The following is a 60,948-nucleotide window of genomic DNA, read 5'->3' on the forward strand; positions in this document are numbered from 1 at the left end:
GTTCCCAGGGTGAGTCAATTCACCTGGAGCAGTCACAGGGAAAGCCAGGAGAGGGGAGGGGGAGCTTTGCCTGCAGCTTTACTGAGCACCTGAGCTTTAGTGGCAGGAGCTGAAATCCTCCCTGAGCTGATGCTTTTGTGCCAACTAGAGCCCAAAGAAAAGGTGTGAGATCGTCCAAGGCTCTGGGATAGGGCCACATCCTGTTCTCCAGAGGCTCTGGGAATGCTTCATGGCCTCCACCAAAAGAGGCCTTTCTGGGCTTTGCTGTCAGCCTTTTGCCCCAGGAAAGCTGTGCCAGACCAGGGCTGGGGGGCAGATGCAGCCAGAGATGGGATGTAAAATATCCTGTCCCTCCACTAGCAGCACCAGTAGCTGACTGCATTGTTTCTACCCCAAGGATGCCCTGGCTGCATCTGGAGGAAGGAAGGGGGGTAGAAGGCTGCTGGGGGCTGATATGTGCAGTGAGGAGGACCTGGAGGTGGTGATTCCCTGGGTGAACGGGTAATTTCTGCTGCTCCCAGGTGGGAATCCAGACCCTCATTTCCCTGAGCTAAAGGGAAACCTGAGCCACCCGGTCCCTGTTCCCTAAATCCAGCCTCCCACTCAGCCTGGCTGTAAGCATTCCCTCACTGTCTGCCTCTCCCTGCTCAGGGGATGAGTGTGGGGAGCCAGAGCTGCCCTGGGAGCAGCAGCAGTTTTGTCCTGAGCCACCCCTTCCTCAGGTTGGCAGCGGGGCAGCCTCCAGGCTGAGCTGTGTCCAACCCCTGCAGCGCCAGGGGAGGGCTCCGTGAGCTCCCTGCCTTTTTATGGTCAGGAATGTGTTTGCAACACGTTAATTAAGAGCGACCATGGTGGCCAGCACAGCCTGCCCCTCTCAGAGCTGAGCCCTTCCTGCCCCTCTGAGAGCTCAGAGTGGAGCCTGGAGTCATGCTGAGACCATGGCAAGGGGCCACAGATGGGGCTGGACCCCCTCTGCCTCCCCTTTTGCTTCCCCCAAGGCTCCTGTGGGGTCTGACACCCTTCCCTCACTCCTGTTCTGCCCTGACACAGGGAATGTATCTCTATATCCAAGGTTCTGGGGCCGGAGCCCCATTTCTCCCTTATTTTTTAGCTGCCCAGCGCCCACACTGGGGGCTGTGCCAGGGTCTGGGGGTGCTCTCTGCTGCCTCCTCAGACTGGGGAGCAAATTTGGCAGAGTAAATATTTGAAAACAAACCCACAAACCAAAATTACTTCTCTAACCCTAGTGATAAATCTGTGTGGAAAGCTCACAGTAACTGAGCTTTCAGCCAAGTGTCCCTCACCTCCCTGCCCACTCCTGGGCTTGATGGGAGCTCAGTTCATCCTATTCATTTTTCACTTCCAGTTAAATATCCTTTTATTAAATTTTAACTGGAACATAAGGACTTGCAGTGCTCTTAATTTAAGATAAAACCTCCCAGGGGAATGGACCAGGAGCCCATTTCTCTCAGCTGGGAGCATGGTGAGTGTCAGCAGATCCTGATGCTCTTGTCTTTTCCATCTGGGCCTGATATGCTCTGTTATTTGAGGGGGAAAGTAGCTTCTAAATATGGTTTTGTGTTGGCAGCACAACCTTGTGTTTGCCCTTGGAGGGCTCATCAGGGCACAGGCTGGGTGTGAGGGTGATGGTTTCCTCCTCAGAGCAGGGACAATGTCAGATAAGCTGGAGGGGGCTTTTTTCTCTAATTCTGAATTTGCTGTGAACAGTGTAATGATCTGGCCCAGGCTTCACTCTTACACCTGCAGCCAAGTGAGAGTCAGTGGATGGGTGAGGATCCATAAAATTGGGAGGGGGGTGTTGGATGTGTCACCACACAGAGCCCTGACCTTGCTGACCATCACCAAGCCCCTCTGCCCCTGGAGAGGGTGAGAGCAGCCATGTGAGCCATGTCAGAGGGGATTTGGGGGTGCTGGAGGCAGCAGGGAGGTGCAGCTCCCCAGGCTGGGAGCTGTGCAGAGCCTGCCCCCAGCCTGCTGTCACCCTTTGGGACCTCATTGCTGAGCAGTGACCAGAAATAAGCTGGGACCAGTGGTGCCCAGAGGGGCCACAGTGATGCTTTGGGCTGGGAGCTGAGGAAGGGGTGTCCTGGGATGTGTCTGGGCAGCAGCTGGGGCAGCTCTAGAGCAGCAGCAGGGCAGGACAGGGTCAGCCATGGGCTTGGGAGGCTGCTGGAAAGGCTGGGATGGGATGGATGGGGAGCAGAATCAGTGTCTCTGACAAGGGGTATGGGGATACTGCACCCCCTGCCATGCCAGCACAGGGACCCGTGCCCTTGGGCAGTGCAGAGGGGGTGGGCCAACATCTCCATCCCCAAGGTGAGCTGATAACTGCCCAGGAGAGTGCACAGAACCCCTCAGTGTGTGTGGGATCTGTTGGAGGCAGATCCTGTTGCTCTCAGAGAAGAGGTAGATGGGGGGCCAGGGAAAGTGAAGCTTTTAGCTGTGTTTGTGCAGCTGCTTCAATGTTTTCCCTGGCTGTGAAGGGTTGAGCAGGGAGATAAATGCAGATGTAATTAATGGAGCTGCTTATATGCTGCTGTCTGTGACTTATGCTGGGAACAGGCCTAGACTAAATATCACCATTACTGATAGGAGGAGGTGGCCAATTTATGGCCCTCTCTGTGGGGAGAGGAAGATCTGGTTATAATAACACTCAGCAGGGGAAAAGAAATGTTTTACAGTCAAAAGCTTCTCAAGAAAAGAAGGCCAAGCACGGGGGCTGGGTGGAAGAAGGGCCGTGTCAGCAGCAGACCCCCAGGGAGAGCCAGGGTCCTGGACAGAAATACCCATCCCAGCCCTGGGGAGCTCTGCTGTGGGGATTCACAACAGTGGAATCTGTGCAGACAGACTGAGAGCCTCTGTATTGGCAGTTTATAGAGACCTGACCTTCATGGGGGCTGTTGGGGTACACCCCTGGGAATTGTAGGGATGCAGAGCTCATCCCAGCTCCCAACCCTGGCTGTGCTCTGCCACGGGGTTTTCAAAAGTGTGACTTGATCCTAGTCCTGTGATGCTCTTCTGGTAAACAAAAGGAAGGATTTCACTTGCAGCTGGTGGCAGTCACAGGGCTCAGGCACCCTGGAGCCTTTGCAGGGTTCAGGGGTGGGAGTGTGAATCACAGCAGCCTCTTGTGGGCAGCGTCACTCAGCGGTGCAGTGACATTCATGACATTCCTGTGCCGCAGCGCCCCCCTCCAGGGATGTGCTCGGGCATCACCCACATCCTCCATCCCCCCTCAGCGTCCCTGCCTCCAGCAGGTCCCACCACCCCCCAGCCTCTCCTCCACTGCAGCTGTGGGGCTTCCCAAAGGAGCTGGACACGGCAGGTGGGGTGGAGGGGCTTTATTTATTCCCAGGTTTGCTGGGCACCCCCAGCTCTCACACAGCCCTGGCTGTCCCACCTCAGTGTCAGTGCCCTGCTTGTCTCCTGCTTGAGATGCTGAGCTGTCCCCAGGCTGTGCAAAGGCATTAAAATCCTTCCCCTACCATGGCTCCATGGCTGTGCTTCCCTGGCAAACAACCTCCCTCCCCTTGGTCCTTGGTGACCTTCTGTGCTTTGCTTCTGGATTTTCCTACCTGAGCTGGCTTTGTGCCCAGCACTGCCCCAGGATGCAGCTCCTAAACCAGGACACAAACAAACCAAGACTTTCCAAATGTCCCTAAAAGTGCACCCACAAGCTCCAGATGCTGGTTGGAGGGGCCAGAGCTTTTCACAGGCTCTGGGTGTAGATGCAACAGGGAGTAAGTCCATCCATGGCAGAGGAGGAGGTGTTTACACATGGCAGTGGATTTTTGGGTTTGATCTCTCTGCTCTCAGCAAGTGCTTGGTGGAAGCAAAGCCTGTCCTTGGCTGGTTCTTGGCTGAGTTTGTGTCAGCAGCATCACAGTTGTGATTTCTGGGTGCATTTGAATGAAAAGGATTCAACTGGACCCAAAATGTCGCCCGGCCCCAGGCCTGGAGGAGACTGCAAAGCCGTGGGGTGGGAGGGAGCTGTGCTAGCTGACGTTGAAGGTGACAGAGGAGCCATCTGCTCTGTGCTGCTGCCCCTCCAGCCCTGCCTCCCCCCAGGGCTGCACGGGGACCCTGCAGCGCGCGGCCGGGTGCCCGGGCAGGGCTTCGCTCAGCTGGGTCACCTCGCTGAGCTCTGCCTCCAGCGTGCTGACCGTGTGGGCAGCCTGGGCCACGTGCACCCTGTGCGCTGCCTTCTTGTGCAGGAGGCAGCTGAAGATCTTCTTGAAGCCCTTGCGGAAGTGCTTGGAGACCAGGGCGTAGACGATGGGGTTGACGCAGGAGTTGGCGTAGGAGATGACGTGCGAGAGGATGCGCAGCACGTACGTGGAGTGGTTCAGGGGGAAGTACCCGAACCACACGCACAGGATGACCAGGTGGTGGGGCAGCCAGCAGAGGCAGAACAGCACGGCCACAATGATGATCATCCTGGTGACCTTCCTCTTGGCCTTCTTGGACTCTGACATGTCTTGGAGAGGGTCCACGGACCGCCACAGGTAGTGAATAGTCCGCACGTAAGTGAGGCTGAGGATGAGCACGGGGATGATGTAGCTGAAGATGAAGGTGCAGGTGTCCATGATCTTGCGCTGGGAGATCTCCCAGATGGGGTGGCAGACAGTCAGGTTGGCCAGCTGGAACTCCTGGTAGTAGCTGAGGTAAGGGCCCGAGAAGATAAAGGAGAGCCCCCAGATGAGACAGATGGCCAGGAGGGCGTTCCTGGGCGTCCTCAGCTCCCTGGAGTGCAGGGGGTATCGTATGGCCAAGTACCTGCATGGCAAAGGGAGAGGGACACGGCTGCAGCCCTGGGGAGGGCACAGAGAGAGCACTGCCAGGAGCAGTTTGGAGAGAGGGCAGAAATGATGGATTTGGGATTTCCAGGGCAGTTTGTCACACAACTGATTCCCTGGTGCTTCTTAGGGACCCACAAGGGACTGAGGAAATTCTCTCCCTGACCATGTCCCATCACCCTCTGCTCTTCCCAGTGGTTGTGGGGCCAATGGGGATGGTCCCATTCTGTCCCTCCCCTAATCCAGGAGACACTCACTTCACCATCAGTGTCTGGCACAAGTGATTGGGGCAGTGAGGATACAAAGGCAGGAGCAAGTGCCCAGGAATCCCAGGCACAGCATTCTTTGTACTGGCACACAGTGAGAGCACATTACCCCTTTTCAGTTCTCTAATTAGCTGGTCCCTTAATTGCACCCATATCTGAGGATTGTGCAAGCCCTCCTTGCTCAACACATCTGTTCCCTCTGCTCCATGGGATACAGGGGGAGAGGCAGCCCCTGGGGGTGCTGTCAGCAGGCAGTGCAGGGCTGTGCTGGGATGGCAGGACACATCCAGCTGGGCTCCAGGGCCTCCCAGGGAACTGGCACATGGACTTTCCACATCCCACCTGGCAGGGTTTGGGCGCTGAGTGGAGCAGCACCAGGAGCTCCCAGCCTCTCGCTGCAGGGTCATAACTCACTGGCCCTTGCAGAGGCAGGGACTGAGGTAAAGCACAGGCAGGAGCTCCCAGATTATCCCAGCCTGTTCCAGGCTTCCCAGTAAAATCCGCCCTGGAACGGGCTGGGATAACCACTGGGACAAGGGACAGCATGGGGACAGAAAAGGGCTTTTTGCTAATAGAAGGGGAGGGTGGGAAAATCAGTGTCTCAGCTCAAACATCCCAGTGCTTTTTTCTCCTCAAGGTCTGCCTGCTTTGCCAGGGGCTGTTGGGAGGGAAGGGGCTCTCTGTGCATCCCAGGAAGAGCCAGAGCTTTTTTTTTCTTTGTTTGTTTCTCATTTTTTCATCCCCACTTCACTGCTGGGGCCTGTGGATAAATCCCAGTCCTAGAGTTTTGGGGTCTGAAAGCTTCCTCCAGCTGGGCACTGGGGCCAGGGATCCCCATATGCAGCCCCTCATACTGTGGGAGGCTGCATCAACTGGGAAATGCTCCTGGATTCCCCAAGGAGCCCAGGAGATCACAGCAGTCAGGATTTAGCTCCAGGGGAATCTGTCCCCTCCCTGCCTGGTGGGATCCAGAGAAAGGAGAGCCTCAGGATGCAGCCAGCCCCTCCCCCTGTTCCCTCTCCTACCTGTCCAGGGACACGGTGGCCAGGGTGAAGCTGCTGGCGTACATGGTGAGGTAGATGAAGAAGTGCACGGCCTTGCACATGAAGGGCCCGAACACCCATCCCTCCAGGGTGTAGATGGTGGCTTGGAAGGGGACGCAGAAGAGGATGAAGCAGAGGTCGGCCACCCCCAGGTTGAGGATGAAGAGGTTGGTGGTGTTCTTCACCTGCCCGTTGCGCAGCAGCACGGCCAGGACCAGGCTGTTGCCCACGGTGCCCACGAGGAAGATGATGAAGTACACGAGTGGGATGATCACAGACTCGGGCTGCCAGCCACCCCCGGAGCCCGCCAGAGAGCCGTTCATGGCCGGGAGTGCCCGGCCAGGGGCTGGAGGGGGCAGCGTGCGTGGAGAAAGCACCGGGGGGCACACGGGGTGAGGGGGTGCACAGGGAGATCCGTGTGGGGGGACACGGAGAGCACGCTGGGGAGCACAGAAGGGAGGGAAAGGGAAAGGGGGTGAAGGGAAAGGTCAATGAGGAGCACCCAGGGATTCACAGGGAAGGGGTGGGTAGGAAAAGACGTGCAGTGGGGAGTGCAGCGGGGAGGCAAAGGAAAAGGGGGTGCACGGAGAGGTCAGCGGGGATTGCACGGGAAAGGGGGTGCAAGGAGACTGCAGCAGGGATTGCACGGGAAACGGGGTGCAGAGAGAGCCCGCTGGGGAGCACAGCAGGGATGCGCGGGAAGGGGGAGAACGGTGGAAGGGGAGCGCGGGGAGCGCACGGGAGCCGCACGGGGAAGGGGGTGCATGGGGAGCGAGCGGGGGTCCCGCCGGGGCGCACGGGGAGCCGGCGGGGGCTGCGGGGGAGCCGCGGGGCAGCCGCGGGCCCTTCACCTCCTCCGCGTGTGCGGGAGCTCGGGGCGGCTCCGGCGGGGCGGCTCCGGCGCTCTCCGTGCGCCGGCGGAGCGGGGGGGCCCGGGGGCTCCGGGCGCGGCTCCCGCCCGGCCCCGCGCATCGCACCCCGGGAACGGATCCGCACCCCGCTACCCTCGGGGGCTCAGGGGCTCGGGCCGGGCCGGGCTTGCCCGGGGATGGGGGGGGGAAATGTCACTCAGGGCTGTTACCCCTCCGGAGGGGCTGGGGCAGCCGGGCTGGGCGCCCCAAAGGGAGCTGGGCATCCCAAAGGGAGATGGGCACCCAAAGTGAGGCGTCTGCGGGGTTTTCTTATCACCTGCCCCTTCAGTAGCCACTGAAAAAGGGTTGGTTTGTTCATCTCCAGGAGCTGCTGGGCTGATTTTTAGGAATGGGGATCCTCTGCCTGCAGATGTGTCCGCATTGTCCAGCGGCAGCGAAATCCTCGCACCAAAACACCCGAGGTGAGGTTTTCAGAGAAACTGCATTTCTCCCCACGGCTGGGAGGGCAGTGTGATACATTGCAAATCTTTTTCGTGCCATGTCTTCCTGCAAAATTGCCTTTTTGGTCCTGCACGGGTGGAAGCCTTGGGAGCAGCCGCTGCAATCAGCTCTCCAAGGACTCTCCCTCTGACCCCACCCCAGCCTGCCTTGTTTTGCTTCTGTGGAGAGGGAAATATTTAATGCGTCGATTACTTCGTGTAACTAACTCACTCCGCAGCTTCTCCGCTCTCTCAGTGGGCGTTCAGCGCCGAGCCTGCCGTGCTGGGGCTCTGGGGACACTCCCAGCCCTGGGACACGGCCACCAGAGCACACGGAGCCCTCTCCACCCTCGGCTGCCCAGCCCCACAAAACCTGCGCCTAACTTGGAGATAACCAGACCCCTTTGGGGTGAGGATGCTCCGTGGTCCTGATGATATCCCACACGGAAAAGCAGGCAATAAGGAAAAAAAAACAGGCACAGTGGAAATTCGGGCACCCCACAGGGCTCAAGGAGCTGCTGAGACACAGAGCTCAGCTCTGCTTTCCTCTGCATGTCCCCAGGGAGCCACTCCTGTGCCACATCCCCAGCCACGACCATGGGGATTGCTGGAATCTCGTGGGAAAGCCTGGCCCCTGGGAGGTTTTGCCCTGTGGGACCTGCCCTGTGTCCTCAGACACCACAGGGTATTGGGATGATGGTACTGGTGGTGTCTTTGGTCAGCCTGCAGACAGGCTGGGCCCATCCTTAGGCTGCAGAGTGAGATTATTTAAAAAAAAAAAAAAAAGAAAAAGAGGGAAAACACTCCATTTCCTCCCAATAGCAGTAAAACCTGGGAGTAGCAGGATAGAAATAAATAGCAGCAAAATATATATTCTTGTCCTGAGATCTAGATGGGTTGTTTGGGCAGGGGTGCAGGAAGATGATCCAGATCCCCAAAAGCAAGATCCTCTGGCCAAAACCAATAGGAAAAGGCCAAAACCAATAGGAAAAGGCACGCTGTGGGGCTGGCAGGCCTGGCAGGCTGCAGGGCTGGCTGGCAGAGGGATGTGAGTGCCTGCAACTCTGGATTTATTCTCTGCAGCAGTCCCTGTGACACCAAAGGCAGCTCAGCCTTGCTGCAAGGCTCCCCTCAGGGCTCTGCAGGTTTGTGTGACCCCCTGCCCCTGCTCTGGGGGAGGGCAGAGCCAGCTCTGCAGGAGGAATTCACACACCCAGGAGGTGGCTGATGGTTTTATCCTCCCATTTCCAGGTTCCAGAGGAATCCAGAGGAGCAGCAAAGCTTCCTGCCAGTGTGCAAGAAAGGTGGTGTGGCAGAATTGTGCCTGTGCCACACCTGGTGGCTGTCCTGACACTGGAATAGGTCCTTTGGGTGCTTTTTTGGGCACCTGAGGGTGGGTGCTGCTGTGCCAGCCTAAGCCAAGCCTGTGTGAACTGCCACAGCTGCAAGAGAGGAGCTGATGTTTGTAAAACAGGCATTAATTGCTGTGCCTGCTTAGTTCAGCACCATCCTGGAGCACCGTTGGGCTCAGGGAATGAAATGAATCCCTGGGAGATGCATTTGGAGCCTGGAGCAGAGAGTTTACAACATGTGCACAGAAAGCTGCCACTTGAGGACATGGTTGATTTTTATTTCTTTCTTTTTTTCCCTTTGAGCTTTGCTGTCTAGGAGAGGAAAGGAGAAGTTTGAAATCGTGAATAACAGGTCACAGCTGAGCCCTTGGAAGGGGAGAGGAGCCAAATTGCTTCTGGGAGTGTGACAGCAAAGTGCAGCCAGGCAGGCAGAGCCCAGGGCTGGCAAAGATGGGTCTGGGGGCACGAGCAGCTCTTGGAGCAGTTTGTATTTATAAGGGTTTATGTAAATATCACCATTAGGTGCTCAAATAAATTTGGTGCTTGTCCCGAATGAGATATTCAGCCCCACGTGCAAAGGACCTGGTCTTTAGTGCTAACAGCATGAAATAGCTCCGGGGTGAGGTGAGGTGAGATCAGGGCGGTCTCTCCTTTCCCAGCTGCGCTGCCCGAGGGGTTAAGGCTGCTGGAGGTGGGAAGATTTGATTTTAGTGCTCAGCCCGGGGGGAATTTAAAGCCCCTCTCCTCTAGGGCTGCCCAGAGCAGCAGGCTCGCAGTGTCCCGGGAAGGGGCAGAGGGATGGAGGGAGAGGCTCCCCCGGGACTGCCGCAGCAACAGCGGCAACAGCATGGCCAGGAGTGGGGTCACCCTGGGGGCTGATTTTGGGGTAATTTCTGGCGTCAGTTCTGGGGTGGGTGAGCGGGGCAGGGTTGCTGGGGCTGATTTTGGGTTCAGCATTGGGGTGGCCTGGGGCAGAACACTGTGACGGAGCGGGGGGCTCAGTCCGGGATGGAGGAGCGGGACACGGGCAGGAGGGGCCGGGCGGGGACGTACCCGCAGCCTGCGTGGGGCCCGGCCCCGGGAGGCCGCCGGGACCCCCCGATCCCTGTCCCGGATCTCCCGATCCCAATCCCGTTCCCGACCCCTGTCCCAGGCTCCCCCGTTCCCTATCCCGGATCCCCCGATCCCAATCCTGATCTCCCGTTCCCTGTCCCGGGTTCCCCCAGTCCCGATCCCGTTCCCTGTCCCGAGTTTCCCCCGTTCCCTGTCCCGGTTCCCCCGATCCCGTTCCCTGTCCTGGTTCTCCCTATCTCGATCCCGTTCCCTGTCCCGGTTTCCCCGTTCCCAATCCCGTTCCCCGTCCCGGCTCCCCCCGGGTCCTCCCCGTTCCCGGCGGCCCGCGCGCGGCCGTTCCCGGCCCGTGATGCTCTGCGGCCGCGGCCCCGGTGCAAGATGGCGGCGGAGCGTCAGGGAGGCGGCGGCGGCGGCCGCGGGGCCGGTGCGGAGGAGAACAAGGAGCACAAGGACGGCAAGGACAACAAGGAGAACGAGCGGCCGGCGGGGCCGCAGCCCGGCGGCCTCGGCGATAGCCTGGGCCTGGAGAGCATCCTGCGCGGCGGCGGCGGCGGGGGGACGTGGCAGGCCCGGCCCCGTGGGCGGCGGGGGGACGTGGCGGCAGCGCGGGGCTCGCAGGGCCGGGGCGGGCAGGGACGGCGGGGACAGGGACAGGCACCCCGCAGCTGCGGGCGGTGCTGGCCTGGGCCTGTGAGGGTTTGGTTTGGATAAAAGGCCATCTGGCTTTCCTGATTTATGGAATCGCGCTCTGCCTGGGCTGCGTCTCCTTCCGAACCCCGGGACAGCTGGCGTCAGTCTCCACAGCGGGGCTGTGTGCGAGCAGGGCACCCGTGAGCTGCTCCGGGCCATATTGCGGCTTGAAGTGAGCAATAATACATAAAAAAAGCCTTAGCAGGGCACCCGTGAGCTGCTCGTGGTGATACTGCAGCTTGAAGTGAGCAATAATACATTAAAAAATCTTAACAAGTGTGCTGAAGAGGCAGACTGGCTCGTGCAGATTTGGTGCGCCTGAAATCTCTGCGTATAAAACTCGTGGAGGTTTTGTAGGTGAAACTTCCACGTGAAACCAGTCCAGCTGCACAGCTGTGATAGAGCTGAGTTTTATCTTCTGGGTCAGAGGGAAGCCCGGGGGAAATCAGGTTGCAGTTTTCCACGTGGCATATGGCAGGTGTTGTGTAGTCAGTAAGTGTGGAGTAAGGTGCAGACACAGCAATTGCCCTGGGAGTGTTGGGAATGCCTAAGTCAGTGAAAAAATAAAAAAAAAGCTCAGAGGGCGTGAATTCAGCAAGTAACTGTGCAGGATAAAAGAGAGTTTGGAAAAAATCTTGGGTAGACAGTAGGGATGAGGAGGGCTGTGTTGAGACATTGCAGTTGGACTTGGTTGTTCTGCAAATGTAGAATAATTCAGTGTAATAACTATTGGTGCAAGGTTTTAGTACTTCAGAGAGTTTCTTTCAGGTGTAGTCCCAAGAAAACAAATTGCTAGACATCTGGCATTTTAAACTTCAAATGTTTGGTGGTTTCTTTAGGTGTAGTGTAGTTTTTTCTTTGGTTGGGGTTGTACAGTCTGGTTTTCTATTGTGGGTTTTCTTTAGAGGCTTCTTGGTAAAGCTTAAAAGGGAAATTTTGGGGTATGAATATATATAGCACAGAGATTTTTTGTGTGTGGTGGAGATTTTATTTCACAAAATAACCTGCCTTGTAAACTGAATGAAAAACATGAGATTTACTAGAATGTGGCATGGTTTTATTTGGCAGGAATAACCGAGGGAATAAAGGAAGTGTAGGAGCTCTGCCAATACACTGAAGGATGCAGAGGCTGGATGGAACTGATGGAGTGATGGTGCCCTAGGTCACAGGGCAGTGCTTTGTGTCACTGATATTTGTTGCAGCAAGACAAGAAAGGTGCTGAAAAATTGAGAAAATCAACCCTGGATTTATTTCCAAAAACTCTTTTTATGAGGTTCTGTGCTCAGAAGGCACTTTGTTTGTTTGTTTGTTTGTGCTGGGCAGGCAGCAGTGATTCTGTTCTTTTCTTGAGTGAGGGGACATTCCTGGGCAGGAAAGCTTATCTCCCTCAGCTTTTCCTATAAATCTGTGTCACAGTTGTGGCTGGGGAGGTCCTGTAGTCAGGTGTGTTATCCTGGATGGGTCCTTATCCCTAAAGGAGCTCTGGTGACAGCAGCACTCCTGTGGGTGTCTGGACGAGGTGCTTGAGGTTTGTCTCGGTCTCTGCTGACAGGCAGGAGCTCTGGGCTCATGAGGTGCTTTAGAGCCATCATCTCTCTGCTTTTAGGAGGTTTTGGGGCGCCCCAGTGTTCAAAGTGTGTTTGTCTGATGGGGTCTGTGGGTTCCCTGCTGTTACTTTGGGGTGGAAGGAGGAGCTGGTGCCGCTGCACTGTGAGTGTCCCTTAACGCCAGCCGCAGTCCTGCAGATCGTGAAGGAGTCGCAGCAGCAGCATGGCCTGAGGCATGGGGACTTCCAGAGGTACAGGTGAGTGTTGGGGGCTGCTCCTGGGGCTTGGCTTCACTTCATTTAAATTGTAACCCCCTGTAGCAGGCAGCAAAACCCATCTGCCAGGTGGAAACCCCTGACAGGCTGTTCCACATGGGGCCCTGTGTGCTGATCTCCCTTGGCTGTACTGTGCTGGGGCTGTGCTGGCTCTTGCATCTCCACTGCCCATAGGAGCTTGTGTTCACAGCTCCCTGGTAGGCACTGTACTCCTCCAGAGCTCAGTGTTCAATAAACACACATAAAGCAGTTAGTAATGACCACATTACTCTGATTTTTTAAGATTATCAATAACTACATGTCTTCTTACCCTGTTTTCTATTAATTGCTGCATTACAGGTCGTTTTTGAGCTACCATATGTCACGCATGGTGTTTTAATTGTTAAAACATTGCCTGGTACAGCCTTAATTTTTTTTTTTTTTCCTTTTTGGATAGAGCAGTAAGCAGAAGCAGAGTTCTCCTTTGGCCAAACTCTGACTCTGGTTGTCTTTTTTTAGGGGTTATTGCTCCCGCAGACTGAGGCGGCTCCGCAAAACTCTCAACTTCAAGATGGGCAACAGACACAAGTTCACTGGGAAGAAAGTAACTGAAGAGATTCTCTCAGACAACAGGTACAGGGACTGGGTGGAATTGAGAATTCAGTATGGTGCTGAAGAGTTTCCTTTCAGTGATTTCTGTTTCAGGTGGAAAACTACTTTGTGCAATATCATCCAAAACATTTCTTTTCAGAGATGTGTGTTGTTGATATTAATAAAAGTTCAGGCTGTAGTGCAGGTGCAAGAGACACTGCTCAGATCCAGTGGGACAAGAAGGAGCAGCAGCAGCCTGTTCCTTCTCTTCCCTCATAGTGGCTAAAATGGATTTTTCTCATAATCAGTAAATTCCTGTGACATTGAAGAGGAAATGCTTATTCAGGTCTGTTGCAAAGTAACCATGGGAATGCTGGTAATGTGAATGTAGCCAGCAGGTTGAGGTTTGAGATGCAATCCCTTCTGTTTGAACAGAAATATTGCACTGCAATTTTTCCTTGAATCTTCTAAATTTGACAGAATGCTCGTCTGACAAAATACGTGGAGAGTAGCCAGGATTTTAGGTTCACTTGCCATCTTTTAGGAATACTTGAAATGTTTCCTGTCTTGTCTTTTCTTGTGGGAAAGCAATACATGATGATGCATTCACCTGTGTTTTTAAGAACATTTTGAACCAGTTTGAAGAGTGGCCTAAAATGATGAATCCCTCGTCTTTGTAGTGTCTGTGGTACTACAGAATGATACCTAATTCTCTTCCTCAGTGGGGTAGTTACACTTCTGAGTGAGAAACACAGCAGAAACTAGTCAGGAATAACAAGACTTCATGTGCTTAGAACTTCAAGAAATAAAAGCATCTGCCTCTTACTAACCAAGCTGCACTTCTACTACTGAACTTGGCAGACCAAATGGCAAAGAGCTGGTGGTGATGCAACTCTTGTCTGAGTGTCATTCTTGTCCCTTGCACTCTCCTGTGCCCTGCAGGTATTTGCTGCTGATCCTGATGGATGCAGAGAGGGCCTGGAGCTATGCCATGCAGCTGAAGCAGGAGGCCAACACGGAGCCCCGCAAGCGCTTCCATTTGCTGTCGCGGCTGCGCAAGGCTGTGAAACACGCCGAGGAGCTGGAGAGGCTCTGTGAGAGCAACAGGGTGGATGCCAAGACTAAGCTGGAAGCTCAGGTAACCACTGATACTTTCATCTTGTTGTACTGCAAGGGCTGAACAAGAAACCTTTGGAATTTGGGGTGAAGAAATAATTACTATCTCTCAATAGATAATAAAAGTACAAAGAATTGAGGGCAGCTAAGATGATGCAACACAGCCTAAGAAACTGCTTATCTACTGAGTTACCTTTTTGTTAAATGTGCTGAAGTAGCCACCAAGAATGCAAGATTTGGGGGTTCAGTTCCTGGAAAACAGGAAACAACTCTTGTGAAATCTTTGAACAGCAGTGCTGTGCTCATTTAATTAAACTGCTATTGTATAGCATATTGCTGGGGAAAAAAACTGTGTGACATTAGTGGGCCATTGCATAACACACAAGAAATATCTTTAATTTCTGGGTGACCTTGTCTAGTGGAAGGGGTCCCTGTCATGGCAGAGGGGTTGGAACTAGATAATTTTTAAGCTCCTTTCCAATCCATTCTGTGATTCCATTTTATGATTCTGTGGTTCCTTAGAAATGCAGCAGAGTCAGTTAAAGGAGAAGAGGTAGGTAGCTGTAACCTGTCATCCAAATCAGTTGTCTTCTGTGGGAAGCCCCAGTGAAAAGGACAAGGCTTAGTCACCCCCTGCAGGAGTCATAGCAGCCTTCCTGCTGAAGGTGGCCCCAGTCATGCTGCTGATGGGGGGAAGTGACCTTGCCCTCGCTCTGTGTGCAGGCGTACATGGCTTATCTCACCGGCATGCTTCGCTTCGAGCACCAGGAGTGGAAGGCAGCAATGGAGGCTTTCAACAAATGCAAGTGAGTCCCTCCCTTCACCAGCTTCCTTCAGGAAATAGTGCTGGGTCACTTTAGTTATGTACATAACTAAACTAACATAACTAACTCTGGGCATTGTTAATTGTGCTTAACTGGGAGGTGCTGCTGAAGAAATGGCATCCTCCAGAGCACAGACACAAACTGTTCCCTTAGGATAGCACCTCACAAGTGACACACACTGCAGTGCTAATATTTGTCCTTTGCTGTAGGACCATCTATGAGAAGCTGGCCAATGCTTTCACAGAAGAACAGGCTGTGCTGTATAACCAGCGTGTGGAGGAGATCTCACCCAACATCCGCTACTGTGCCTACAACATTGGTAAGGGAAGGGGGGTCTCATCTGTTCCCAGGAAAGCAATATTCATTTTTAGTTAAACCCTGGTCTAAGTGACACTGAGGCCATAATATTTTTGGCAAATTCTGCTCATGTATTGGGACAGTTTAGCAATGCAGAAAGGGCCTCATTTTGCAACAGCACCTGTGGTTATGTGTAGAAAGACAGAATAACAGTTTGTGGTAGCTTGCCTATGAAGTCAGAATAAAATTGCAAGCTAAACTGCCAGTGTAAAATTTAATGATTAGTTTTTGTACATGAAAATGATTTTGAAGTCAAATGGAAATGTGATCTCAATTTGTTGATTCTCTCAGGTGACCAATCTGCCATGAATGAGTTGATGCAGATGAGACTGAGGTCTGGTGGCACTGAAGGTCTTCTTGCAGAAAAACTGGAGGTAATTTATTTGCATGCCTCAGCTTGAAATATTCATTATTACTGTGCTGAGTGTGAATATTGCTCCAGCAAACAATTCAAGAGCCAGAATGGAACAGAAGTGAGCAAGCAAGCCTAGGCTCTTTGGGAAACAACACTTTCCCAAAAAGCCCTTTGATTTCAAAGTAGTCAATCAAACATGAATTCAGGAGGTTCAGTTTTGCATCTCTGTAAATTCAAGCTCCTAAGCTCAGTGTGTTCTGTGCAGGCACTGATCACCCAGACTCGGGCAAAGCAGGCAGCCACGATGAGTGAGGTGGAGTGGAGAGGGAGAACTGTCCCAGTGAAGATTGACAAAGTGAGGATCTTCCTGCTGGGGCTGGCTGACAACGAGGCAGCAATTGCTCAGGTAACCCAGCAGCCCTCTCCATCCTGCCCTTCTAACCATCCTCTTGCCTTCTGTGCAGTACCTGCTACCTGAACTAAAAGCTTTTGAGTATTCTCATTTTTTTTCAAACTTGGGGCTGGAAAGCTGAAGGTAAAAGTGGGGGAATACTGATTATAACCCAGAGCTGAAGTGTCAGCTGGGGATTGCTCTCACAGAGTGGAGTAGTCTGGGATATCTGTTCTGAGTATTCCTGCTCCTTGGAGCATTCTGGGCTATCTTCCAGTAGCAGGGTGATAACCATTATTATTAGTGCATCACTTGGAAATGAAGGTTACATTTTTAAGAGTAACTGGTTTTGAATTACTCTTCTAATTTTTTTAAGCATCTTACTCAAATGCTTCAACTTCAGAGTAGCCAAAATGAAAATACATATTGACCATGTTTTCTTCAGCAACAAATAGCCATTTGCCAGGTGTAGCAGGTACTATGAGATCTATTCCATTCTCTTATTGACTTATGGAAATCTTCAAAAGCAGGAAGTGGATTAATAAATGCCAGGATGTAAATCAATTTCACACGTTATGGTTCTGAAACACTTTATAGAATCATGGAATATCCTGAGTTGGAAAGGACTCACAAGGATCATCAAAGTCCAGCTCACTGGAACTTGCAGTGGCATATACAATTAATGTCTTTAGTATTGTAGTCAAGTTTTCCACTTGCAGTTTTTTCCTTGGAAGTGGTGACCAGAGGAGGTATCCTGCTTTTCAGTGGCTGCATATACACTCAGAGTTTGAAAGGATCTTCAGTAATAACTCTTGCCACTAAAAATGGGGATTTTGAAGCATTAAAAACCTTTTATCACCAGGAGAATAATAATGATAAATAAAACCAGAAATGATAAAACAAAAACCCTGCAGAGGTTTAAGACCAGAGCAGGGAGCAGTGGTGAGAGGAGTGTGATTAAGGATAAACAGGATGTGGCTGGGTGGGAAACCTGAGTGTTACCCATGATATTAGGAACTGGATGTTGCTGAATGGATTTGGTTTCAGGAAGCACATAAGTGTGGCCAGCAGGTGGAAGTACAGCTCAAGAGTTCCCTCATTTAACTTCCATTCTGGCAGCTAACAGTTGGACTTTGTCAGTTCAGTTGCTCTTTAAAGTAGTGGCAGAACAGCCTGAATTTGTTCTAATCTTGCTTTGCATTCCTGGGAAGCTCTGGCTAAACAGAGTTGAGTGGACTGGTGAGAGCTGAGCATTGCAGCAGCACTGTTTGCATTCCCAGAGGGATCAAACTTGCCTTTTTGGCAGCAGTTCTGCAGTTGTGTCAGCTGTGATGGGCACCCAGCTTCAGGTGAATGAATTGTGCTTCCTGGATCTTTGGCACCTTTCTGCTCATCTTCACTGAGCTGAAACCCTGACATAACAGCAGTGCTCTGCAGGGTTTAATTAGAAGTAAAACCAGTCTGTTTTGTGTAAAAATGGAGTCTCCCAATGCAATTATTCTGTTGCCTTTGGTGCCTTATTGGTAATGGGAGGAACAGAACAAATAAGCCAAACTGAAATAGGAATCCAGGTTTGAAATTGCTTGTGTCAGTCCTTTTGTGGATTGGAAGGTGTGACTGTGAGGGCCTACTGGCTCTCACCAGGTAGAAGTGACAGAGCTGCAGGGCAGCATGACACAGATGTGCTCCTAGCTGGTATTACCTCAGGGACTCTGTGCTCATCTCTAGATTGCAGCAAAAATGGGTGGTAATAAGTGTCAGAGATGTTACACAGTGGTTTAGACCAAAGAAAATCTGACAGCTGAGCACTCCACATTTTTGGGATTGGGTTCAGTGGGATTGGTTTCCATGAACCCTCTAAGATGAACCTGTGCAGTTCTGTCAGGACAGTTGAATCACCAGCTGTAGCACTTGTGTCTCAGTCCTGTGATCTGATATCTCCCAAATCAGAACATGTGTATTTATGCATAGAATCAGCTCAAGGAGTTTTTGCTTGGAAAGGAAAGCCTTTGTTTCGTTGCAGGGCCCAGCCCTTGCCCTGTTTGTGCCTGAATGATGATCTGGCTGTGTCTGTTTTCATTTTTGTGCTTACGGTGAAATTGCTGTGCTGCTCTGGGTGAGGTTGAGAATGCAGTCAGACTCGTCTCTGGTTATTCTCAGGAGCCAGTCCCACCTTAAAAATTCTCAGAGCAAATCTTAAATTAAAAACAAAAAAAATCCCAAACCCAAAAAACCGCCTCCATCGCAGGATACCTGAGGCTTTGTGAGGGAGTAAAAATAACATTCCTGATTGGGTTTGTGGACGTGGGAAGTGGAGAGGCAGAGACTGTAGAGCTGTGCAGTAGATTAACAAGTGAGCATGGTTTTACACCAATTTTTTTATTCATTTTGACAATTGCAAATTTATTGCAGCAAAGCTCATCTTACACTGTTACATGAGATGGGAGTGGCACAACATGGTGCTGGTGCTCTTGAGTTTTCCTTCAATCACTGAGGCTGAGGTTTGCTTCTGAGTAGTTTTTTCTTACTGAATCATTGAAAGTCTTTCAATCTCCACCTGGTTTCCTTCTCAGCATCTGAATAAAGGCTGAGTTTCGGTTTGGGAGCTTGTTTAATTGGGTACACGATATGCCAATAAATTAGGCAGAGATCAGGCTTCAACTTGTTTTTTAAAAGTTGTTTTCAAGTTCTGGGTTTGGGGCAGAAGGCCAAAAGCTGCTTCACTTTTTTTTTTTTTAACAAAACTTATGGTGACAGCAGAAAAGCACTCGGTCACTCCTGCTGCTGAAATGTAGGGTTACTGTGAAAGATGCTTCAAACAAGCAAGTTATTGCCACTGTGAACATTGCTGGAGTGGGAGTGGAGAAAAGATAATCATCTGCATATTCTTACCACATGGGAACATAAATCAGCATAACAAGAGCTGTCTGCATTGGTAGTTTGCCAGTTCAGGACTGCTCAGCTCTTGTGTTGCTGGGCCTTTCCCACAGTGCAGTCCAGCCTCAGCTCAGGGGGCAGTGCAGGTGCCATCCAGGAGGGAATGGAGTTGCTGGGAAGGAAGGTAACTGGTGCAGGAATGAAGCCATGAGCTGTCTGCTAGGCCTTCACTGCTGTTCAGTTCTCAGCACCAACCCCATTCCCCAAGATTTCTGCCAGATTTCCCCCAAGAATATGTTGCAGACAGGCACAGATTGGAGTTCTAACTACCCATGGATCTTAAAGGCATAATTTGGGAGAAACTTCATTTAATCTCCTCAGTTAATTCATGCATTGTACAAAAAATTCTGATTTCTTGAATCTCCTTTGCTCTTAGGCAGAAAATGAGGAGACAAAGGAACGTTTGTTTGAGTCTTTACTCAGTGAGTGCAGAGATGCCATTCAGGCAGTTCGGGAAGAATTGAAACCTGACCAGGTAAGCAGCAAACACCAGTTTCTACTTCCAATGGCACCATGTTTCCTTGGGAGTGGTTTAGTGTTCAGCTTGCTGGGATTTCTTGAATAAAGAGCTGCTGAATTTGAATTTACTCTCTCCAGAACTGGAGTGGGGGAATAGCAGTGGAAAAGCCCTCTCTCTTTTGCCTAGAAGTCTGTTACTTCCATGACTTACTCAAACCCTGAGTTGTTCTGTGTTTTTCATCCCTTGGCTGCCAGTTTTAAGTAAATCATGCAGTGTTTTGTCTCCATTGCCCACAGAAGCAACGAGAACACTCTCTGGAAAACGATTCTGGGAAGGTGTCCAACATCCAGTACTTACACAGGTAATAGGCAAACATTGCTGCCAGTGCTAGTGTGAAGAAGCCATGTTCTTATGTCAAGATTTTATTTTGTTTGGTTTTGTTTTATGGGTTTTTGTTCTGGGCCTTTGGGATCCCAAAGGATGACTGTACAGATAAGGATCTGATTCAGGGAGCTTTGTAAACATTTCACTCCAGACTCTCACGTTGACCTCCCAGATGTTTTTCCGCCACCAGTTCAGAACCCAGAGTAATATCTGAGTAGCTCTGACAGTGCTGATGGGATTTCTCTTTTTATTCTGGCAGTTATTTGACCTACATCAAGCTGTCCACAGCCATCAAGCGCAATGAGAGCATGGCCAAGTCCCTGCAGAAGGCCCTGCTGCAGCAGCAGCGCTCTGACGAGGACGGCAAGCGCTCGCCGCGGCCGCAGGACCTCATCCGCCTCTACGACATCATCCTGCAGGTACTGCTGAGAAAACACATCCAGCTCTCCGGCCCAGCCTGAGAACTCTGTGTGCTTAGGATAAACAGGATGTGCATGGGTAGGAAACCTGAGTGTTACAAAAGGTTATTGCAGAAATACAGCACTGTAAGTGAGCTACCGTGAAGTCTGAAGAGTAGCTGAGTACCTTCAAGTACCTCAAAGATGTTCAACATCTGCATGAAACACAAAAAACCCCTTTCAGTTATGAGCAGAACCTGCTGCTTGAATGGGTGTCCTTTGTTGTGCACTCTAATAAAGTTTTAAAATAGTCTGACTCTTGTGCAGCACCCTTGGAGCTGCCTCAGTTTCTGCTGGCCAGGGAAAGTAGCAGCTAAAAATACTTGTTCTTCATAAGCAGGTTCTCCATTTCTCCCATAATTTTGCAGTTAACTGAGGGAGCCTGTGACTGAAGCAGGTTGTGAATGGGAGAGGGAAATGCCTTATGGAAGAAGTAGTTTATGTGAAATTTAAGGAGTCTTTGTCCTAATTCCTGTTTGTGTCAGGAAGTCTGTCCTGAGGGCAACTTGCACAAGTTTCAATGAGAGTCCTTCACAAGGCTGGAGAACTGATGATTAGAAAACTGGAAACTATTTCTCTGGGAGTGTTCTGTTGACTTGTCAGGAGGGTCAGCTTTCTCTTAGACCAGCAGATTCCAGAGGAAGGCAATGCCTGCATTTGTTATTCTGACTCTCTTTTGCACAGAACCTTGTGGAACTGACACAGCTTCCTGGCCTAGAAGAGGACAAGAACTTCCAAAAGGAGATTGGATTGAAGACTCTTGTGTACAAAGCTTACAGGTGATTGAGAAACAGCCAAGTTTTCTTCAGCACACGTGACACTTTCAGAAGTTTAATTCCACAGCTCTGTGTGCTGTGCAGGCCTTTGATGCAGGTTCCTCTGTCCTCTGAGACAGTTCCTAAAGGGAAACTGCCCACTGCTACTTAAGGATATCTCCTATTGCCAGTCATTTCAGTTGGCAAAAGGTGTGGACAACAAACACATCAGGAATGCTCTCTTGACTGTTGCAGGTGTTTCTTCATTGCCCAGTCCTATGTCCTGGTAAAGAAGTGGAGTGAAGCCCTCGTGCTGTACGAGAGGGTGCTGAAATACGCCTGCGAGGTTCAGTCGGGAGCTGGAGCTCACAGGAACAGCCTCAAGGTAGGAGCCCAGTCCTGAAGCTGAAGTTTTATGAAGCAGCTCTGTCCCACTGTTTATTGTTAATTAGATACCAGGCCATTATAATTCAAGACTGATCTCTGACTAGGGAGAAGGGTAATGTTCATTATAGCTGGAGACCTTGTAGTGACATGGGAACAGTTCAGCTCCCCACTTGGAGGAGGGACAGACTTGCACCAACTCCAAAACAATTTATCACTTTTTCTCACCTGTGCGTTTTCTCTTATACAACTTCTGTCGTGCCTGAAGCACAATGCTGTGGCTTTTCCCCTTCTAGGAAAGCTTATCAACATTAGAGTTAATTTTTCTTAGTTCTTACTCTCTGATTTTACCTTTGCTCTGACTCTTAGACTGGCACATTTCAGGCTCTCAAATAATTTTCTTTAATGCTCTAGGAGCTGCCTGATGTTCAGGATCTCATCACTCAAGTCAATGCAGAGAAGTATTCCTTGCAAGCAGCAGCTATTTTAGGTGAGTAACACACAGCTATACTAGAACTCTGCTCTAATGTATCTTGACTAAAGTCCCTGCAGCTATTTCATTCCCTTTATTTCATTTCTGAAGTTCCAAAGGTTTCTCCATCACCATTCACTCAGGCTTTGGAAAAGTACTTTTCCCCCAGTTCTAGCTGCTCCTGTCTGTGTGTAGTGCAGGTCAGCAGGCAGTGGCTGGACATTGGCATCTTGCTCCCTGCCTAGAGATATTAAAACCCTTCCTGGGGATGTGCACCTGTTTTGGGAGCCTGCACAGAACAGTTCAATGTTTCATTTTTTGTTGCAGACACCTTGGCCTTATTTGTCCCAGTTTTGCCTGGTTGGGTGAACTAAGAAGAGGAGAGCAGTGATGTTCTCTCTGTCAGTGTCAGCCTGGCCCACAGAACTCGGGGGGGTGGATGAACTTTGTGATTTCTTGGGCTGTTGTTTTTGCTGTGCCTGCTGCTGGGAATCCAGGACAAGGAGTGTGTTGCCTCCTTTATTGCCTTAATGTTGCTTTAACTGACCCCCCCCCGAGGGTGTTGTCATCATCTTTTGTTGTGTGCTTCACTCAAAGTCTGTGCTGCTCTCCAGACCTTCTCATGACGGTGTGAAGGAGAAGCTCCCCCACTGCAGGGCTGTGTTGGCTGTAGATGAGTGTGTGTGGTGCTTGCTCTGGAAATCAAGAAATCAAGTTGATTCTGCTGAAAATATTGTCCTGTGTATCCCAGAGAGCAAGGATCATGGCTAAGCTTGGGGCACAGCTGCTTCCTGAGACAATCTTACTCTACACCAAGGTCAAGCCTGTTATTCTTACCCCTTTTTGTTCAATTTTGCAGATGCAAATGATCCTCATGAGACTGAGTCTCCATCTCAGGTCAAGGATGGCAAGGTAAGAGCCAAGAGCTCAGCTGTGCTCTTAATGACTGTCACCTTTATCCTGTTACCTGAGTGTCCTCACAACACAAGAAATGTCACATTGACCAAGATTTGGTCATGACTGGTGTATTTAGGAGATTTTATTAGGCTTGGTGCTGAAGGTAGCTCACACAGTGGGGTAGGAGCTGAGGCAGCTTGCTTTATTTGGCTTTCTCTCTGCACATGGGAGGGTTTTCCAGAGATCCTGCAGCTGTGCTTTGACAGGAGGTTAAATCCTTTTCAGAGTCCCCAGAGGCCTCACAAGGGAGCTTGAACTTCTCTTGTCTCAGTTGCTGCCCAGTCCTGTTTGATGTTTGACCCTTTTGACGTGACTGGGATTTAATTTGTGCCCCTGCCTTGGTCTCTTGCAGCCTCTCTCAGAACGGTTTGAGACTTTCTGCCTGGATCCTTCCCTGGTCAGCAAGCAAGTCAGCCTCGTGCACTTCCCACCAGGATTCCAGCCCATTCCATGCAAACCCTTGTTCTTTGACCTGGCCCTTAACCATGTTGCTTTCCCACCTCTGGAGGACAAGGTGGAGCAGAAGGCCAAGAGTGGCCTCACAGGATATATAAAGGGCATTTTTGGATTCAAAAGTTAACCAGGACCCCCAGAGGAACAGAGGTTTTATTCTGTATTGAAGGAGAAGCTCCAAGAGGTTCTAGGACACAAATACCTGCACCTGAAACCAAGAGAGGGAAGTTTTACCATCTTCTCCCCTGTGTCCTGTGTTCATGTCTGTGCACACACATTCTCTCCCAGTGTATTAAAGACAAACAATTACTCAGAAACAAACATACACTATAAATAGCTGAAAATAACCTGGAGCACAGAGAAATTCCTTTCTGCTTGGAGAAGTTTTGTGATCAGTGACCTGTCCAGGGTTGGTACACATTTACTCACCACGGACCAGGGCATAGATACAACTTGATTCCTGCCTCTGTCCCATAATTTTTCACTATTATTTGGTTTTTTGATCTAGAAATTGGGGTGTAATTGGGTAATAGAGGCAGAAGTAGATGCAGAGCTAAACCAGCAAGGTGAGGCTTCCACACAATGGCTGTGGAACAGTAGCCAAGGCAGCAACTTCTCCTTCCCTTTCAACCCAGAAGTCTCTATATTTTTAAAGAATGTAACATTCTGAAATGACAAAATAGAGCCTCTTTCCTTATCAATAAGGATGGCAAACATCAAATATTGATGGTTATTCCTGCTGTGGTGGTGAATTTGTATTCTGGGCCAATAGCACCCTTCTTTATTCATACACACACCTCATTAAATACCTACATACAGTATAGAACCTATTCCTGAAAGTATTTTCCTGGGAAAATAGCTTCATGGGTGGCTTTAGAAATAGCTACTTGCTCTTCTTGGGAAGTTGGATCTCTTGGTGTTTGTTTTGTCTCTGATCTAAACCTTGCCTGAAAACAAGATGATCTTTTTCTGGAGTTCATCTGTTGCTTTGTTTCTTGTCCCTGGTCAGTAGCTACACATGAAATGAGGGATAAGGAACAGCAGACCAGTAGGTTTGTGAGTGATAATTCATCTCTGTCGTGCCAGACAGCGTTTTTTATAAAGCACCCAGGTGCCACGGGGATGGGCACTTTGAAAGTGCAGATAATTTCATAATTGTGATCAATTCAGTAGGGAAAAAACCCACAACACATGGGCAGAACTGTTCCTAAATAAAGCATTTGGAAGATTCCACCAGCACTGTGTGGGTTTTCACTCAGCCTGTCCTGGCAGGTGAAGCAAGAGTTTGTTCTGGTTGTCTGGACTTTGTGTTTTTTCTCCTTTTGTAGCCATTGGAGTAAAGGTTGGAAACAAGGACCATTTTGAATTATTGGGCTTTTGTTGTAACGGGACTTTTCTTTGCAAGGTGCATGTCAGATGAATGGGGGAAAATAACAATTCCCATTATTTTAATATGAATGTTCACTTTGTTCAGTTTGATCTGTGAGTTCTCAAAGTACAGAAGAACTGTGTGCTCAGAAAGAGGTGGGAGTGGGAGGAGGAACCTCTTGTTTGTGTTTAATTTTTGCAACGTGGAAACAAAATGGGAATTTCTGGTGTTGTAGCCAGTTCCCTTTGCCTCTGGATTCCAGGGGCATTTTACAGAAGAAAGGGAGGTGTACAGGTGAAAGAAATGTGGGAAGATTATTATTCAGATTGCAATTTCTGTAAAACTTGGTCTTGACTGGCAGCTTTCTCTTCCCCTTACAGCCCATTTCCTTTTAGGCAAGGAAAGGCCCACAATGACCAGGCTCACCTGGTCCCTGTGTCCAGCTGAGCTGCTCTTCTCAGCTTTTGGATAAAATCACAGGAGTGTTCTCCTTTGGTTTGTACCAAACTCTGCTTTCCTTCCACGGCTCTGTGTTGTGCCTGGATTGATTCCAGGGAAACTCCTGTGGCCACTTTCTAGTTACAGTTACAAAAACCTAAGAGCAATTGGCCTCCTTCTGCCAAATGTCTTTTGACAGGAACTGATGAGTTGAACGCAGATAAGGAATTTGAAAACAATAAACTTTTCTTCCTGACCTCTGAGGCGTGTAGTTTGTATTAGGAGCACTGAGCACTCTTTGCCTCCCCAGCACTCAGAAGATCGAGGTCACACCATCACCTGGGGCTGCTGAGCCCCTGGGGAATGGCCACTTAGCTCTGGAGGAGGCTCTTCTGCCCCACGGCTCAGATAACACCACTCCGAGGTGACTTGGCTTGTTTGTTTTGGTGTAATGTTAGTGGAAAGTGAATGGAGTGGGGTTTGTGAGCAGTGGTGTGGTTTAAATTATGGAAGGTGCTGATGAGGCTTAGGAAAAGAAACCTAAAGATGTAAGGGGGGGGGGCGGGGAAATTGTTATTGAAGTCACCTCTACGATGCAGACCAAACCAGACTGACAAAACCAAGGCTTTTAGCCCTGCAGTGGAGCCTGGGCTGGCTCAGATGAGGCTCACGGAGCTGCAGGGGCACAGGGCAGGCAGGTGAAGTGTCTGATGTGCAGAACAAACCACTTCCCCTGGGCCTGCCCAGGTGTTGGGCCTGGAACAGCCAGGGCAAGGTTCAGAGCACGTTGTGGGGCTTGGAAACATCCTCATTGCCCTGCTCTTTCATCGCTGCTCCTTTAAAGTGCTTGTGCTCTTCCCATGAATTAATTGGCGAGGAGGCCACGTGATTGCCCTCAAAACAGGAAACTCCAGCAGAATGGTCAAGAGGATTGCTTTCAATCAACTTTTCCTATGGAGTATCTTTGGGATTAGCACTGGAATTTTAATTACAGGCTGAGCTAGCCATGTCTGGTACCATTGCATCTATTAAAATAGGAATGAGATGTTCATCACGGCCCTCACTCCACCACCAGTGATAGACCTGTGTCTGAGCAATATTTATTTCTGGTTGTGCACTCTGAGGGGTCTGGGGACACTGGATGGGTCTCGAGGGACTCATGGGGGACAGAGCATGAGGCAAGCTGGGCAGTGAAAGAACTGAAAGGTGGCACATGGGATTGCAACAGTGGCCTGGGAGCTCCTAAATAACAGTGTCTGCCTCCTTTGAAAAATGGGTTGGGGGTGTTTTAAAGAAGGGATTGTGTTGCTAGAAAATTGTTGCCTAATCCAAGCTGCTCCAGCTGTGGGTCACCCCAGGTGGGCACTGTCAGGAGTTCTCTGTGGCCTCTGGCTGTGTCTTTGGAGCAGCAGGTTGTAGGCTGGCAGGGGCTGGCAGGGGCTGAACTGAGGAGTGGGAAGTCCCTGTCCAACTGCTGTGGGACTAGAATTCATCCTTGGGAGAAGATGCATGTGCTGAGGGGTTCCTGTGCTCCCTCACAGCTCCTGTGAACTACCCTGTACCCTGTGGGCTGCAGCCGGGGATGATTGAGGTGTCTGCTCACTTAAGGAGTGATTTGATGTGATACTCTGTGGCTGCTCCTCTTTCTTCAGGATGGGATTGCTGTTTTCAAACAGGAGCAGCTGGAGGTCGGTTTTCCTGCCAAGGAAAAGCCCCGCGTGGGAGGGAGGGATGCGTGGTGGGACCCCCGCAGAGCGGGCTGGGAGCAGCCGCTGTGCTCGGGCTGTCCTGGGGCAGCGTTCGGAGCTGCCCGGCTGCTCTGCCCTCTCCTCCCTCCCTGCTCCGGGCTGAGGAGGTGCTGAACTGCAGCTGCCCGCCCGGCCCAGCTGGGCTCCCGGGGTCTCTGCCCGATCCCCGTGCCCCCTGGGACCGTGCACTCAGCGCTGGCACTCTCAGGGCTCGGTGCGCGGTGACCTCCCCGGAGCTGCTCCCGCAGGCCCCACCGGCAGCCGAGCTTCGTGCTGGGCCCACCGAACCACACCGAGGGTGAGCAGCTGTGGGAATGCAGCCCCTCCCTGCCCCTGTCCTGTGGGCGAGCGCTCCGGGCCTGGCCGCGCTGCTTTGGGCCTGAGCAGGGCCCGCTCCTGCCGAGCCACGGCCCAGGGGGAGCCACGGCGGCTGCCCCTCGGCCCACGGGGAGGGGAATCACCGTGGGGTTCGGGTGGGCCAAAGCAGGGAATTCCTTGTTCGGGAGCATCCACCTCGCAGTATGCTCACCCTCTGTGTGCTTTGGGGATTTGCTTTGTGACCAGCAGCTCGGTGCCAGCGCCAGAGCTGAGCCCAAGTGCAGACTCCGCCCGCGAGGGAGGAGGCTGTGTCCATCCCCTGCCCCTCCGTGGGCTGCTGCGAGGGACCTGTGGTGAAAACCTTCCCGCCTCTGGCCTAAAACGCAGTAATGGCTCAGAGGGAAGGTTGAAAACCCTTTCAAAGGGTGTTATTTACATGTCTGTTGTGCGCGGGCGGCCCTGGGCGCAGCTTTCATGTTCCCCAGTGCCGTCCATTCACATCCAGAATGGATGCATCGCTCCAGCTCCGAGCGTGCACTTGGCATTTCCAGGCACTGCCACGCCGGATCTTCATCAAACCCCTCCGCTGCTGAGCACCCGAGGTGCTGCCGATATTAAAGTCAAAATTCTTGCAGTGGGAACGATCGTGTCCCTGCCTCGCTGCGCTGCAGGACGTCGCTGGCCGTGCCCAGCACAGACTCGGCGCTTTGCCCCAGGCTCACACGCTGTGCATGAGGATTAGTGACTCCCGTCCCTGCCCGTGGTCAGTCCAGGGAGCCGTGCTGGGGCTGTGGTGCCCGAATGACTAAAGAGCAGCATCAAAGCCTCTGAATTACCTTCAGTGCTTGCCTTTTTCCACACAAGCAGGAGAGCGTCTAATTTTCTCAGAGCATCAAATTAAGTCGGGGAAGGTGAGGTCTGGCCATGGAGAATTAGCTGTGGCAGACACATTCATCCTGCTCTGGTCCCTGCCTGTGACACAGAAGCACTTGCTGCTGAATCAGGCAACAGCAGCTCACAATTGGAGCTTTGCAGGAGGTTTATGTGTGGTTGAAATTTGGGGCTCTGGGCTGGAAGATGCAGTTTTGGGTATGAGCCCCCTTGGCTCAAATGTTCTTGGCTGCTGCACCCTCTGCCCTCACAGATGGGTTGGGAGGTGTTTTGCAGGGGCTGTCACCGTTCTGTGCCCTGCCTTAGTCACCTTGGAAGGGTTTGTCTCCTCTCCCTGATAGCCCTGTGGTGTAAGCAGAGCCCTTCCAGGAGCTTGGTTTGGTTTGGAGGGTGTCTGAGCCTTCCTAGCTGGTGTGAGCACCCTCCTCCCTAAAGGCCTATAGGTCTTGCTGGATGGGCTGCTCCAGCCTAGGCTCCTCTGAATGCCTGCTGCTTCAGCCAGCTCTTTGTTGAGGTTGTTCTCCCAAGCAGGAACATCTGTGAGCTGCTCCAAGCATGTATTTCAGTTGGCCACCACCTGCAATCCACCATCCTGCAGGTATTCTGCACATTGCAGGGCCTTTGCCTTGCACCTGAGTGTGGGGAGCAAACCTGCCCTCATATTTCACTTTCCATCACCCAGCACAGACTGGCTGTCGGGTGCTTCATCCCAGCATTTGCAGGTCATGGTCCCTTCTCCAGGGCACTCCTGTTTGGGCAAAGCAGCTTTGAAAGAAACACTCCAAAAGCTCTGCTCTCCCACCCTGATTCCATGGGTTCCTTCGCCAGCTGTGCCGTGTGTGAAGGCTGCCTCTCCAGGCAGGTGTTTAATTACCTCTTTGCCTCGTTAATGATCTAGGACACATCTTGTTCAGATCCAATCTCTCTTTCAGGGAGCAGCTCCTCAGCTGTGTCACTGGATAATAAAGCCAAATTTGCAGGCTGCATCCTGTAAGTTACAAGCAAGTTTTCCAGACAAAGTGTCCTGAGAATCTGCCATTAGTGAATTTATTTAGTGCTATTACAGCCTTGCTAATCCTCTGGGGAGAGGAAAATGAGGCTAAGGCGTTAACTGCTGCAGGGAATTGTCCTGATGTCCTGCTCCTTAGCTCTGGGGCTTGAACTCAAGGAGCTGCAGGATGCTGGAATGAGGCTGGAGAGGCCGTGGGGTGGGAAGCAGGCAGCTCCTTTTGATGTCTGAAGGGTCTGAGGATGAGTAGTCTACAACAGCCCTGGGACTGGGCTGTTAAGGAGATGGCGTGGTGGGAATGTCCCCTGTACTTAGAGAGATCCAAAGGAGCAGGACAAGGGCTGCCCATCTGTGCTGTGCTGGCCTGGGCCACCTCTGGCTCCTGAGAAAAGATCCCTGGAGCTGAGCTGGCTCTGCATCCAGAGCCCCCTGACCCTACAGACCCTGGCAGGGTGCTGAGCCTGCCCCAGTCTGGGGAGCTTTAATGGGGCTTAATTCCACCTGGAGGGAGGATCCCAGGGCCTTTGCACTTCCCCTCTGCTTATCAGTTGGCAAAGATAAGGCAAAGCAAAACAAGGTTTGAGGACCCAGTAATTTTAGACTCCAGAGTATCAAGTGTCCCATTACCCCAGTGGTGAGGCAGTTTTTTCAGCTGGGCTGTTCTGAGGCTCTGGAGATTCACTTTGGCTTGTGGAGTATGAAAACTGCTCCACAAGGGGGAAAAGGGCTGGAATGGGAATTGTATGAAAATGTGCTGGCCTTGGTGTCTGCAAGGCAAACAGAGGCTGATGAGTGTGGGCAGCCAGGCTCTGATCCCTCCCAAGGTGGTGTGGGGGCCCTGCTTTCATGCTCCACTGCTCTCCATGGCTTTGGAAGCACTCAGAAGGGTTTTCCTGTGGCTGAGGTCAGCTCAAGTGTTGCAGGCTCAGTCTCCAGCTGCAAAGATCAGGTATCCTTTGTAAGCCTTGGCCTGGGCTGTCTGGGCCTGCTGGTCCTGTTGCCAAACAAGGAGCATCTCCAGAGAGCAGAGCATCCCTCGTGGGTACAGAGGCTCCCTGGGGATGGGGTGGTGGGAGCTGCTGGAGAGGTGGGTTGGTTTTATTGGGTGTAAATATGGGTCATTGTGAGCAGGGGCCTTACAGGGTGAGGAGATGCACAAACTGCTTTTCCATAGGTATTTTATAAACAGCTCTAGGCTGTTTCCAGGTGCCAAACAATTGGAGACCAAACCCCAAACCCCCACTGCATCTGTGCTCACTGGTTGTTCCTGTGTTTCTCCTCCTACTTCCCAATGGTTAAAATTGTTGTAAAGGTCTTTCTCTTGTTCTGCTGTGGCACCCACTACTCTACAGAGTCATTTAGGACCTCAAAAGTGGAATTTCCCCTGCAGTGTCTGGCCAGAAGCAGCTCTGGGTGTGTGATGACATGGGAGGTTTGTGCAGTGCTTTGATTTTGTTGCATCACATTCCAGGGAGAAGAGTTCAAGAATGAAGGAGTTCAAAAGCAAGGAGGTGAAATGGAAGGAAAACTGATCCCAAGGAATGGTGTGCAGAGGTGTTCAGGAGAGAGAGGCTCAGAGGAGGCAAGTTCATTGTCATCCAAGAATGCAAATGGTCTTCACAGGTAACAGGAAATAATTTATGGGCCATGTTCACCTGTTATCCCCTCTGTAAAACCCAGCAGAGATCTGATAAGGACAGCACCCATCCTGCAGCCTCTGCCAGCCTCTCAGGTGAGCCCAGGATGGTTCTGAAATCTTCCTGCCCTGAAAAGTTCTGTGCTCACCGAGATCCCCATGGCAGCTGTGCCTGCTATCTGTCCCTGCAGGCAACCACTCAGCTGGGAGAGCAGCAAGAGGCAGCTGCTTTTGTGTGACTGCCCTGGAAAACCAGGAATCTGCATCCTGGCACAGCTCCCAGCCACGGGGAGAAATCCTGCTCTGGAAAACGAGTGAAGTGATTGTGACTTCCCATACCACCTCCTGTTGTGTCTGGAGCCCTGCAGGAGCAGCCAGCCCCAGGTCTCTTCCCCCAGGACATGTGTCTGAGCCCCCAAACAGAGCTGGAGCCCTGCTGGGAATGAGCCTGGGCAAGGCACAACCTGCTCTGGGGTTGGCTTTGCAGCTCTGGTTCAGTGGCAGCATTTCCAGGCTGGAACACCTGGGATGAGGAGAAGCTGCCCAGCCCTGCCCCAGTGTGGGGACAGCAGCTCTGCCAGCTTGGCAGGAGAGAGCTTGGTCCCCATGGCAGCACAGAGTGATCCTGTTGGAGATGGGGCTGCCAGACTGGGGTGCTCTGGAGAAGGGGACCCTTGGCAATGCTCCCAGGGCTGTGCCCAGGCCTCAGCTGCACTGGGGCAGGTGGGTCCTGCCCAGCTCCCAGTGCCAGGTGCAGCTGTGGGGGAGGCTGGGCTGCAGAACTGGTTGAACTGGTCTCCCTGCCTGTTGCTTCTTGCAGGGTCTGGGTTAACCACTGAGCTCTGCCCTGGCACGGCTCGGGCCAGTCTGGGCAAAACCCACGGGGATGTGGAGTGAGCTGGGCTCAGTCCAGCAGCGCCTGTCACCAGTGTGAGTGTCTGCCATAATCCCCTGAGGATTCCTGCAGCACCTTCCCCTTCCCCTGAGCAGATCCTGGTGTCCATCACAGAGCAGGGGAGCCCGAGCTGGCAGCAGCAGAACGTTCCTTGTGTGCCACAGGTTGGGCAGGGTGTTGTGCCAGGGCTGCTGGGCTGGCAAGACCCACACCCCAGAGCCATCCTCTGACTTCCCCTGCCAGCCTTTTCTCCCAAGGCTGGGATGGGGCTTTGCTGAGGGCTGAGCAAGCCCTGCTTCTCCTGGGATGAGCAGGCAGCCAGGAGCTGCCCCTGGCGTGGACTCTGTCCTCCTCCCTGTCTGGCTGAGCGAGGGAGAGGCAGCTGGAGGCAGGCTGGGAGCTCAGCATCACTCCTGGATGGGGCTTAGGAGCTGGCCTGGCTTCCCAGCTGGTGCCTCACACGGTCTGTGTGAGGCTGCCAAGGAGGCTGCTCTCCTGGCAGAGATGATCCCCTGTTTGTCTGTCCTGTCTGTGTGGCTGCTGCTGCCTGCCAGGGCGTGTGTCAGTGTGTGCACAGGCTGACAGCAGGGACCATCGCCTCTGGAATGCTCTGTCCTGCAGAGGGATCCTCACAGGCAGGGACACAGGGGAAGGATCCCAGCAGTGTCTGGTTACACAGAGGTGAGGAGAGGAAGGTGCTGGGCTGGAGCTGTGCAAGGGAGGAGCCCAGCCAGGGCTCCAGGCTGCTCCAGGTGATGGATGGCTGGGGAAGAGGACTGTGCAGAGGGCTGGGTGGTATGTGCTGGGTTTACTCTTGCTGCTAATCCTTACAACTTCCTCCACGTCTCCAGGGGATTACAGGCAGTTGATCTTGTCCAATTTAGTTTCCTGTGACTCTACAGGGAATGAATCCCCTCCTGACCCATGCAAACAGCAGCCCCCCACAGAAGAGCTTGTCCCATGCTCCTGTTTTGTGTGGGCACAAAATCAGATCTGTGTGGAATCAAATGGTTTTATCTCTGGCAAGTCTTTGGGTCACTCAAAGCTTTTGAATGCCAGTGACAGGACTGGCTCTGGTCACAGAGCATCACTGCTGGCATCAGTCAGTGGCATGTCAATGGCAAAGGGGTGATCTCTCAGCAACCATTTTCCATCCTGTCTGTGTCTTCCCCTCTCTCCTGAGACAAGTGTGATTTAAATTTGAAGAGGACAAAGAGGTCATCCAGGAAGGGACAATGGATCCTGGGCCTTTTCTTCTGGTCCTGGGTTATCCTTGGACCTCACAAAACAGGTGAAGAACAGCCACAAGCCTGTGTTGGCATCACTGGTGTCTCACTGGTGTTTATGTGGGGGCTGTGACCCCCATCTTCTCCTGTCCCCTCCCTCCCTGGTCCTGCACTGCTAAGATCCTGTGTTGCTGTGGGATCTGTGCTGGATCAGGGTTCCTGGTTTGTGGGGACCTTTGAACTTGGCTTTGTCTGAAAGCAGCCCTGGTGTGGCTCAGGAGAGCCCTGGGGCTGGGCAGCCCCTCTGAGCCTGGATGGCATCCCCAGGAGCCACAGAGATGCCAGGGTGCTGCTGGGCTCAGTGGGAGCCACTTGGGACTCTGAAAGAGAGGGGAAAGAGCTGCCCCTGGTGCAGACAGGGTGGCTGGGCAGAGCCTCAGACCCAGATCTTTGGAGCTGGGTTTATCCCAGAGCCTGAATCCTGTTGTCTGGGGCTCCTGGGATGCTGTGTGGAGATGCTGACCTCCCCCCTGCCCTGAGCCTTCGGTGTTTTACTGGGAGCCAGGGCCACCTTGTGCTGAGCCTGGGCCAAAAGTTTGCTGGACTGAGAAACGTTCTGAGAAAATGTTAGACTGAATGAAATGCTGGACTGAAAATGCTGGACTGAAAATGCTCTGAGAGTTGCTGATTCCCAAACTGCTGCTGCCACCTCAGGAAACGCTTGGCTGGCTTTGTTTGTGGGGATTCTGCTGTTCTGTAGCATTTTAAACAGATGCTGCAAGGAGATGCTTTAAAATGTGCCTCAGTGGCTGCAGTGCACTCCCTGCAAGTGGCGGTCCCAGGCTTCTCCTGCCTGCACAGTGCTCTCTGTCCCTCTGCTGGGAAGCTGCTGCTCGGCTGGGGCTGTGTGAGCCCGAACACTCTCCGAGCCAGGGCGAGGTCTCCCGTTCTCCCTCTGGGGCTCTGCTCTTTCCACCCTAAACTGGTTTTTCGAGTCATTTTTTCAGAGGTGCCTCCATCTCCGCTGCTGCTGCTCACCTGCGTTCAGGGAGGAGCCTCCCAGGAGCTGCTCTTTATGCGCCGCCGAGCGCTGTCCTTCCATCCCACACAGCAGAGCAGGGAGCAGGGAGCCACCAGAGCCGTGCCGAGCCCGGGACAGCAGCTGGGACCTGGCCAACATGTTCAAGGGGGTGGGCAAAAGCTCCCCGAGCAGAAGTTCCCCCGGCAGAGGTTCCCCTGTCAAACCGAGCAAGTAAGTGTGACCCCTCTGTGTGTCTGTGCTGTGTGACCCTCTCTGTGTCTGTGTGACCCCTCTGTGTGTCTGTGCTGTGTGACCCTCTCTGTGTCTGTGTGACCCCTCTGTGTGTCTGTGTCTGTGTGACCCTCTCTGTGCTGTGTGACCCTTGTCTGTGTCACTGCTGTGTGACCCCTGTCTGTGCTGTGACCCCTCTCTGTCTGTGTTGTGTGACCCTGAGGGATGACAAGGGATGGGTGGTCCGTGGCTTTTAAGCCTCCCTAAGTGCCATCCCCTTGTGGAGCAGCAGAAGGTTGGGGTTTGCTGGGAGCTGATACCAAAATGTGCTGCCTGGCTGCTCTCCTGGTCTCTGGTGGGCTTCATGCTCCTTCCCAGCAGTGTCTGCAGCCCCTGGGATGTGCTCAGAGCTGTGGTCATTGAGCAGGGAGGTGCAAAAAAAGCCCTTTTTGGGCAGGCAGGGGCAGGATAAAAGCAGCCTCTGTGCTTGGGTTCAATGGGGTGTGCTCAATGCTGATGCAGATCCCAAGCTGGGTCTGAGATCCTGGGATTCCCTGGCTGTGTGAGGCTCTGGGATCCTGGGATTCCCTGGCTGTGTGAGGCTCTGGGATCCCGGGATTCCCTGGCTGTGTGAGGCTCTGGGATCCTGGGATTCCCTGGCTGTGTGAGGCTCTGGGATCCCGGGATTCCCTGGCTGTGTGAGGCTCTAGGATCCCGGGATTCCCTGGCTGTGTGAGGCTCTGGGATGCTGCCCTGGATCCCTGGAGAAGGATGCTGAGCCTGCTGCTGCTCAGGGGAAGGACATAGAGGGTTGGGTTTGTTGGTAGCTGCTTTAACCCAGCCTGGGACAGGCTGGGTCTCATTGCTGAGTTTGCCTCTTTCAGACCTGTTTGGAACACCCTGCTCTGGTGGAAGGTGTCCCTGGCCATGTCTTTTAGGTCCCTTCCACCCAAACCATTCTGTGATTTTATGAAGAGTCCCTCAGTTCTGAGGGAATGAGATGTGTGATGCTTCCCAAGGATCAGGGACTCCTCTGGGAGGAGGAACTCCTGCAGGGAGATCTCAGCCCTCCCTCCAGCTGCTCTTGTTAAATCAGGATTGTTTTCCACCTTCCTCAGCAATTTTGCATGTTGTAGGGTTGGTTGATGCCATGGGAATTCTCTGCCCTGCCACTGCTGGAAGCTGAGGAAGCAGCCATGGGGGCTGTGCTGAGGAAAGGGGACATGCAGGGTGAAGGGGGTGCTGGCCACATCTCTGGGGCCACCAGCAGCACTCCAGGACAGTGTGTGTGTGTGTGTGGGGACACCTGGGGGCTCACAGCACAGTGCTGGCCCCCAAATGTGCTGTTTTGGGGCCAAACCCCCAGGTGAGCCAGCAGCCACTGCGGAGGGGGAGCTGGGCAGGGCAGCAGGGCCTGGGGACAAGGTGACCCCTCAAAGGTTGGGGCTGCCTGGGGGGATGTCAGGAGCTGGACCCCTGCCATGGGAACCTTCAGTGGAGCTGAGCATGCACAAACTCATCTCAAAGGCAGCTCTGGGGGCTCTCTGAGCACCCAGCTTTGCCTGGGGCCTGGCTGCAGTGAGGCACCTCCCCAGCAGCCTGGAGCTGTGTGAGGCTCTGCTTTATTCAGCCTCACTAATGCAATCTCTGCACCTCCCCAGCCAGCTCCCAGAGCAGGCTGGGGATTTCTCAGGAGCTGCAGAGGGTTTGGGCAGGCTCTGCCCCAGCATGAACCTCCCAGAATAACTGGAGCTGCATCCCAGAAAGATCTCACAGCTCTTCCCCTGCAGGATGGAGGCTGGAGCCAGCAACACAGCAATTCCTGAGCTGTGCTTGTTTCAGGAGGCACCAACCATCAGACACAGCCTCATTTGCTTGGCCATGGCCTGGGGCTGGGTCAGGGCCCAAAGTAGCTGAGAAAATGAAGGTGGATGAGTTGTCTTGGGAGCAGCCACCAGCACACACTCTGCAGATGGCCCCAAGAAAATGTTGGTGTCCCACAGCTTCTCTTGGTGGCCCCAAGGCCAGAGCCTCAGCAGCAGCTGAGTTTCCCTGTCTCTGGGGTTCACAGTGAGCAGCTGGACCCCCACAGAGGGCTCTTGGTCCCTGGGGCTGTGGTGTTGAGCCTCCTGCCAGGGCCCTTTGCTGTCTCACCTTGGTGGATGCACCCCAGGGAAGCATCAGCAGCACAGGTTTGTGCCCAGGGAGCTTCCTGGATGTGCCCTGCTCCAGGTGGAGGCACTGCAGGGCTGAAAGGGAAAACTCTTGGGAAGGTGGAATTGGATTGGATCCGGCTGGACTGGCTGTGACTGGGTGTGATTCTGAAAAAGGAGGTGGATGGCAAGTCATCCCCTGGGATTTAAGTGTCTCCTGGGACTTCTGCTTTTCCCACCATCTCCCTCTGCTGCTCCCATCAGCCTGCAGCAGTGTGGGGACAGGCAGGGGCTCAGGTACTGACCCAGAGCTGGCAGGGGCTCAGGTACTGACCCAGGACTGGCAGGGGCTCAGGTACTGACCCAGAGCTGGCAGGGGCTCAGGTACTGACCCAGGACTGGCAGGGGCTCAGGTACTGACCCAGAGCTGGCAGGGGATCAGGTACTGACCCAGAGCTGGCAGGGGATCAGGTGCTGACCCAGGACTGGCAGGGGATCAGGTACTGACACAGAGCTGGCAGGGAATCAGGGGTGCTCTGCTGGGATCTGCTGGCAAACCAAAATGTGCCAGGACTTCTGTGTGTGTCACGGAGAGCAGACCCAGCTTTGGGCCCTTTTCACCGCATGAGGAAGGGACAGACGGGTCAGGGACTGCCGTGGATGGAGCTGTGGTGCTGCCCAAAGTGCCCTGGCAGGGGTGACCAGGAGTGGGGGACAGTCCTGCTGCTGCTGGGAGACACCATCCCTTCTGTGCAGCTGGACTGTCCAGGAGGCAGAAAGTGGCAGGAGAAATGAACCAATTAATAATGCTAATGATAGTGCTGTGCCTCTCCTAGGCATGAGATGGCCCTAGGGAGGAGGCTGCCCTGGCTGCTGAGGAGGAGGAGCAAGAGGAGCTGTGCCCAGCTTGCCCTCAGCCATCCCGGGGCTGTGGCCGTCCCATGCTCTGTGTGTGGGGCTGGGCCCGAATTTCGGGGGGCTGAGGGGTGTCCAACATCACCTAATGGCTGCCTCTATCCCACCTGATGCCAGGCTGCCTCTCTGCAGCCCAGGTGTCAGCATGTCCAGCCTGAAATGCAGGGCCCAGCTCTGGCTGAGTGAGAGCTCCTGCCCAGGGGCAGCAGGGATGGGCAGGGGGACACCCCGAGGAGGGACAGGGATGCATCCACGGGCTGGGTGGGTGGGTGTTTGCACAGACTCCCCTCAGCACACCCCTGCTCCTCCTGAGATGATGCTCTCCAGGAATCATCCCCCCTTTCTGAAAACCAGGCTGTTGGCAGCAGCATCCTGGCCTCCAGCCTCAGGTGCTCCGTGCAGCACAGGCTGGGATGGGCTGAGTCCCTGTGACCATGAGGTTCCTGACATCTTTTCTGGCCATGGTTTTGTTATGGCTCAGCCTAAATAAAGCAGGTTCCTGTGCCCAGCCTTAGGAACTAAGGGATGGAGTGCCCTAGTGTTTCCTTCAACCAGAAGGGGAGTGCCAGCAGGAATAAGCAGGATTTTGTTGATGATCTACCATCCTGGAGAGGATGGATCCTCACTTCTCCCCTCTTGGAGCAGCACAGAGTTATCCATAGCCACATGGGCTCAAACAGGACACCCCATCCAGGTGTTTAGGCAGGAGCTGGATTCAGGCAGAGCTGCTGGGGGGCCGGTGCTGTTCCTGGGCTCTGGGAGAAGCTCCGGCCCCGGGCCCGGCCCAGCCCAGCCCAGCCCAGCCCGTGACTCACATCCCCTCCCTGCGCAGAGAGCCCGGGCAGGAAATTTGGGTGGTGCTCAAGTATTTGCTCATGGGACACCACCTCATTCCAGGCGTGTCAGGGATGAGTGGGAGGTTGTGTAACCCCTGGGGAGGGGGCACCTCCGGGAGCTCCAGCCTGCTGCACGCTCAGGCTCGCAGGGACCAAGCCCTGTGCTGCTCCCACCCACCCTGTGCATCTCCCTGGACACTGCAGGTTACACCGGGAAAGGGCAAGGATGGAGTAGGAGGGATGGTTGACGGGATGTTAAACACGGGCTGCAGCAGGGAATGATGCTTTGGTGGTGATGGATGCGCTGCTTGGGCTCCACAGTCCCTGGAATTAGACACGGAGAGCGGTGCTGCCCTGCTCAGCAGTTCCCTTTCGCCTTCTGATGAGCACTGCAGGCACGGCCAGCCTCAAAGCTGGGGCAGCTGAGAGCTTGGGAAATTAAAAACACGGGAGAGGCTGGGGAAAGGGGACAGCAGGATGCTGTGAACAGGAGCACTGGGGCTGTGCCTCCTCTGGAGCCACACTCAGTGTGCTGTGCTCAGCTCGCTTCAAACAGGAGCTGTGGCACCCAAGTGCTTGGCTTGGGATGACCATAGCACTCTCAGGCATGTTACAGTCACTTGGGGCTGTAAAAATGAAGATCCCAGCATCTGTTCCAGCCTTTGGAATGAACTGTGGGACAGCTGGAGCCACGAGTAGGAGCTGGAGCAATGACAGAGCCATTAAGGGAATCATTTCCCCCATCCTTTGTGGATTCAGGGGCTTGGAAGGAGAGCACACGGCTAAAGGGCAGGTGTGGTGGCTCTGCTGCAGGACATCACCTTTCTCCTACCTTCTTCTTCCACCCAAGAGGCACCAACCTGCCCTGAAGAAGTGTCCCCCACTCCATCTGACCCCTGGTGATGTCCCATTGTTGCTGCTCAGACTCTTTCCTGCTCTCAGCACCCAATGCACTCAGCTCTGCTGAACTTTGTCCCCTGAGCAGCATTCCGAGGCTCCATCCCTGGTGATGCTGTCCCTGCCCACTCTCCTGCAGGGCTGTGCTCTCCCTGCCTGCAGGGCAGGGCCAGCGCTGTCCCCAAGGGCAGATGCTGTCAGAAACAACAGGACATGGGGACAAAGGTGGCACTGAGGTTTGTGCTTCCTTGTCCCCAGGGAGCCTTGGGAGCCAACCTGTGCCTGGCTGAGCCTTTGGATCCAGCTGTTCCAGCAGGGCTGCTCGTTCCCTAGGGTGGGACAAGGGCTGTGATGGCACTATGATGGGATGTGTGGTGGCACTGAGGTGACAGCAGTAGGGAATGGTTGTTGGGAACCTTCAGTGGAGCTCCACTGGGGTGAGGAGGGCTGGTAGCTGTGCCACGGCCTTGGGAAATTGGAGTCTTGGAACCACAGGCCATCCTGAGCTGGAAGGGACCCACCAGGATCATCGAGTCCAACTCCTGGCCCTGTGCAGGACACCCCAAGAATCCCACCATGTGCTGAAAGCATGTCCAAACACTCCTTGAGCTCAGACAGGCTCAGTGCTGTGACCACTTCCCTGGGAGCCTGTTCAGTGCCTGAGCACCCTCTGGGTACAAAACCTTCTCCTGATATCCAACCTAAACCTGTCCTGACTCAGCTTTGTGCTGTTCCCCAAGCTCTGAAAACACCACAGCAGTCTACAGCACCCAGAGGGGCTTGTGGTCTGCACAGCAAGTCCTTGTGCCCTGCAGCCCAGTCCTGGGGTGGCACTGGGCTCTCCAGTGTCTCCCTGGGCCCAGCTGTGGGGAGCTCCACATGGACCAGGATGGCAGCTCTGGGCTGAAGGGCAGGAACAAGATGGCAGGTCTGGGATGGGCTGGAGCCCACCTGTGCCAGCAGCACCCAGGGCAGGCACCCAGGGGAGCACCCCCAAAGAGGGTGAGCATATCGTGCTGCCTCTGCAGGGTGCTCCCCTGGCCTCCAGCCCTCTGTCGCTTTGGGTCTTCCAACCCCATACTGGTGCTTTTGGGAACCCTACAGCAGGTTTTTTCCCCTTTTTTTCCCTATTGTTTTCCCCACTCTGATGTTTTTTTGAATCCACACAAAGTTTGGAGCATCTGCAGCAAGGAGTTGTGCAGAGGGGATGGGTGGTGGTAAAATCCCACCCCCAGACTCTGAGCACAGCAGCTCTGAGGGCAGCAGCAGGCACTGACACCTGTGTGTGCCCATGCCCTTGGCCACAGCTCAGACTCTTTCCTGAGAGACCCAGGGGACATGGGGGAAGGCCTGGGGCAGGTCCTGGGCAGGGATGGAGGGGCTGAACCTTTACCCACCCCTTGCTTTGCTGTTCCCTCTCTAGGTCCTCCACAAACGAGCTGGCCGTGCTCATCTCCCGCATGCAGACAAATGCTGACCAGGTGGAGAAGGACATCCTGGAGACTCAGTCCAGACTCAAGCAGGTCACTCGTGGCAGGGGGTGGTGGGAGGTGAAAGGATTTGCCTAGAAATGCAGTGTGCAGGACACCACACAAACCCATTGAGAAGAAGGTGGAGAAGAAGGAACCAGCCTCCACCCTAAAACCTCCATCTTGCTTTATATATATTACTATATTCTAAGACCTTAAACTCTAAATTTTCTACCCTGTGATATTGCACACCTCTAATCAAACTCCACACCCATAATCCCAGTGCTATCAATCATTTTTGGAAGCCTTCTCCAGTGCCTCAGGTCAAATGCAGCGTTCTCCTGGGGGTCAGAGTCTGTCAGCACAGAAAGTCCCAAACGCTCAGCATGCAGGACTCCAGCAGGTCAGGTGTCTGCTCTGTGTGTGCTGCTGCAGGTTTGGGGGCTGGCTTGAGGCTGGGGAGGAACAGACACCCCAGAGAGCCTCCCAGCCCCTGGGGCAACATCCTGAGGCTTTTCAGATTCTTTCAGCTCAATGCCTGAGGCTTTGCACAGCCAGGGCTGTCTCAGCTGTGGCAGCACAGCCCCAGGGGCTGCCAGCATGACCCACAAAGCCCCTGGCAGGAGAGGCTGGGGCAGGAGCCTGGGCACCAGGGCTCCTCTGTGGCTGCTCTGTGGAGGATGCAGAGCCTCTGTGCTGGCCAAGGAAAGTGTGGGGAGGTCCCTGTGGTCCAACCAGGCTCTCTCCTCTGTCTCCCTGGCCTCCAGGACTCCAGCAATCACCAGAAGAACAAGGCTTTTGAGTTCCAGACAGAGAATGCCAGGAACTTGAAGGAAGCTGAGACTCTGCTGAAGGATCTCTTCCTGGATGTGGACCGTGCCAAGAGGCTGAAACACCCACAGGCTCCTGAGATAGAGAAAGAGTGAGTACAGTGGAGGGACAGGTGTGATGAGGGCACTGAGCAATTGGGACCCTCCTCAGGACATGGAATGAGCTCCACTCCTTGCCATCAGTGGCAGTTTCACTCTTCTTCCCACAGAGTTTAGCCTTGAAATAATTTTTTTCTGCGAGTTTATTATAAAGATATTGGTATGCAGGGTGGATGCCAGAGTGATTGCCCAAGAAGCCCCAGTCTTTTGGGAGCCCTTATAAAAGATACTAGAGAAATGCAGAGCTAAAATGTGGCCCCACTCTCAGGGCAAATCCCCTTTTCCTCTGCCTTCCCTAAAATAAATATCTTTAATTTGGGGCAAGCACAGAGCCAGAGGTGTGTGTTGGAGTGGGAGAATAACTTGGTTGGCTTCTGGTGCTTTGTTCCCCTCACTTCCAGCCCTTTATTCAGAAATCAGGAGGGAAGTTCCCCAGTTGGGAAGGGCAGCCCTGAGCTCCCTGCAGCATCCTGAGGGCAGCAATTCCTGAGGCATCCCTGGAGATGGAGAACAGCAGGACAAGGGCTGGACATGCTGAAGGAGGCCAGTGCCACAGAGGGACAGCACCTGAGCCTTGGGGGTGAAATTTGGGCTCCACCTTGGCTCTCCTGCACCCTGAGTGACACGGGGACCTCTGCCTCTCCCCTGCAGCATCCAGCAGCTCCACGAGCGAGTGACACAGCTCTGTGCCGAGTACCGCGCCCTCTACGAGCAGCTGAACCTCCCCGAGCTGGGGCCCAGGCTGGACTGGGCCAGAATCCTGGACCAGAAAATGGTAACAGCACCTGGGGCTGGGTGTTCTCTCCATCTCCTGCCAGGCCAGACAATGGTGCTGTTGTCTCTAGGGCTGTGCCAGCCACTGCATGCTCAGCATAATGCTGGGATGTTGGAGGTGGTGGGAATCATTCAGTAATAATATAAAAAATACTATAATAATATTAAAATAATAATATAAAATAATAAATATAAATAATATAAAATATAAACAATATATGCATGCTCAGCATAATGCAGGGATATTGGAAGTAGTGGGAATAGTTCAGTAATAATATAAAAATTAATATAGTGATATAAAAATAATTAAATAAAACAATAAATATAAATAATATAAATAAACATAAATTATATATGCATGCTCAGCATAATGCAGGGATGTTGGAGGTGGTGGGAATAATACAGTAATAATATAAAAATAATATAATAATAGAAAAATAATAATGTAAAAAATAAATATAAATAATAAAAATAAACATAAATTATATATGCATGCTCAGCATAATGCAGATATGTTGGAGGTGCTGGGAATAATTAAGTAATAATAGAAAAATGTAATGTAATAATATAAAAATAATAAATATAAATAATATAAATAAACATAAATAATATATGCATGCTCAGCATAACGCAGGGATGTTGGAGGTGGTGGGAATAATTCAGTAATAATATTAGAAATAATATAATAATATAAAAATAATAATTTAAATAATAAAAATAAACATAAATAATATATATATGCTCAGCATAATGCAAGGATGTTGGAGGTGGTGGTAATAACTCAGTAATAATACAACAAAATAATATCATATTAAAATAATAATATAAAAATAATAATATAAATAAATAGAATTAATAAGATAATAATAATTCTAAGTGAAAGACAGACTCTCCTTCTACCTCTTAAAACCCTCTGGAGCACCCTCTGAATTAACCTCTCCAGGTTAAGAGTTACCAGAGGGGGATCAGGTAGAGAGTCCTGCTGTGGGATGAAGGGATGGAGAAGGTGATGTCTCCTAGGATTTTACAGCCCTACCTTTCAGGGTTTCACACTGCAAGGTTTGGGTATGTGGAGTTCCCAGACTGGAGGCAGTTTGTATTCCCCTGAAAGCTGGATGGTTTTTAAGTGTATCCCATGCCTGTCACCGTGGCAGGGGGCAGGCTCAGCTCAGGTCTGTAGCCCAGGGCTGTGTGTCTGGTTATTTTTGCCCCTGTGTATGGCTGGGGAAATGGCAACCAACAGCAAGGATGGGAAACAACAAAAAAATCCCCTCCCTTCCTGCTGGGCCCCTATCAGGTACCAGATCTTTCCATGCCCCGCCAGCACTGCCTGGGGTTTCTCCCTGAGATGAAGCCTTGGCTTTAGTGTCTGCCCTGCCTCCTTTGCACAGAAACAAGTCGATGCAGGGCAGTATGGCCCCGGCATGTCGGAGCTGGAGAAGCAAATCGCTGAGCACAACATCCTGCAGAAGGAGATCGAGGCCTACGGGCTCCAGATCAAGAACCTGCGCTCCGGGGTAAGGCCCCTCTGTCCCCTCTGTCCTGTCACTGCACTGGGGACCTGCTGGCTGTGTCACTGCTGGCCCTGTGTCCCATCTGCTCCTCCACACAGGGAATGTCCACCCTTGTTCTGCAGAGGGCCTGGGAGGTGGCTCCTGGATGATTTCTAAAGCACATTCCATAAATCTGTTCATCAGCATTCTCCACATGTTTTGCTAACAGCTTTTCTTTATCTTTTTTTTTTTTTTTGTTCACCTCCTTGGTCTTGGCTGTGGTGAAACCCAGGATGTGGCAGATTTAAAAAGCCAGTACAAGGACTTGCTGGTAAGGTTCTAGGTGGTTTTCTGAGCAGATGGGGTCTTACAGCAGAGTAACACCATCCCTGATGGGCAGGGAACACCCAGTTCAGAGCAGGAGCCACCCTTGGGCTTGCACAGTAAAGTGGTGCCCCTCATATCATCTCCCCATTTCCTTCCCTCCTTGGGATAGGTGTAAATTGAAAGAACTCTCTGTCCTCAGGGCAGTGCAGAGGGTGAGATCCATGTCTCTCCTCTTCGTGGGTCACGGACCTGCAGTTTCCTCTGTGTCCATGAGCACAGGGACCAGAAGGCACCAGGAAATGCAGCCCAGCCCACACACTGTTCCAAATCAGGATTGCAAATGTGGAGGCTTGCCCTGATCCCTAACAAGGGTTCCAGATAGGAAATGAGCACCCAGGGCAAAGAGGTGACCAGGAAGAAAGTTGTGGATTTACCCAGCTGGGCCCATGAAGCTGATGCTGAAAATGGGATTTGTGGGAAATTCAGCAGAGCTGGGCCAGCTCTGAGACTGCCCCAGGCACCAGCCCACACCTGGGATTCTGGTTAGACAAACACATCATGTCTGTGAGGAGGGAAAGGGAGCAGCAGCCCTATCAGATAAGAGCCAGTGGTGGCAGATTTCTCACCAAGGTTTCTGGGAATCTTCTGCTGGATGTGCAACGGGAGCGTGGTCCTGGGGAGGAAGAGGAGGAGGGGAAAGGGACTCCCCAGGCTGAGCACTGACACTGTCTCTGTCCTGTGTGTGGGCAGAAAGCTTCCATCTGGCGAGGGCAGAGCCTTGGCAGCCTCTACCACCACCTGCAGGGCTGCACCAAGGAGCTGGGCTACCTGACAGAGCAGCAGACCAAGATCCTGAAGCAGGACTGGAGTGACCAAATGATGGATGTCCAGAGCGTGCGGCGTGAGTACGAGGTGAGCCCTCAGGGCTGCCAGCGTGTCCTGCCCATGGAAGGCTGGCCAGGCCTGGCACAGGGAATCTGCAGGGTGCCTGGCACAGGCGATCTGCATCCCAGCCTCCTGCACAGCCACCACCAGCCCTGAGCATGAGGCTTTCCAAAACAGAGGGGGAAGAGACCCCCAGGGTGCTGGAATTAGGAACGAGCCGCTCTGTGGGACCCCTCCTGTCCCCTGAGCTGGCACATGGAGTCATTGGAGAACTGCCAGGGAGGCTTTCCATGGTCTGACAGAAGGGAAGGGCTCAGTGCCACATCAGTCTCAGTAGCCACAGTACAACACCCAGTGGCTGCCATGTGCTGGGACACTGAAAATGAGAGGGATAATTTCATAGGAAAATGCTTTGAACGAATGCCCTGATGCTCTCTGAGGCCCAAATGTGTCTAATTTGTTTTAGCTCTGCCTAGCCTCTTCTGTTTTAAAAAACAAACAAACAGACAAGGATGTCTGTGCTTTGGGAGCCTCACCTCTGCTATGTTTGGTGCCCCAGGAGACCCCTCTGTGCTCCCTGCATGCTCCCAAGGTCAGAAAGTTTCTTTCCCCCTCCAGGATTTCAAGTCCAATGAGCTGCTCAGCCAGGAGGAGTTTGTGAACCACCTCCAGGACGATGGGGACAGGATGATTGAGCTGAAGCACCCAGCCATCAAACCTATCCAGGTGGGGAGAGGGGGTCCCTTCCCAGCCCTGTGGGACAATGAGAGTGTTTCTGTGCCTCAGGTGGTGGGGCAGAGGAGACCCCTTCACCTCTCCCTGCAGCTATGTCACTCCTTCCTTCCACACTGCACTGGCTGCACTGCAGCATCCTTCTGCCTGCTCCAGCCCTACAGAGAAGCTGAGGGAAGTACAGGGCCTCCACCATTTCCAAAATGTCCAGGAGATTGTGGCCAACATCTTGTGCTGGGACCAGCTCTCACCCAGGTGCTCACACACATCAGTGCAGCCACCCTCACACCGTTGGGAAGTTCCAGCTTTGACATGGTGTGACTTCTCCCACGTGAAAGCAGCTCCCATCCTCCAAGGCTGGATTTCCAAGCCTGCAGATGCAGTGCCAGGCTGTGGTGGGCTCTCAGTGCCCAACACCACTGGAGTTGAGACCACTTGAGAAGTGATGGCTGCTCTGTGTGAGCCAGGTCCTTCTCAGGAGGTGTCCTCACTCAGGCTCAGCATCAGGCAGTGCCTGGGCACAGCTTTGTCTCTGCTCTTCCTCTGATCTCTGGGATAGGAAAGGAGACCTGTGGTGGGGGAGGCAGGACCAGCTGGAACCCACTGAGATGTGCTCTGTCCCACCACAGGCTCACCAGGAAGCCTTGAAGAACGAGTGGCAAAATTTCCTGAATCTCTGCATTTGCCAGGAGAGCCAACTGAAAAGTGTGGAGAGTTATAAGAAGGTAAAAAGCAAATTCATGGGCCATGGCTCTGCAGGTCAGGCCAGAGTGGGCAGGCTGGGAGGAGAGACAGCAGAGGGGTGAGGATGGGAGGCCCTTTGCTTGCACCTAGTAAAGGTATTTTGGGGAAATGCCCCTCAAAATAGAATATTTTAGAGGTGCTGGGAACTGAGAGACCCCGCTGGACTTGGGGACAGTGATGTCCCCCCATGCCTGACTGTTTCCCTACCCATACCTCCAGTTCCAGGATGATGCTGAGGCTGTGAGCCGCTCCCTGAAGAAGATGAGCTCTGACCTGGACACCAAATACAGCAAATTCAGCAAAGACAGCCCTGGGGTGGTGTCAGATCTGCTGCTTCAGCTGGAGGTGGGGCCTTCAGGGCTAGTGGCACCAGCCAGACCTCAGTTAAATCCAAAGTTAAAAACTCCCCAATAAATGACAGAGGGGAAGGGGAAGAAGTGGGGGAATAATCCTACAGGGAGAGCTCAGCCCAGCTCTGTGCTAGGGAGGGGATCCATGCTGCTCACACTGCCCTGAGATGGCACTGTCCCCATCAGTGACACACAGCCAGGCCCCAGGTCACCATCAGAGTAAAGGAGAAGTGCAGGGAGAAGCCATGTGCTGTCCCTAACACAAGACACTTGGATTAGAGGGCCTGGCATCCCACAGGGAAAGATCCTCCCATCTCCTCAGCACTCTCATCAGCCAAGGGCAAGGGAGGGAATAAAGAGATCTGACCTCAGGGGTGAGATGTAGATAGGAAAGGAAGATTTGCCCTGGAGAGAGGGAAGGGACACGTTCACCATGGTATCTTCCCAAGTATGCAACACATTTGGCTCTCATGAGATGCTGGAATCTTGGTACTTTCTGACACTGGAATGCAGCCACCTCTTGGCAGGTGTTCCATTTCTGAAAAGGAAAACTCCTGCAGGATATTTGATATGCAAGTGTGGGTTCACCTAAGGTTAACCCAGGCTCAATGGCAGATCTGTGAGCAAAGGAAACTGAGGAGAGTGTTGGGAATGGAAAGGGGTAGGAGGGACATGGAGGGATTGAGAATGGAGAAACTCCCAATTCCACCCCACAAAGAGTCCCATATAATTGTTCCCATCATGCCTGCTGTAGTGGGACCCTCCCCTTCCTTCTTACCCAAACCTGGCTACAAGCTCTGTCTCCCCTGTTTTGTCTAGAACGAGGAGAAGGTGTTGAAGCAGGCAGAGAAGAGCATCACTGACCTGAAGAGAAGGAGCAAAGAGATCAGCCCCCTGAAACTGCGCAGGACACGTCCCTCTCAGCCCCTCACCCTGGACACCCTCTGTGACTGGGATGCTGGGGAGGTGAGGCTGGACCAGCAGCACCCTCAGAAAGGACAGAGAACTGGATTGTTCTCTGGTTGCTCCAGATCTTGGCTCTGTGGTGTGAGGAATTGTCCTCGGGCCAGAAAGCCAAGCCTTTCACCGGGTTTTGTGTCCCCTCCCAGGTGCAGCTGACCAGAGGGGACAAGTACACTCTGAAGGACAACAGCAACCCAGAGATGTGGGTGATCCAGAGCAGCACTGGTGTGGTCCAGGAGGCACCTTCTGCTTGTTTCTCCATCCCTCCTCCTGACCCTGAGTCCATAGACAAGGTCAATAGGTGAGTCTGCAGCAGAGACCCTGACCCAGAGAGATATTTTGGACTCTCTTGGGTCATAACCAGCCTGACTGCAGAGAAACAGCATCTGACAGGCCTCTTGACTATCTAGTACTAAATCCCTCCTGGAGGGGGATTTTTGCCTGCACCCAGTGTCTTATCCAGGTGTCTACCATTCCTCAACATCCCTGCACACTGCACAGACCTCACTGTCAATGAGTTTTCTGGCAATCAGGCTTGATTTCTTCACCCAAACATGTGACTTGCATAGGTTTGACTAAATTCATTGCAGAATCAGTCTGGAGCTTGGGACTTGCCAAACAGGACAGAGTTATCTGTGGAATCTGCTCTCAGCCAGCCCCAGCTGAGACTGAGCAGTGCTCCCTGAGCCTCTCTGTGGGTTTGCTGCCTGCTCTGTCAGCTCCTGCCGTTCCCACAGGATGGGGCGGGGTGCAGGGAGCTTGGCACTGCCTCTCTAATCATGGCCCCGGGTGTTTGGGCAAATCAGGGCTGCTCAAGTGCTGAGGAAAGGCCACAGCCCAGACTCAGAGCTATGCAGGCATGCCCAAAGTGGGGGCTTGGGTCCCCAGTGCCATGGGTGTGATTGCTTCATTGTGTGCACCCCTCTTCACACATCCCAGACTACTGAGTCCTTAGGATTTATGCGTTTCATGAGTGTTTTAAACCCCAAATTCAGTCCCTCTGAACAGCCCTCATTTGACAGCAGCCAGGCAAGCTGGGAATTGCTGGTTTTAGCACACAGTGTTTAGCTGGAACAGTCCACAGCAGGGATGAGAACCAGCCTGGTCCTTCCTGTTCCCCCTCCTCCTGCTTCCAGGAGTCCTTTCTCACCCAGAAATATTTTTTGGTCCTTCCAGCTCTGGCAGAACCCAGCCCTAGTTTCATTAGGCAGGAACCATCCTTACAAGTGAGACATGGCATTTCTAGTGCAGCAGCCACTTGTCCTTGTTTCCTGCAAGGCTGCAAAGCACTGCAACCATATCAAACACATTTCCAGCTTTGATAGCTTCTGCTGAGAGCTGGAAACACTGGCTCCCTTTAGAGAACTCAGCTGCTCAAACCACCCAGCTGCTCTTGCTGCTGTTCCCTTTCCTAAGGGACATCTCTGAGTTACAGCAGGCTGCAGGCTCCCAGCCTTTGAGGACGCCTTGCCTTGCCTTTGGGGACACCTCCCCAGCACAGCCATGGAGCTGCTGCTGCTGCTGTGCAGGGCTCTGTCAGTGGCTGATGATGCCTTTCCCTGCTCACAGGCTGGAAGGAGAATTGAACACGGTGAAGCAGAAGCGAGCAGCGGTTCAGAGCACCCTGAGACGCAGCCACAAGGAGCAGGTGCAGCCCAGCCAGCAAGGTTTGTCACCTGCATAGTCCAGCGCTCTCCAGAGGCAGCTCTGGAAGCAGAGCACCCACCCAGGGTGGGCAGAGCACCTGCAGCTCACACACAGCCACTTGCAGAGGTCCCTGTGGGAGGATGCCTTCTCCTCCATGGCAAAGATAACCTGACTCCTGTCTCAGCAATTCACTTAAAGTCTGCTGCCCTTCTCAAGCCTCTGAGCTCCATCAACAGCTGCAGGGTATTTAGGATTTCAGGGGGATGTGCCTATCCAGAAACTTTAATTAAACCTGCTTTGTAATCTGGGTCCCTTGCAGTTCTCTTCCCTAGCTGGGGGCTGTGGGATGAGCAGGCAGCCGTGGCTAAATCCCAACCCTGGGTTATCTGTGCTATTCCCACAGCTGCAGTTCAAAGGCAAAGCTGAGAAGGGATGTGTCTGCATGGCAGCACTTGGCTTTGTCCCTCCTTTGGAGCTGTGGCTCACCATGGCACAGCTAAAACCTGGGGATTAACCTAAGCTATTTCTCACTGCAGCTCTGTCCAGGAGCCCTCCAGCAGTCCAGGATGATCCCCAAGCTGACCAGCTCCTCAGCAGCCTGGATCGTGTGGGCAAGGACCTGGTCCAGGTAGAGAAGGAGGTCTTGAACCGAGTGAGGTCTCCTGTGAACTACAGTGACCCTACAGATGACCTTGGCAGGAGGATCAAGCAGCAGCAGGTGAGCTGGGGCAGGAGCAGTTTGGTAGCTCTGTGTCCTTGGCCCAAAGCAGGACAGCATGGAAATAACACTGGAGAGGACAGCTGCTGCTCCAAAGGAGAAAACCACGCTGCAGATTTGAGGGTTTCAGGCTGGCTTGAACCCTTGAAATGGGACCAACTGAAACCCTCAGGAAATGCCGGATCTTTCCTTGGCTCTGGAGCAAGAGGGTCCAATCATTTCAGAGCTGTGGTCCAGGTGCAGTCCCGGGAATGGTGTCACCCTACACTCTCAGGTCTGTCACAAAGAGACTAAAGGATAAAGGGAATTAATCCAAGGGCCAGCTTTGTCTCACCTGATGGGAAGTACAGACCTGTAAATGTCAGTGAGACGGAAAAGAGGCAGTGCCCTGGAGCCCCCTCCTTTCCTCTGGGTCAAGGTCTGGGTTTGCAGTATTTCAGCTTGTTACATCTTCATCTGTGGGTGTTTACCTGGCTCTGGCAGCAGGATGGGCTCAGGCAGGCAGGTTTTTTCCAGGTTTTTTCCATCTGTCTATGTGGATCTCTTTCCCACACCCTGCTGCTGCCAGACAGCCACAGTCTGGATGAGGCTGTGCCCCAAGGGGCAGCTCCTTACTGGAGGGGCACCACACCCTGAGCCCCACAGCCGAATCTGCCCCTGAGGGAAACACATTTCCACTCACAGCAGCGCTGTTCTGGCTGTGTTGGGTGACTGTGCTTCCATCTGGTGTGCCAGGAAACAACAAAGAAACTTGAGAACCTGGGGGCAGCCAAGGATGCCTTGCAAAAGGAGTGTGAGACCTACCTTTCCAAGAAACCCAGCAGCACCTCAGCTTCCCAGCTCCCTGTCACTCTGAACGCCCTCAGGAGCAAATACAGCGATGTCAAAATGCTCTCCAGCCTGTACAACGAGAAGTGAGTGATGGGGATGAGGGAAGGAAATGTCTTTGCACAGGTGTGCCAACACAGAAGCATGACAGAAAATGCTTTTGATCTATATGAGTGTTGGTTGTGATCCAGCACAAGTTGGAAACCTCCCATCATCATCAAAGGACTCCTCTGAAGGAGTTCCTGTGGGTAATTGTGAGGAGATCCCCTCACCACGGAAAATCCACCACAACGGGTGTGTGTCCCAGCTCTGCTTGTGGTGAACTGCAACATATCTGACTTGTGAGCAGCATGACAGGGCTGTCAGTGCACATTGCTTGTTCTCTGACTGCAGAAGCTCTAATTTTAAGTAAGGTTAAACATCAAAGGGAGAAGAGAAGAAGAGTGGGGTTTCTGTAACTAACCTTGTCCTTCATTTTCCCCTTTCCCAGGGCTAAGGCTGCCCTGAACCTGGAGACTCAGATTGAGAACACAGACAAGATTGTCAGCACGTTTGAGGCCAAGCTGGCTCAGGACAGCATCATTCCTGCATCCCCCAATGCCCTGCAGGATCGGGCCAATGACCTGCAGGTAGGGGAACATGAGGCTTCTCCTTAGGGGGGGAGATCCCTGAGCTCAGGGACCAGAGTGGGAGGAGCTGGATTCAATAGAGCACCTTGAGGCACAGCAATGAAGCCTTTTTGAGGACTTTTTCCTTGAAGGTTTAATGTTGGTGTTGCAGGCTGACCTGCTCTCACTGGACAGCAAAACACTCTGTCCCTCTGTCCCTCCCTTTGTGGTCCCTAAAATGCATCATGACCCCCTTAGCATCCAATCCCTGTTGCTCTGCTTCACACCTCTCCCTAATCTTTCCTGCTCCCAATCTCCTTGCCCCATCCTTGGCACCCACAGTGACCTGATGTTTTGCCTTCCCCAAAACTTCCCAGTGCACTGTCCAAGCCACCTTGCTCCCCAGCTTCCCTGGTGAATAAGCCTCACTGCTCCACCTCTTCCACCTCACTTGGAGAGCCTGGCCAACCCCCAGTGCCGCCCAGTCAGTGGCACATTAAGGAGGGTGTTTGGGTGCTGCTCTGACTGATGCAAACACAAGGTGTCTTTTTTCCTGCCCTGCAGAAGATGAGGCGGGACCTGGTGGCCCAGGAGGACTGTGTGCTGAGGCTCAACAGGGGGCTCAAGGATGCTGAGCACAGCTGCAGTGCTGTGCAGAACAACTTCCAGGAGTACTGCCCCGACCTGCCCCGGCAGAAGCGGGAGGTGCAGCTCCTCAATGACCGCTACCACGCTGTGGCCGACCAGCTGGACCAGAGGTGAGCACCCCTGGGGCATCTCTGCTCCTTTGGCTAAGGTGCAATGGGGCAGGGTCAGAGACCTGAGTATGTTCTGCATTGCAGGACCCTGATCCTGACCCCAGTCCTGTAATACTGAGGACCAGGTGTGTCCTTCTGTGCAGTTGCCACCTTCCTATTCACAGCACAGGCTTTGAGCTTCCAGAGTTGTGCTCCCCACTCAGGCATCAGCTGTCACCTCCTCGATTTTGTTATCTTAGGGTTTGTTGTGGTGACATTTTCACCTTTCACCTTCCTTCCTAGGAACTTGCACATGACTCTTTGCCCTTCCCCTTAATGTTCCTGTCCACTTTTGTGCTGTGCAGAGAGAAGACTCTCAGGAACATCAGCCTCACCTACCAGCAGTTCCAAAACTCCAATGAGAACCTGATGTTCTGGATGAACAACCTACCCAAGCACCAAGTGAAGACCACTGATGGGCCAAGCCAGATCAATTACAAGCTGCAGGCACAGAAGGTGTGTTCCAGGGCAAGAACAGCCTGTAACTTTACAGGGATGGGGCAATTTGCTTGTGAACAGCACATGCAAAATAGTACCAGCCAGCTCCTAGCTGTGCTCCTCACCACAGTGAATGACGTAGAGAAGGATTGCAGCTCACAGATGGTGTTACCTGGTGGATCTCACCTTGCTGGGTTTATCTACAGTGCTGGTGTCCTCATCTGTGCCAGTCACCGCCAGGTTGAAGTCTTTTCCCTGGAGAGGACACTTTCAGATCCAGAAACATTGCATCTCAGGCTGAGATGTTGTATCCAAGTCCTTAACTTTTCTCTCTTTGATCAGACTCTATGCTCACTAGCTCAGGCAAGGAGTTGTGGAGGTTTCTGTGTTGGCTGTTATTTATCTTATTTGTGATAAATCAGTGTGAGAAGTCCTAGGCAAGTTATAGCACAGCTGAGATACCCTAAAACCCTGTAGACTCTTCCTAAATGTCTTCCTGTTGCCACCATTCCCTCAGCTGAGCTGATTCTCTAGGCTGCAGGAGTATTACTGGGGAGCTGGATTTCAGAGTGTCCTTAACACCACGTGTGTCTTCTGCAGAGGCTGGTGGAGGAGATCCAGAGCAAGGAGCCTGAGAAGAACGCCCTGATCAGGCTGTCCCAGAATGTGCAGTCCACACTCAATGTAAGGATGGGTTCTCCCATTTGTCACTCCCTTAGCATTTCACCCAAGAGATCCCACCTGATTCTTGTGTGTCTGCTCTGAACAGGACTATGAGCTTGAAGCTGGCAAATACAGCTCTTCTCTGGACCCTTCCCTGACCGACTCTGCTGCAAAGAGGCTGCGGGTAACCCCCCTGCAGGAGAGCATCCAGGCCCAGGTAAAATGTTAACATGAAGACACAGAAACCATTGTCCAGCTCATTACCCATGCCCCAATGTACTCTGCAAGGCCTTAATCCACTCTTACAGCCACCACTGATTTTGGTCCTAATCCCAGAGTCAGAGTCCTTGGGGATCCCTTTGTCCCTGGGCCAAAGCAGCAGGGACAGATCCTGAATGTGAGATCCTGAATTAGGGCTGTGCCTGGCACCTTTGGTTGAGATTGCTGATGTTGCCTCCTCACCACATTGTGTATGAAGATAAAACTTACAGGGTAGGTGTGTGGGGGAGAGAAAGAAGCCAGAGCTCCTCTGTGCTCTTCTCAGTTACACCCCAGCTCTGCATCACCTTGAGACTTTTGCCATCTGTGAATTTGGAAGACTGGGCCCTGTGTAGGCCTGCAGGCATCTAACAGACATTCAAATAACAGGGACAGGATCTCCTACAGGAGTCCTGAGACACTGTCTCTCTAAGGAGTCAGATGGGAAGACACTAATCTCTAGAACTATGACATACACAAAAGTGGTCCAGGTGAGAAGAGGTGTGGCAGAGTCTGCCATGCAACAGAGCTGTGTCTGGATGAGGGCACAAGGCTCTCACCACTCTTTCTTTTGCAGGAAAATGATGTCACCAAGCTCTACATGGAGCTGGCAGCAGAAAATAAACAGCAGCTCAGCCGGCTGGAGTTTGCCAAGAAGATCGTGGAGAAGGTACCAGCTTAAAGCTCACTGCAAGATTGGGGTGCTCTAGACTGGGGTTCAAATCTGCTCACCTGGGGCTCCCCCACCCCTCCCTGAGTCTCCACATCCAGGTGTGAGGAAGGACAGGAATGGAAACCCCTCTGAGTAAAAGACCACAAGAAACCACAGTTTCACTGACACTGATCTTGGGTTGTGACTCCCATCACATCTGGTGGCCCTCAGCTCATTACTGAAGCTGAATTTTATGCTTGGAAAAAAAAAATAATAGGGCTTTTAAGTCCAGTACTCCTAGCCATAGGTAATCAGTGATCACAGGCTGAGAATTTCAGATTTGTTTGTGGGTGTGGCTGGAATTTAGTGCTCACAACCTTCTGAAAGCACTTCAAAGCAATAGGATTTTTATACTTTTCTAAGGTTTGAACCACCTGTAGGAAAGATCTCAGGACCAGGTGACTTTGGGTTCAGGAAGCACGAGAGATTAAGCTGGGGGCTGGCTGTGATGCTCTCCCTTGGCTGCAGATACAGGAAGGCAGCACAAAGCACCTCTGTGGGCTGCTGCAGCACCTCCATCTGAAGGGGAAGACCCAATTTCTACGAATTAATTTCCCACACCACCAACTCAGTTGCTTGAGGTGATGGGATTGTGTCTTCACTTTCCATTTACAAACAGCCTTATTTGAAGACTGCCTGAGGATTCTGAGCCAGTTTTGTCTCCCACCATGCAATGCCATTTAGAAAACCTCTGAGTCACCTTAAAAGAGTGGGTTGGTTTGCCTGCCTTTTTTAAATTCTTTTAATTTTTTACCTTGCAGAAGGAAGTGCATGAGGACATTGAAGCTGTTCATGAGCAAGCCCAGAAAGCTGAAAACAAAGCCACAACAAGCAGGGAATCTGAGGGGTTGAAATCACAGCTGGAGGAGGAAAGGAGGAAAGTGGCCAGGATTGAAGAGGACCTGGAGGAACATAGAAACAAGCTGCTGATGTTGAAAACTCAGAAGCCCATTGAAAGAGTGGAAGAAAAAGAGGTGATTGAATACTACAGAGACCCACAGGTGGAGAGCAACCTGTCTAGGATGGTACAGCAGATTGAAGAGGAAGGCAGAAAGAGGCAGAGCCTGCAAGAAGACATTGATGTGATGAACCGTAAGCTTGCCCAGATGGAGAGCGAGAAGAAGGTCGCTCCTGCCCAGCTCCTCACCAAAGAGATCACAAAAATTGAGAAGGATCCAAGCCTGGATGGCCAAGCAGCCAGTCTTCGTCAGGAGATAAAGCATCTCCAGGAGGAAAGCTTGGCTGCTGCTTCGGAACTTGAGCAGCTTAAGAGGGAGCTGCACATGCTGGAGCGAAAGCAGCCCAACATCCGAGAGAAAGTGGTGGTGAAGGAGCTCATCAAACTGGAGAAAAACCCAGAAATGCTCAAGTCTGTTAGGACCCTGCAGTTACAAATCGATGAGGAATCCTTCAAAAGGAAGTCTGCAGAAGAAGCGATAGTGAAAGTGAAGAACAAGATTGAGGAGGTGGAAAGACTGATTGAAACAACAGAACCCAAAATTATTGTTAAGGAGGTGAAACAGGTAGAGCAGGACCCAGAGTTATTGAAAGAGACTTCCAAGCTGAAAACTCTGATTGAGGAAGAGAGGAGCAAAAACTTGATGCTGACAGGTGAGCTGGGAGAGCTGCAGACCCAGTACAGCATCGCAGAGAAGCAAAAGCCCAGGATAGAGGTAAAAGAGAGGGTCAACGAGATCTTCCTGGTGGACCCTGAAACAGAGAGGCAGATTGCACACCTGAAAAGGGAGCTGCAGGAAGTCACTCTGAAAAGGACAAAGATTGACAGTGAGTTGGAAGAGGCCTTAGCAGAGCTCAAAGTCCTCAGGTCACAAAAACCAGAGGTGGAGTTTAAGGAGGTCATAGAGGAGGTGGTGAAACATGAAAAGAGTCCAGAGATTCTCAGAGAAATTGACAGGCTGAAAGAGCAGCTCAATGAACTTGTGAACACCAATGGCAGGACCCAGGAGCAGCTCATTAGGCTGCAGGGGGAAAGGGATGAATGGAGGAGGGAGAGATCCAAGGTGGAAACCAAGCTGGTCAACAAGGAAGTCATCCGATATGAGAATGATCCACTCTTGGAAAAAGAAGCCGATCGCCTGCGTCAGGAGGTGCGTAACATGTCCCAGAAGAGGAGAGCTGCAGAGGATGCCATCTATGACCTGCAGAACAAATACATGCTGCTGGAGAGGCGGAAGCCAGAGGAGAAAGTGGTTGTTCAAGAGGTGATACTTACCCAAAAGGATCCAAAGCTCCGAGATGAGCACAGCAGGCTGAGACGCAGTCTGGATGAAGAGGTGAGCAACAGGCGTCGCCTGGAACGCGACGTGCAGCAGGTTCGTGTGCTGGTGGAAGAGCAAGAGAAGTTGCTCAACTTTCAGGAGGATCGAAGCAAGAGGCTTGCACTGGAGAAAGAGATGAGACAAATTACACTGAGAATAAAGGAGCTGGAGGAGAGCCCAGCCCCAGTGCAAGAAAAGATCATTATGGAAGAAGTGGTCAAGCTGGAGAAGGATCCAGTCCTGGAACAGTCTGCCAGCAATCTGCGCTTGGAGCTGGACCGGGAGAAGATGGAGGTGCTGAACTTGCAGAGAGAATGCAAGAACCTGCAGGTGCAAGTCGATGTCCTGCAGAAAACAAAATCCCAGGAGAAGACCATCTACAAGGAGGTGATTCGAGTGGAAAAGGACAGAGCTCTGGAGAGTGAACGTGCACGCATCTGGGAGCTGCTGAGCAGGGAGAGGGCAGCCAAGCAAAAGGTAGAAGAAGAGGTACGGCGGCTCCGGGAGAAGATCGAGAGAGCTGAAGGCATGAAGAGGACTTGGGCTCGTGAAGAGACGGAGTTGCAGAAAGCCAGGAACCTGGCCATCCAGGAGAGAGCCAACTTGGAGAGTGAACTGCGGGAGCTGGAGAGGCAGAAGCAGCAGAAAGTTCTCTTCCTTCGGGAGGAATCCAAACTGCTCAGCCAACGGACTGAGAATGACAGGCAGAAGAAGAAGCAGCTGGAACATGAGGTTTCCCTGCTGGAGGCAGACATCCTTAGGGAGAAGGACCAGATCTACAACAAGGAGAGGTTCATTCGGGATCTCCAGTCAAAGGTCAACCGTGAAGAAATCAATCATGAGACCCAGATGAGAGAGACAAACCTCTCCACCAAGATCTCTATCTTGGACCCTGACACGGGGAAGGACATGTCCCCATACGAAGCCTATAAGCGAGGTATCATAGACAGAGGCCAGTACATCCAGCTGCAAGAGCTGGAATGTGACTGGGAAGAAGTCACCACCTTGGGCCCAAATGGGGAGATCTCACTTCTCCTTGACAAGAAAAGTGGAAAGCAGTATTCCATCGATGATGCTCTAAGGCTGAGGAGGATCACAAAGGAGGAGTACCAGCTGTACCGGGATGGCAAGATTCCCATCTCTGAATTTGCCTTGCTAGTGGCTGGGGAAACCAAGCCTCCCTCATCTCTCTCAATTGGCTCCATCATCTCCAAATCCCCACTCACATCACCCACCACCCACCAAACCCAAACCTTTTTCCCCCCAGCCTCACAGAAGGGAATATGTGATGACACATCCCCCATCGCTGGGGTGTACGACACCACCACCAACACCAAGTACAACATCAAGACTGCCGTTGCGAAGAAGCTGCTCGATCCCATGACAGCTCAGAAGCTCCTGGAAGCCCAGGCTGCCACAGGGGGAATCATAGACCTCATTTCCAGGGACCGGTTCTCGGTCCATAAGGCGATTGAGAGGGGGCTGATTGACAGGACCTACATGCAGAGACTCCTCAATGCCCAGAAAGCTTTCACAGGCATTGAGGACCCAGTGACCAAGCGAAGGCTGTCTGTGGGGGAAGCAGTTCAGAAGGGTTGGATGACCAAGGACAGTGCTTTCCCCTACCTGCAAGTCCAGCATCTAACTGGAGGGCTGATTGATCCCAAGAAAACTGGTCGCATCCCTGTTCTGGAAGCTGTCCAGACAGGGATGATAACGAGCAACCTCGCCAATAGGCTCCAGGATGAGTCCAACTATGAAAAAGATCTCATTGACCCTGTCACTAAAGAGAAGATAAATTACAAGGAGGCCATGGCCCTCTGCCAGAAGGATTCTCTGAGCCACCTGCTGCTGCTCCCAGCCGCGTCGGAGGGGTATCAGCGCTACCACCAGGCGAGCCGTTCCCCCAGGCTCTCGCGGTTCAGGCATTGAATGGACCAAGGCACTTACTGGGGCTGGTTCCTTCAGGAGTTCATCCCTTCAGAACACCTCTCCCCATGGAGGCAGCAGGCTCACAGCAATGGAGCATCTAGCATTTAGGGCTGCCTACTCTTCTCTCTTAGCTACCTGCCTCCCAACACAGCTCGGCCGTGCGAGGAAGAAAACGTGGTCATGGCCTGCCACGGAGGGGTCCCCACAGCCCCCAGGTGCTGTTCCCTGATCAGCCCAGAGAGGGGTTGATTGTGAGAACTTCACGGGCAGTAGGTTAAATGTGGCTGTGCCCACAAAGGGGGGAGAGCCAGAGTGTTTTCCAGTTGGGTCATTCTGCATGCAATAAATATAGCAAGTGAGTGTCTGTGGCTGTGTTGTCTCTGCAGGCTGTGGCTGAAGGCACAGCTACTCCTCCCCCATGCAATCCCATGCCCTGCAGCCCAATCCACACAGGTTTTGCAGACTCTTGCTCTCCCTGATCTCCCAGCACTGAACCCCTAAAGTGTCCTTCTGCCTGTGAGTCCGTATTTTTAAAGATTTTTTAATATTTGTCTTTAAAATTGAAAACCAATGGGACTTTGCTTCCTGGTAATTTGGACACGTCTAAAAAGGGACTTGAACACCAAAGGGGTGCAGTCCCACCAAACAATACTGGAAAATCTGCACTTGCTATTTCTTTAGGTGAACTAAAAAGAAGTTACTCCTCTGTGTAACTTCCATCACCCCGTCCTTCCTGAAACAAGAAATTCTCATATGCCAAATGTTCTTCCCAAGTATCCACCCTATTGTGGAGCATCCCCTGGGTTTATGGGGTGAGAAAATTACTTTCTATTCATATCAGCTACTCCTTCCCCTCTCCCAAGCCTCTTTTAGCTGATGCTATTCAGGAACTCCAACATATCCTAAATAATCCATGAAAGTAGAGGTTTTCTCCCCCTCCTTCACCCACCAGACCAGCAGCATAGCCTCTATTTCCATATAGCCTAGCTCAAATTTGAAGTCTGGGCTCCAGGAAGAAACTGTTCCCAGTCTGGCAGGCTCAGCACACTCAGCTCCCATGACCTTCCTAGTGGTAGGTAGTGCCCAGCATTAGTAATCTGTAACAGCAGGTTTCCAGTCTGAGATCTGCCCAGGCTCTGTCCCAGGCTCTGTCCCAGGCTCTGCAGGGTCTCTGGTTATTGTCAGGCCTCTGGCTGCTGTTTGTGGCCATCTCAGCTGCCATGATCAATGCTGGGCAATCTGTTGGTTTACAACAGGGAGAACCATTGCACACATCCCAGAGAATCCACTCCCAGCCCGTTTCCTTTGGTAGAACTGCTGCTCTGGATCAGCAGCAAGGCCCTGGAGCTGGGCTGTCATGGTCCTGGAGGAACTCTCCTGAAGCACAGGAGCATGGCCAGGTGAGGTTCCTGTCCCAGCACAGCCCGGGAGCCCTGGAGCAGTGCAGCTCCCAGGAATCCTCAGGTCCCAGCTCTTTGGAACAGCCCCTCTGTGCCTTGGCTCTGCTCCCCTCGGCTGGCTGAAAGCAGGAGCATCAATCAGGTGCCCAGCAGGTGAGTTTGCTGCCAGCCTTCCTCACCCTGCTCTGGGGTGATTATTGGTTTGGGGCAGTGCTCTGTAACTACCAGACTTGGAGTTGTGGCAATTAGGCAGGCAGTTAATCATTTTGGACAAAGTGCTCCCTAAGTGCATGGCAGGAGGGATTTACCTGGGGTTGGGTGAAGTTGTTAAGAGATGATAAGGTGGCTGAGCAGTTTAGTCTAGTCTGAAAAACACTCACTAAAAATCCTTTTGTTTGCTGCCAAGCACCCCTTATCTGCAGAAAGTAGCTCATGTCATGTCCTGATGTGTCCATAGGAAGCACCACTCAGCCACGGGGCTTTCCCCACACCCTTGTGAGTTGCTCAGGAGGAGCCAGGTAGGACTTTTCCTCCCTTCCCAGGCACAGGGTGATGGTGCTGCACTGTGGCTTTCCCAGAGAAGTTATTTCAACACATCTGCTGTTCCCTTTGCTGGCAGTGGAGTTGGAAAGAAATGTTTAAAGTTAAGTCAGTTGCTTCAATTTTTGGGCTAGGTTTGCTCTAATGTTTTATTTATGTTTCTGGACTGGATGAATGTCCTTGGTATTTATTTTTACTGCAGATCTTTTAAAAACAAAACAAAAAGGAAGCTCTTCTGCAAACAGTTTGTGTGGTACAACATGAGCATTGTTTGCATAGAGCAAACAGCGCAGCGTTGACTTTACAACATGTATGCAAAGGCAGGGAAATGATTCCCACAGCAGAATTCATCCATCTTTCCATGGATTCATGCACAATTATGTGCCTCCAAGCTGGCTGTCACCACACAGTGGCCATTAGATGCAGGAGCACAGCTGTCAGGTTGTGCTGAAATTGGTTTTTTTAGATTGCAGGTACTAAGAGAGCACATGTGTGCACCTGCATGAAAAACAGGAGTGCAGAAGTTTGGCTTCTGCAAATTAGATGTGACTGTTGAGTATATAAATAAGTAGAACATAATTCTGAAATAGT

The 60,948-nt window shown here is 52.4% G+C and overlaps 3 protein-coding genes across 3 annotated transcripts; 2 read left to right on the plus strand and 1 right to left on the minus strand.

Moving 5' to 3' along the window:
* Positions 1–3,686: 3,686 nt before the first annotated feature.
* On the minus strand, positions 3,687–6,455 carry GALR2 (galanin receptor 2). The gene is made up of 2 exons (XM_036394724.1): positions 6,109–6,455; positions 3,687–4,797 (listed from the first exon to the last, which is right to left on the minus strand). Exons 1-2 carry the CDS (start codon positions 6,447–6,449, stop codon positions 4,017–4,019), a joined length of 1,122 nt encoding a protein of 373 aa, XP_036250617.1. The 5' UTR covers positions 6,450–6,455; the 3' UTR covers positions 3,687–4,016.
* A 3,796-nt stretch (positions 6,456–10,251) lies between these two features.
* Positions 10,252–25,351, plus strand: SRP68 (signal recognition particle 68). The gene is made up of 16 exons (XM_036394633.2): positions 10,252–10,432; positions 12,331–12,397; positions 12,914–13,027; positions 13,928–14,123; positions 14,825–14,907; positions 15,135–15,244; positions 15,574–15,656; positions 15,903–16,043; positions 19,342–19,440; positions 19,722–19,786; positions 20,069–20,228; positions 20,952–21,046; positions 21,278–21,407; positions 21,821–21,896; positions 22,738–22,790; positions 23,188–25,351. Exons 1-16 carry the CDS (start codon positions 10,282–10,284, stop codon positions 23,413–23,415), a joined length of 1,851 nt encoding a protein of 616 aa, XP_036250526.1. The 5' UTR covers positions 10,252–10,281; the 3' UTR covers positions 23,416–25,351.
* A 14,965-nt stretch (positions 25,352–40,316) lies between these two features.
* Positions 40,317–58,781, plus strand: EVPL (envoplakin). Its single transcript, XM_036394645.2, has 21 exons — positions 40,317–40,394; positions 41,108–41,262; positions 41,921–42,044; positions 43,435–43,560; positions 43,829–43,867; positions 44,614–44,775; positions 45,367–45,474; positions 46,110–46,205; positions 46,444–46,569; positions 47,394–47,540; positions 47,684–47,838; positions 49,107–49,204; positions 49,721–49,902; positions 50,638–50,816; positions 51,221–51,359; positions 51,903–52,096; positions 52,441–52,591; positions 53,174–53,257; positions 53,343–53,453; positions 54,072–54,164; positions 54,968–58,781. Exons 1-21 carry the CDS (start codon positions 40,332–40,334, stop codon positions 58,415–58,417), a joined length of 5,982 nt encoding a protein of 1,993 aa, XP_036250538.2. The 5' UTR covers positions 40,317–40,331; the 3' UTR covers positions 58,418–58,781.
* Positions 58,782–60,948: the final 2,167 nt, after the last annotated feature.

Source organism: Molothrus ater, chromosome 19 (assembly GCF_012460135.2).
Source record: "Molothrus ater isolate BHLD 08-10-18 breed brown headed cowbird chromosome 19, BPBGC_Mater_1.1, whole genome shotgun sequence".
In the NCBI taxonomy this organism is placed as follows: domain Eukaryota; kingdom Metazoa; phylum Chordata; class Aves; order Passeriformes; family Icteridae; genus Molothrus; species Molothrus ater.

Excerpts from the sequence above, each read along its gene's own strand:
- SRP68 (XM_036394633.2), top strand. The coding sequence starts at position 10,282 with ATGGCGGCGGAGCGTCAGGGAGGCGGCGGCGGCGGCCGCGGGGCCGGT. Across the intron at positions 10,433-12,330 it reads CGATAGCCTGGGCCTGGAGA|TCCTGCAGATCGTGAAGGAG; the intron begins GCATCCTGCGCG and ends CGCCAGCCGCAG. Across the intron at positions 19,441-19,721 it reads AAGAATTGAAACCTGACCAG|AAGCAACGAGAACACTCTCT; the intron begins GTAAGCAGCAAA and ends CATTGCCCACAG.
- EVPL (XM_036394645.2), top strand. The coding sequence starts at position 40,332 with ATGCAGACAAATGCTGACCAGGTGGAGAAGGACATCCTGGAGACTCAG. Across the intron at positions 43,561-43,828 it reads TCAAGAACCTGCGCTCCGGG|GATGTGGCAGATTTAAAAAG; the intron begins GTAAGGCCCCTC and ends GGTGAAACCCAG. Across the intron at positions 50,817-51,220 it reads TCCAGCCTGTACAACGAGAA|GGCTAAGGCTGCCCTGAACC; the intron begins GTGAGTGATGGG and ends CCCCTTTCCCAG.
- GALR2 (XM_036394724.1), bottom strand. The coding sequence starts at position 6,449 with ATGAACGGCTCTCTGGCGGGCTCCGGGGGTGGCTGGCAGCCCGAGTCT. Across the intron at positions 4,798-6,108 it reads GCCACCGTGTCCCTGGACAG|GTACTTGGCCATACGATACC; the intron begins GTAGGAGAGGGA and ends TTTGCCATGCAG.